The sequence below is a fragment of the Vulpes lagopus genome, chromosome 17 (genome assembly GCF_018345385.1).
Source record: "Vulpes lagopus strain Blue_001 chromosome 17, ASM1834538v1, whole genome shotgun sequence".
In the NCBI taxonomy this organism is placed as follows: domain Eukaryota; kingdom Metazoa; phylum Chordata; class Mammalia; order Carnivora; family Canidae; genus Vulpes; species Vulpes lagopus.
The window spans coordinates 33583179-33653684 of record NC_054840.1 but is presented as its reverse complement, the minus strand read 5'-3'; the positions used below and the strand labels follow the sequence as shown (position 1 = coordinate 33653684).

Below are 70506 nucleotides of genomic sequence, written 5' to 3'. Positions count from 1 at the left end.
GTCTTATTAATCAACTTCAAGACACACTTCTATAATACTGCTTTCCACATTTTTATTGCTTCTTCTTATGACACTGATTTACTAACATCATTTTTATATGGAGAGTAGATTGATGATGTAGCACGTCTGATTGAAATTTGGTTTTCTATCTTTGATGTTTGGAGTGTGGCAATGCAACAAGTCTGTGCTCTACCAACAACATCTGGTAAATTCCATTTTGGTTAATTCCCATTTTTAAAAAATAGAGAGAAAGAAGGGGAAATATCCTACACCGACAATGGGGTGTGTCACCTAAGCAGGGACAATCTTGAAAGGCAAGGGCTTCTATTTTGAGCAAGCATGGAGGAGAACCAAACCCCCCACGCTGGGAATTGAATACAAGCCATGGTTGGAAGATTGTCCTGCCATTGTGGGCTTCAGACTTGGTTCCAGTGCTGGCACCCAGGGACACACCTGCCACAAGCCGGCCACTCTGACCTGGAATCTTCATGCCTCGACCCAGGTAAGGTGACCCGTGGGTGATGGGTACAATCCCACTAATGGCTGTAACCACACAGGTAGTGTGCACAAACCACATCCATGTATTTACTAAACCCACCTATGACACCCCAATGAGGTCATAAAAATGTCCACAACCCTGTGGTCACTCCACCGCAGGGCAGTGTCTCAGAGGAGGATCCAGACCAGTGGGTCCCCACCGCAGGAAGCCAGCACTGGGGAGCCCCAGGACCGGCCACGCAGGGAATGCCTACCCAGTTCTCTCCCACTCCGATCAGGTTTCCAGCCAATGACCCCTTCACTGTTCTTCTAATATTTTCTTTTCTTTTTTTGTCTCCTGGGCACTTGAATTGTCTAATATCCTCTATATTTTACATGAATGTACTGACTCTTCCCACCACTGGCATATAGGCATATAGGATGCTCCTTCTATTAGGTTCTTGCTCAATCTCTGTGTCTAGAAGAATCCTGGCAACTGGTAAATATCTGTTGTATAAATATATCAGTAGCTCCAATGTTTCTGATAATCCCTCCTCTTGGCAGCGTATGTGCATCTGTGGTGCACCTGCACATGCTGGCATGGCACGGCATCAGGAAACTACTGAGTGTGTGGGGATCACCGGCAGTGATGGCTTCACCTTCCTGCCCTTTTCAGGATCACAAAGAAGCAACAAAAACAGCTGGAAGGACCTAGGGGCAGGAGGTCTTGGGGTGCTGGGGGGCTAGGCATCCCCTGAGGAGCGCCTGCACTGCTGTGCACCTTCTGTGGGTTGTTTGCACCCCCGGGACCCCCTGAAGGCAGCCAAGGGACCCGATCACTCACAGGCAGAGATGTGGGGCAATTTCCACCATCTAGGACCCCCTTGGGTGAGGGGCTTTGATCTGCAGGCGTGCCCCAGAGATGTGCGCCGGGTGGAAATGTGCTACAGTCTCAGAGAAGTTTTGCAGAGAGACACTTACCACCTCATTTCACCCCAAGTCACCCCAACCCACAGTATTTCCTTGCACTCAGATGCATTTTGAGACATTTCTGAAGTCAGTGTGCATCTGGGAAGCCCGGTTGGCATTAAATTTCAGATGAATTCCAGAAAAACCGTTATTGAGTTAATGGTGCATATTACAGTTGTCAGCACCTTAGAATAAGGAAATGTGATATTTAATTATCCACTATTCTAACCATATTTTCCCCCAAAACACTGAGAACCAAGTTTAGGAAAGGTGGCTTTTGACAGAGAACGGGAAACACGGCGTCAGGCACTCCCCCTCGGGCACCCGGAGCCCCTCCCCGCCCAGAAATGCAGGTGCCACCGGCCTATGGCTCCCCTGCTCCCTCTTCTGTCCTGGAGCCCCCGGGGACAGGCAGTAGCCCCTCACCCAGAGGCGTCAGTGCTGTGACCGGGGTCCTCCTTTGGCCCCAGCTTCTTCTGGCCCTGAGTCACTGCCCTGGGATGGGGATCGAGGTGCAGTCCAGCGTCAGGAACCCCAGAGTTCAGGTGCTGCCCTTGGACCTGCTTGGCCTAATTCCTTGGAGATTTGCCCCAATTCTATGAAGGCCTGTTTTGCATAGATGGGCGTGTCCTTATGGGGACTCTGGCTCCATGGTCTCCTTTTCCCACCCACCGGGAGGTCTAGGGGTCCGAGACCCCCACCATGGACTGCGAGGGACTAGTGACGAGTCACCTCCGTGGCTCCAGGCTGGACTCCAGACCCTGATTTTATGGAGCTGGCTGCGTCTGAGAGTCTAGGAAGCACATGGGCTCTGATCTCCTCGTGACATCAAGGAGAAAGATCCAGATTCCTTTAGAACCCAAGACACTGATCCGGGTAGAAGCTCCCCGAGCTGGCGGCAAGGCAGGGATGCGGGGCCCTCCGCGGCACCCGCACACCCACCTCAGTCGGGAACACTGCGGAGAGCGGGCGCACGGTGCCAGGCGTTGCTCTAAATTCTCAAGTGTTGGGATCCTCACATTTTACTTCAGAGTGTGCTTCACTTGCTTAATCTGCTCGAATTAACCAAAAACTGAGCACACGTGTTCAGATCATACAAGTACTTCCCTAATGTCTCGGGTATGTTACAAAGGAGGACCTAACAGAAAGCAGAATCACTTTGGGGTTTGGCAATTTTTTTGTCTTTATCTTTAAAGATTTTATTTATTGATTCACTAGAGACACACACACACACACACACACACACACACACAGAGAGAGAGAGAAAGAGAGAGAGAGAGAGGCAGAGACACAGGCAGAGGGAGAAGCAGGTTTCATGCAGGGAGCCTGATGTGGGACTCGATCCCGGATCTCTAGGATCACGCCCTGGCTGAAGGCGGCGCTAAACCTCTGAGCCACCCAGGCTGCTCTTTTTTTTTTTTTTGTCTTCATAGAGACATTTTCTCCAATTTATTTATTTTGTTGTGAATTTTGAACAACTTCAAACCTATGAGGTTGTTTTTTTTTTTTTTTTTTTTTTTTTTAATTAGCACAGTGAGAATCCACATACTTTTCACGTGTTTACCAGTTGTTCATGGAAAGTCACACTGGCTTTTTCCTCGGCCCCTCTGTTGGTTTCTTGCTGTCTGTCCCCCATCCTGCACACATGCACACACACTCACACACATAATACACCCATAATCACACTCACACACACATCACACACTCACACATATCATACTCACAAATATTGCACACTCACACATATCATATACTGACACATCACACACATTGATCACACACACTCACACACATCATGGACACTCACACACTCACACTCACACATATCACACACACACATTTTCCCTGGACCACTTGAAAATGAGCTGTGGATGTCCCAACCTCCCCCCAACCCTTCATCAGAGATGTCCCCCACGTCACCGTCGCATGCCAACAGCATTATCACAGACAAGGGGTTAGCACGGATGTTGCAGATCATTAGTAGATGGCTCATAGTCAAACTTCTTCAGTTGTCCCCAACACGTCATTGATAGGTCCTCTGTTTTCAGCTCAGTCCTGGGCCCACCGAGGCCCAAGAACAGAATTCAGTGGCTGAGGGTCTTCATTTTCCTTCCCCCACTTGCTCCCTCTCATGTACAGTTTGGTCCTTCCTGGTCTTGACATTTTGGAAGAATGTTTCACATTCTGATTTTTCTTTTTGTTTCTTCATGATGAGACCCGGGTTGGATATTTTCAGCAAGGATAATAGATGCTTAACATACCGTACCCCCCACCGCATCTGCCTGAAGGGAAGGGAGCGAGGTGCTTTTGCAGGACATTATCTGATCTCTCTGCCGAGGTATAACAGTGCAGGTACCTATCCACAAGGGAAAGGTTGAATCAACCTTGGTACCTCCACACAACGGAGGGCTACACAGGCGTAGAAAGAACAAGGACATTCTCTAGAAGTCGACGTCAACAATTTCCAGATACGTCTTTAATCAAGACAAGTAAATAAAAAAAAGAAAGTGAGACAGCAAGCTACTTTTTTAAAAAAGAAGAAAAGAAGAATGGAAATATAAATGAATGTTTATATATACCTGCCTATTTCTGCAAAAAAAAAAAAAAAAAAGAAAGAAAGAAAGAAAAGCACAAGAAAGACACACCAGAAACTAAGGAGTCTGTCTTGCAGAAGTCAGGTCGCCCAAGGGCTTTAAACTTGGGACACAGACATGTCTTTCATGCTCACAATAGTGACATTACATTTTAAAGAATGAATTCTCATATTGAGCTTACCAAGAAGTAAAATTAACCAGGATTCAATGGCCAATGTGACTGCAAAGTAAAAAGAATGAATTTCGGCCACCTGTGAGCCGGTCACTGTCCCAGCCAGAGGGGAGGCGCAGGGCTGCGGTGGCCCAGGAGCAAAGTGGGCAGAGCCGTGCATGTGGCAACAGCCACGGGGAGCAGAGGCTGGGCAGGAGCAGGGCCTGGGCATTCTCTCTCCGGCGTGCGGGCCGGTGTCTGCAAGGACCTTTTCATTTCTTTGTGAAGATATTCCTCGTGGAACGGCAGTCAGTTCTCCCGACCACACTGATGGAATAGAGCAGGATGTGGGGCTCAGTCTCAGGAAAACACATTGCCTGCCAGTCCAGGCCGTGTCAGTAGTCTGGGACCTGCCTGGTCCTGGGGGACAGGTGGAGGGGGCAACCCTATGGACAGCAGGCAAGTGGCTTCAAGCTCCGGGTTGAGGGAGGGCCCCCGGAGGAACCGAGGCAGCCCCGAGCTCCACGCTGGCCCAGTGCTCCACATTCCGTAGCGACCGTATAGCCGCCAGGCGGCCGATGTCCCGGGAACGCATTTCGTCTCGACAGATGTGGCTTAGAGGCACGTAAGTGGCACCCACTGAGAATGGTAATGGACTTATTTCCTGGGCTCTAAATCTTGACATAGCGTTTACTATCTGGATTCAGATGAAGACCATGAAAAATGTACAGACTCAGACATCTCTGTTAGACGGGCCGTAAAAGGCGCATGCTGAATAGCTGTTCGGTCCTGGCCGTGCCCTTCTCCCCACGTGGAGCATGACGGGACGCCCCCGGGGCTGGATGGGTAGAGGGGGGCAGGTTGCCACCACCATGTGTTCCAGCTGGAGTGTGATGTGGGGTGTGATGCAGGTACACGACACACTGAACCCCCAGCGGAGTCATAATTATAGCCACTATTTCACGGTGGACCGAGCGTCAGTGTCTCCTCAGATGCACGATGGAATGGAAAAGATGTGATTTCCAACTCCAGCACGTCCACCCCTGGGTTCCACCCCTGGGGTGTCCTCCACCGTCCCTAAGCCTTGAGGGATGCGCTCCAATGTCCCGTCCTCAGCTTCCTCACGTGCACGTGGGTTATTCTCCTATTTGCTTCCTGGGAGCGAACAATGAGGCGATAACGTGATAAGTGGAGATCTGACATCTGAGACACGTTTGACACCTTCCTTCTGTGTCCTCAGCTGGCCTCCCTTATAAAGTCAGGGAGGCGGGAAACAGACAAATCAGCAATGATGATTCCCAATGTGTCATTTATAAACCCTAACAGTAACTTGTATGACAGTCTCTGATTGTGCGTTCGTAGAAGGAATCTCCAGGGCTACTCCGGTTCCCCAAGTAGAACCACTGACTCCCTCCAACTTGGTCTTTCTGACTTATTCTTTCCCACCATCAATTTTAACCAATGAAACAGGCTCAATCAGACAGGATGTGTCATGGTCGTGCAGAGTAAGCCCATTAGGGGAGCTTCCTGTTAGGTGCTTCAGTTCCGAGATGCTGTGGTGTGCTATCTCCTGATCGGAAGTGGGACCTCAACTCAATTATTGGGAAGTGGAAAATTTAATCAGTGGTGTCATCATCTAAATGTGGGCTGATGCTAACAGTGCAGAGAGGACTTCCCTCTGCCACCCCCCCACACACACACACATTTCACCTGCTGGAGAACACCTTGGTACCCTTGTGGTTTTATACAGTGACTGGGTGTCCCTCTCTGTTTCCCGATTATTTTTGGCCAACACAACCACCTTTAGCCATCATGACTGATCAAAACTACACAATTTTGTTGAGGGAGAAAAGCAGACTCTAGGACAGAAATGTTAACTCTAAGATTATACATTAAAAAAAAAAAAACTTAACTTAAAGTGGATATTGTTGAAAATCAGGGTCTGAGATCCCTTAGGATGCTTCACACTGATAAAGAAACATGGTGTCAGGGGCTACAGATGGAAACATTCACTTAGTTAGCCACTGCAGGGCATCGTGGGAACACCAGGGTCCTTCAGATTGGGCCATCTCAGGGGCGAACATTCCCCAAACGAAATAGCAGGAAAAGAGAGGCAACTATTTTACCAGATATGATAGATTAAAAAAAAAAACAAAACTTAACCAGAACGTACGGGGATAGTATTTAGCCATGGAAGGTATTATTACTGCCTCTTCAAGAACGTTCCAAATATTGAAATACTGAATTCTATTGTTACTACAGGTCCTGGAGACTGCCATATATTTATTTATCTAGATGTTTTTTAAGTTCTATGCACATCATGGGACTTGAACTCACGACCCTGAGATCAATGGTCCCATGCTCTACCAACTGAGCCAGCCCTATGGACTGTCATATATGAAACAAAATGATGACAATAAAAAAACAAGATTGTTTTCTTGCTTTAAAAAGGTGGATGTATGGGGACCCCTGGGTGGCTCAGCAGTTTAGTGCCTGCCTTTAGCCCAGGGTGCCGTCCTGGAGTCCCAGGATCGAGTCCTGCATCAGGATCCTGGCATGGAGCCTGCTTCTTCCTCTACCTGTGTCTCCACCTCTCTATATTTCTATCATGAATACATAAATAAAATCTTTTTTTAAAAAAAGGGGGTGGATGTATAATGTAAATGCTAGTTAAGGAGTGGGATTGAAGTCAACACAGGTACACAGGGTTACCTGGTCTATCTGCACTCACAACAAACCAGGAATTGTGTCATGCACCCCAGAATGCATGAACACATTGAAATGCAGCATGTGTGCGGCACAGATGGAGCCAACTGGACACTGTTGTTTGGGTGGCCTGCACCCAGGGACCTCAGAGGACAGAAGTGCCACTGTGATAGGATTCATGGCCCTGACAGAGCCATCTGCTCAGACACCGTATCTCCGTGGTTGGGACATGAAGAGGGCCATGCAGATGTGTCCCTGCCAGTTTCTAGCTGGGGAAGCTCCTTAGCCCCAGTGCCCTCAGTCTGCATACCTCTAAGATGGGTTCACACTGCCCATAGAGTTATAAATAGTCAACTACAACTTGTCCGCAGTGGGCCGGGCAGGATGCCAGGCACATGGACTTCATTCCTGAATGATGGGCCCTGGAGCAGATATCTAGGGACTTTGTAGTGGTTCCCACCACATGGTAGTCCCAGATGCCCTCTTCCCAGAAGCTCTGCTGTGTACCCATGTAGACTGGGTCATTACTGGGCCTGAGGGGTTTTTGTGTGCCTCCAAGTCCAGAGAACCTATGAGGGACGATGGGTAGAGAACCCACCACGTTCCAGCCGCATAGGAGTGATTCAGGATCCTATCCTCCCCGAGAACACATGGTTACACATCATTAAGGGCAAAAGTCATAATTTTTAGTACCTCCCTCTACATAGGCTTCCAAGTCTAAATGAGTGCTTGGGAGGTCAAGGTCTCTGTTCTTGACCCCAAGAATGGAAACCGTAGCAGGTTCCAGGGGTCTGGGAGACTCTGAGATGGCTGCAGTGATCTATAGTTAGATGTAACCCCCACCGAAAGCATGCTGAGCTAATACAGCCTTTGTCTTCTAGAAAATAGTGTGTAAAGCAGTGTGGCTGGTTGCATCATCCAGACACAGAACAACCACCTCCGATCCACCCGTCCAGCAGTTGAGGAGGAGGAGTATTGTTCACACACAGAGTTGTACACAACACAAAGTTTCCATGTACACAGAGAGGAGGAAATCTAGTGGAAAGTTCAACCATTCCAAAAATGAAGCTCATAAAATATTTTTGAGCAAATGACTCTGCTTTTAACAGTTATTTACTGGATTTTATAGCTCAATGTTAACCAAAGCCATAAAATTATAATGACTTAGACTGTGCAAAAGTAGCAATGCTTTTCAATTTTCATTCCCAGAATAGCAATGCATGGTTTTAATGTTTAGTTGGGGTTATTTGGATGTCCCAAAAATGTGCTATGCATCGCTGTAGAAATTAGAATTAATTCCACAGAAAAATCAAAGACATCACTTCTCGCCCCTTCTTCCCACCTTCAACCCAACAACACTGCCCTTTGTCTTCCTTCCCCTCGTGTGGCCGCCCAGCTAATGAGGCTGACACCAGGCAGGGGGCAGGAGCAAACTTTAATGACTTTCTCCTGGACTTGTCTGACACCCAAAGTAGCCATTTGTGTGATAGATCTTTTCAATAGGGAAGGTTTTTGTTTTTGTTAACTTCTTGGCAAAATTGTCTTGTCATTGTTAAAAGTGACAAAAGATAAGGCTTCCCCCAAACCAGGGCAGCATCAGCTCCTGAAAGGTAAAAAAATGCTCCCAAGGACTGGAAGTCTGTGTCTCACCCAGAAATAGAGGCAGAAGCATGAGTCCTACAGTTGCCCATGGAGCCACCCTAGCTCCAGGTAAAGGGAGGAAGGACTTGGGCAATCTAACAGGATGTCCCCAGGCCAACACCTTGACACCATCCTCCACTGTCCCCGCCTGTTCCCCCTGGACTCCGCACACTGCCATTCCTTCTAATCCCTCCCTAAGCTCCACCACAAGTGTCCACAGGGTTTCTGAGTGGCTCGAGCAGTTCTCAGTGAGCTCCAATCCTTGCACACGGGTGCAGCTTCACCCCACAGGCACTTGCCTCCCTTCCACCTTGTGATGGAGCCAGAACTGCCATGCGCAGTATTCTGGCTGCTAAGTAATTAGGCTAATGGGAACTAAACTCAGATTACAGCTGAGCATCTGCTGACAGAAACCTGTCTGGAGCCAGGGTGGTAAAATTTCACTGTAAGGTCGACCTGCGCTAGCTCTAGCTTCCCAGACCCCTGCATGGGGTCCAGAAGGCCCAGTCTCCCAGAAGACAGATGGGAGAGGAGAGAAGAGAGGGACCCACACAGTTGGAAGAAAATCCCCAGTACTCCTGAAGACAAGATGAGCATTCTCCTTCAAATTCCAAGTCTTGGGGCCGGTGACAAGAAACAGCCAAGGTATTGCACAGATACTGACGATATGCCCTTGAACAGTCTTTTTCATGAAGACTTCTTTAGGACCTCTCCCTCCACCCTGGGAAAAGAAAAATGCAGAAAGGAACCAACAGTCATTAAGCACCTGCTCTGCACCAGGGGCTGTGCCATGAGCTGCCCCTGACTCATCCCTGCATCCTCTCACTGGGTGCTCAGGTGAGTAGGAGCACCGGACACTAAAGGCTCAGCAGCTTTCCCAAGGTCATGGTGTCAGACAGCAGCAGAGCTTGCCACCCATGCCTGTCTGGCTCGGGTTCCTTCCACAGCACAGCAAGAGCTCCCCAGAGGGGGAACAGAGGCAGAGCTCCAGGGTGTGCACAGTAGAGGGCAGAGAGCAGCCCCTGTCTAAAGGTTGAGCCCCATCTCCTCCCTGAGACCCTTGTGTATTTAGGATAGTAGACCAAGGGGCAGTTTGACCCACCGGGAGTGCTCCATTTCCCCAGGACTTGAAAGAAACTGCCCATCTAGGGCTCTCCCTCACTGCTGCAGGGGATCCAAGCCACTGCAATCACAGGCAAGAGCATCTTTGTCCGCTGCAAAGAGCTGAGGCCAACTACCAAGGCTCAAGGAAGGGAGGGGGACGGTGCACCCACATCAGAGAAGCCCAGCTACTCGGTGCAAGATGTTACCACTTAAAAGCAACACTTTGAAGAACAATTTAGTGAAATCCCTTCATCATTGTTTTTAATCCCTCTCATGAAAGACATGTGCTCTTGGTGCCTCGGCCAGGAAGAGACTGCCAGGGTCTACATTCACTGAGGCTCAACCTCAGTCCCTCCCCGACAGTCCCCAAAAGGGTGCCTTCCCCCAATACCCCTCATAATTCTCCTCCCACAACCTCTCCGGGGGTGCCCTCTCCTACTGTCCCCACAGAAGCCCCGTTCCTCCCCCCCAGACACCCAACCCTGGGCTGGGGCCTCTCTTGCGCAGACAGGGCCAAGTGCTCTTCCTGTCTGCTCTCCCAGGCTCCACAGGCACCGGGTCAGAGCTGTGTGCTGGGGACCAGCTCAGTGCACACCTCACTCCTTGGGTGCTCCTGAGTGTCAGGGGGGCCATCAGCCCCACCAACTCTTCCTTCTTCCTGCTTCTTCCTCCACCAGTTGCTGAAAGTAGGGCTGAGTTTTGGAGCTGGCTCCTCTAAAGAAGCCCCGCTATGGGCAGCAGGGAAAGCACCCTGCCCAGGGCTCTCCCCTGGGGCATGTGGCACCCGGGGACAGGTGGAGAGGGAATGCTGATGGGATGGCAGACGGGACAGGGTTATCCTCCTGGTCTCTCCCGCCCTGCTCTGGACCGTGGCCAGCTCAGGGCAGCTCTCCAGGCTTGTTCGTTCAGCACAACGGGGGCGATAGCCCCGTGGGCCCCTCCTGGCGGGGCTGGGAAACTGCACCAGAGCTGGAGGGGGACTCCCAACACGCACGCTCCCCGCCCCCCACTGGACCTGGGCCCAGGTGCTCAGGCAGGTGCCTGTGTTCAAACAAGCTTCTTGGGAGTTCTGCTGCTGCTCCCAGGGTGGGAGCCACCATCCTGTCCATCTTTAGCGCAGGTGCCGCCCTGAGAGAGCGGGTAGGGGCACGGGGATGGGAAGGGTCTTCACAGAAAAGGAGAAGGGCTCCCTGGCAGGGGCTCCACAGTTAGAGCTTCCTAGCTGTCTCGATGAGCACAAACCCTGGGAAAGGCTCACTTTCCCTTCCCTACGCCTCAGTCTGAAGGGCAACGGCAGCTCTGGAAGCCTCAATGGGACCTGAGGTCGTCACCCTCACGTGGCAGATGCAGACCCTCCTGGGACCCAGTGGGCAGCCCGAGGGGAAAGAGGAAGTCCTACATCTGTGCAGGAAATGCAGTGAGCACTGAAGAATGGCTGCAACAGGGACCGTCCTGAGGCTTTATGAGCAAAGTGACTTAGCAAGCAGCTCTTGGCTGAAGCCCACCCCATCCATGCCACGTCTGGCTGCTGTGCTCAGGTGACTGGTCCACTCTGCACCTGTGGTCTCATAATGGTTGTACTGGCTACATTGGAGGGTTCTGGGGTTATGGTGAGGATGGCAGGTGATGTCAGCATACACCAGCCTGCTAAGTGGGACTGCTCTCCTATCTGAAAACTTCTAGAACCTCAGAGTTGCAGACCATAGGAAACAGTCATCCTCACATTCTAAAGGGAACCTGGGAACTGAAGACTGGTGTCCAGAACTCTCCACATGCAATGGGTTGAATCGTGTCCCCCAAAATGTTAAGCACAAGTTCCAATGCCCAGAATCTGTAAGTGTGACCTCTTCTGGGGAAAGGGTCTTTGCAAATATGATAAAGTTAAAGCTCTCTGAGTGAGATCACCCTGGGCTCAGCCTGGGTCCTATGTTCAATGACAGGCATCCTTATAAGATGGAGCCAGAGGGAGATTTTGAGTCTCAGACACACAGGGTAGGAGGCCAGGTGAGGACAGAGGCAGGGACTGGAGGTGATGTGGCCACAAGCTCAGAAATTCCTGGAGCCACCATTATCTGGAAGAGGGAGGAAGCACAGCCCTGGGACACCTCAACTTTGGACTTCTGGCCTCCAGATGTGTTGGTGTAAGTCACACTGGTGATGAAGGATTAGGAAAGCCCATGAGATGGACCAAAGAGACGGACAGCAATATTTACTTGTAAAATATCTTATTTTCCCAAGTTAAGCAAAGGAGAATGCACTAAACAAGTGCATTGAGGGTTCAAATGGTGATGAGCTGCAATTGCTTGTGCCCATGGTGGGGCAACGCTAGACACTACTGGACCTCCGGACCTGCAAACAGCAGCTTCAAAATCCAACCATCCACGGCGGGATCTTGACTGCAGGAAAACCAGAAGGTTTTAACCTGAGAATGTGGTTTTCCCCATCACAGCCCTGGTAAGATGACTACATACGAGACCTCTGTGAGTGTCTTTAGAAGGCACTTCCGTATTAATTTCAAGGAATCAGTATGATGTGCTGCTTGCCGATTACACTATAATTCTGTAATACAAATTAGACCCGGCTCTGAAGTCTTTGAAATGTACTGTGTTAAAAATGGTAGGTACAGGTTAAAAGATACAGATTCGGAACACCAGGATTTACATGAAATTATCACACAGACTTTGATAGAGTCCTGGACTGATTCAAAAGAGCAAGTTTCATATGAAGCTGTCTCATTTCCTTTGAAAGAGCCTTGATCTCTGCGTAGTCATCTATTAATTATATTACAGATAAGGTAAATAAAAGTGTTGCAATATGGAGATCACAGCCTTCTTTCTTCTTCTGGAGACGAAAGGTATGGTCTCCTGTGAAGTCTGCGGGCAACAAGGGAGGATGAAGGTACCCTATAACTGAGGGACTCTATTTATTTTGACGCGTGATGGAAAGATCTGAAGTTCCATAGCTGAGAGCAGAGCTGGATGGGCAGCAGAGATGCGGCCCGCGGGGAAGGAGGGCCAGTGAGGGCCCAGCTTTGAGGCCAGAGCACAGGGCGAGGGAATCTTGGATTTAGAAATACGGTTATCAGTGCTGTCGGTGTTGATATTTTAATAGACTTCGGTTTGTAGAGCAGATTTAGGTTCTCAGCAAGACTGAGTGGGAATGCAGAGAGTTCCCACAAGCCCTGCTGCCACATGCGCAGCTGCCCTGCCGCCAACATCCCATGCCAGAGGGGCACGTTTGTCACCATTGAAGCACTGTCACGGACAAGTCATCGTCACCCGGAGTCCACACGGCTCACATCAGGTCTCTTAAACCTCTGTTAATCATATGGATGGTGGTGTGTGGCCTAAACCGTGACAGCGTGATGTCCACCTGTGTGCGTGTTCCAGGCAAATGTGAGATGTGCCCCCAGGGGCCCAGTCACTCACACTGGCATGCTCAGTGCGTGTGCTTCTGAAGTCTTGCCATGGCTAAGGTGGTTGAGGAGGTCGGTTCTTAAATTTTAGAGGGGAAATACCTCCCCTGACCTATGGGGTAGAATGCTAGAGTCTCCATGGTAATGTAGCAGTATGGTTCAGTAGAGTCAGATCTGTCCTTTGGAGACATGGGGTGAGTCCAGGATGAATCCCACCAAATGAGTCCTTTGGCTTTCTCCCGTGTCATGTGGCTCAGAGTGGGGGTACTTAACAGGGTTCGAACAAAGGGTTGGGAACTAAGTGGGTTCTACTTCATGTGTTGCCTTCTCTTCTCCTACTTTTCTCTTCTGTCGTCATCCCCTCATCAAACCACAGTGTTGGTGTGTTTGCTTCTATTTCCCATGTTCCCGGTGTTGCAAGCATGAGTTACTAATCTGTGGTAGCTCTGCCTTTACTGTAAGCATCTGAACCCACTTTTAGAATAGACTAGAAATAAAGAAGTAAACTCACTAGAGCACATGCATGGTCAGATCTCTACATGAGGCATAATGTACGGCATATAGGTAGAAGCCAAGCTCATAGCCTTATTTTTTTACTGAGATTGATTATGTTCTTTGATTGTCTCAGCTTGATGCACCTCACTGAGCTTCTCAGAAAACACCACCCGTGTTTGGCTCTAAAAGGGTCTGAATAGGGCAGCCCCAGTGGTGCAGCGGTTTAGCACTGCCTGCAGCCCGAGGTGTGATCCTGGAGACCCAGGATCGAGTCCCATGTCAGGCTCCCTGCATGGAGCCTGCTTCTCCCTCTGCCTGTGTCTGTGCCTCTCTCTCTCTCTGTGTGTCTCTCGTGAATGAATAAATAAAATCTTTAAAAAAAAAATAAAAGGGTCTGAATGAACCACCTTCCTCCCCAGATTTTCATGTGAACCATGCATGCATCCATCCTGCAGGAGGTAACTGCACATTCCAGAGTCAGGAGGTGGAACCCAATCCTAGACAGTCATGGTCTAGGCCATACGACAACTCCTTGGTGTCCCCAGGAAAAGGGGTACAAGGTAGAAGTCCTGGGGAGCCGGCAGCTGTGAATCTGTGTAAATGCATTAGGAGAGTCAAGATTTTCAAGATGAAAATACTTCCAAAAAACAAACTTCATCAGAAACTCAGGGCCACTCTTTGGCCATATGAACACACATTTCAGAGGGGGAAATATGAGCATAGGGTGTTGAGAAGGAAATAATTTCCTCTGGATAAGGGCTTTTTTAAAACAGTATTTTATTTTATTTTATTTTATTTTATTTTATTTATTTATTTTATTTTATTTTATTTTATGATAGTCACAGAGAGAGAGAGAGAGGCAGAGACACAGGCGGAGGGAGAAGCAGGCTCCATGCACCGGGAGCCCGATGTGGGACTCGATCCCGGGGCTCCAGGATCGCGCCCCGGGCCAAAGGCAGGCGCCAAACCGCTGCGCCACCCAGGGATCCCCTAAAACAGTATTTTAGAAACCATCCTTGCAATAAAGGAAAGTTGAGATGCGGCTACAAAGCCCAACCCTGGTCCAAGGTCTGAGAATAAAGAGGAAGGGTCTTGTGATGGAGCAGTGCGTGTCTAAAGGAGGCCACTGGCTTCCGAGCTGCTCAAATCAGATTTCACATCAGGATATTGAGGACAGCTGGGGAGGAGAAGTGGATGTCCACTTGTGGCTTCTGTCTCTAAGACAATGTGCCTGCATGTGTAAAGAAGCTTCTGGAATTGGAGATGTCCACCTCCAAGGCGGCCCCAGGGAGCAGAGGGAGAGATGCCTCGGGCCCTCAAATCTCTATCAGCAACCCCAAAAAAGTCCCAATAAAACTACCTAACTAAAAGCTCTTTCCTTGGAAACACAGTTTTGAGGCACAACCCCAGTCCTACCATAATGCCAGCAATGCGCCCCAGCATGAAAACTCCAGAACAATCAGAGACTGACACCCCACCTCTCATGGGAGCCCAGGAAAATGTAGCCAAAGCTCTGGCCATGTTCCGCTATTGACATCACTGTCATGAAGGCACAGGGGCTCTGATTAACCCCCACACTGAACTGTTGTCTACATTCAAAGCTGCCTTTCAGCTATGGCTCTTGATTGTATTTATGTTTTGTTTCCGCCAAGGCTGTAAGGATAAACTGCAACCGTTATCCATTTGTAGCTATAGAGAAGCCAATTTCATAAAAATTGGTTTAGGTAGCTGATTAATCCTGATCTCTTCATTCAAGGGTGGGGGGCAATAAGCCAAATAAACTCCAGCTGCCTGGAGTGGACACGAGCATAAGAAGCTTTGTGATCTTAAAGTAGTCTGCTATCAATGCAACAATGACATTTTGGATGGAAAAATCAATTTTTCCCTTCCCTCCTGTTAACCTCTCGAGCCATCTTCTTCCCTTCCCTGGACTCAGATAACATAACTCACCATGAAAGCCGGACAGAAACGGCCTTGGGCATGGCCACAGGAAACTCAAATCCATCTCATCAGCAGGAGGACCGTTTCCTCCAGCTAAGGCCGCTTTACCCCAATGACCAAATCACCCCTTTCAACTCTACTTATTAATACTCAAAATTCCCCAGGAAAAGAGACAATTTGTTTCCATGCATAATGCAAGCAGGCATGAGCGCCAACGGGGCAGGTCTGGGGGTGAGGGTTGTGGTTCTGTGAAACAGGGGCCCAGCCCTGCTGGGGCCTAAACACAAGGTGAAGCAAGCCCGTGGCAGCCACAGGAGCTTGTGGGACAGAAAGCATTTCCCCCTCCCCACACTGGGACATGGAGGCTGTGTGCTCAGCATGGGGGCCGTGTGAAGGCGCTAGAGCCAACAATGTGAGATCCCCCAGTGGAACGCAGAGATCTGTTGCTCAGGTGCTGGGTGAGGACAGAGGACCCATCCCCAGCCCCTGAGTCCTGCCCATGGGAGTGGCTGGCTGCCTTCATCCAAGGTCACACTCCCTCCTTGGGGTCCCATCCCTCTTCACAGGAGGGTACAAGCCCGGGCCCTCACCTCATCCCTGTGAGCTCCTGTGGGGTGGGCCATCCCTTCCTCTTCATAGATGTCCAGCTGTGCGGTGCTTGCTGCTAAGCTTCCAGGGTGCTCATCTCCGCCCAGGGTCTGCTCCCCTGGAACCAGCTATACAAGCTCAACATGGGGTCCTGCCCCCCCACCTGGGCAGCTTCCCGGAGCCTCCCAATCATCTCAGTGTCCTCGCCTGTAAAGTGGGGATTATAATGGGCCTACTGTGGGCCACTTCCTGTGACACAGGGACTAAACTGTTTAAAACTTTAGTTACTATTACACCCAAGATTGTGTGATGACTCGAGCGGGTTATGACCAGAAAGGGTGGAGGCTTTTTTCCCATTTTTCAGATGGACGCTTCACGTTCTCCCTTGAGAACCACAGAGGGAAGTGTGTGTGTGTGTGTGTGTGTGTGTGTGTGTGTGTGTGTATGCATTGTATGCACATGCACCCTCACTTGGTAGGGACAGCAATTGGGAGCACACAGTGGTCAGAATAAGGTGACATGTGAAAGGACTGCATTTTAAAGTCCTTCCCTCTACCATCAAGAGCAAGCCAAGAGGAGAGGCCAGAAGGCTTTCCCAGTTATCCAGGTAAGGGCGAGTGGTGCCTGAGAGATGGACCAGGAGTGGTGGGGTTAAGGGGACATGCTGGAGGCAGCACCAGACCTTTGCTGATGGACAGGCCATGGGGTGAAGGTAAGAGAGAGCCCTTGGTCCCCACCTGAGCACCAGGAGAATGGGGGTCTGAGTCATTTTCAAGGGCTAGAGAGGGTGTGGAGAAGCTCTGAGGTGGAGGAGGCCAAGGACCCCTCTGGACACTGGGTCTGCGGTGCCTGCAGGACTTTGCCCGGGGAGCCTGTGGGGCAGTCAGTGAGCTCCGGGCTACCAAGCAGGTGACCATTTGCAGCCATCTGCACACGAGTGCATTCGGAGTCATCAGGTGGACACTGTGGCCAAGGAAGAGAAGGAAGAGTGTGGACGGAGAGGAGAAGGCGCCCCTGAGTCTCCGAGAAGTCGTGGCCAGGAGGAGCCAGTAGAAATGGTGGGAAAGAGAAGGCCCATGAACCAGTGAGGACAATGGGAAGACAGTGATGCTGGCAGCGGACCTGGGAGTGAGCTTTGTAGCTAGCAGGCCAGCAGTGCCACCGCTCAGAGGTGGGCTAAACAAGCACGGTGCGCATCGGCGGGAAGGGTCTGGTGGGCTTGGGGGGGAAGGTCTGGGTGGGCTTGGGGGGGTCTGGTGGGCTTGGGGGGAGGTCTGATAGGCTTGGTGGGGAAGGTCTGGTGGGCTTAAGGGGAGGCCTGGTGGGTTTGGGGGGGTCTGGTGGGCTTGTGGGGAGCCCAGTGGGCATAGAGCTAAGGGACATGCTTCTCTGACGGAATTCCACAGAGAAATAGCAGGAAGGGGAGATCGTCCTGAGGCGTTTGGAAAAAAGAGACCTTTGAACTGAATGAGACATAAGGTCAAAATGGCAGGGCTTTTGCTAGTTTGGGAAGGGAGACAGAAGAAGATGTGTGCGTGCAGATGAAATAACTGAGCACACGAACAGTGCACCTGAGAACGCAGAAGAGAGAGGCTGCACAAGCAAAGCCGAGGCTTTAATACAAGGAGGGGCGGGTGCATGAAGGCAGCGTCTGGTCTCTGCGGGGGGCTCTTCCTCTCCGTCTGGGGACGGGGCAGACCAGGGGTTCCCAGGTGTGCCGTTAGGAAGCCAACTGCGTCATCAGCGGGAGTCGGGCTGCCGGGATTCAGCAGGGAGAAGCGTGCAGTGGTTGCAATAACAGGAGAGCAAATCCAGGGGTGCAGACAGTGGCCAGTGCTTCAATTCCATCCGTGGCTCCCCGTGCTGACCTCGGGCTTCGGGGGCTCTGTGCAACAGCTGTGCCACCAAGCGTGTCCTGTCTTGCCCTGCGTGTCTGTAGGTAGGACAGCCAGACCTCTAGACATAAGTAGGTTCATGGTAGACATGGGCTCTTGCTTGAGTCCTGCAGATGCCTACTGTAACCAGCTTCATGGGATCCCGCAGCTGAAGGGAGCAGTGGGCAGGCACTGTGGCCAACACTCTGCTGTCCCCACCCTGCCCACCCAATGACACCCACTCCTTACTTGCAGACAAGTCCTCTGGCCACCCCAGAATCTCAAAGAATGAGATGCTTGCCCACCTGGTCTCTCTGACTACCTTCTCCTGCCATGGGCTCCAGTCTGGGCCAAGTTGACCCAAAGAACAAGCCACTCTCAGGCTTCTGGGACATGTTTCCCTTGCTTATAAAAAATGAAGAGTTGAGGGTAGCCCGGGTGGCTCAGCAGTTTAGCGCTGCCTTCAGCCCAGGGCCTGATCCTGGGGACCTGGGATCGAGTCCCACATTGGGCTCCCTGCATGGAGCCTGCTTCTCCCTCTGCCTGTGTCTCTGCCTCTCTCTCTCTCTCTCTCTCTCTCTCTCTCTCTCTGTGTGTGTGTGTGTGTGTGTGTGTCTCATGAATAAATACATAAAATCTTAAAAAAAAAAAGTTAAGAGTTGATGGAAAAAAAAAAAAAAGAGTTGATGGGAAAAAAAAATTAGAGAGGGAGATACACCATGAGAGACTCTTAACTGGGAAACGAACAAAGGGCTAAAGAAGGTGAGATGGGGGGGTGGGGTGACTGCGTGACAGGCACTGAGGAGGGCACTTGATGGGATGAGCTGGGTGTTATACTACATGCTGGCAAATTAAATTTAAATAATAAAAAATGTAAAAATAATTAATTAAAAAATGAAGAGTTGGGGCACCTGGGTGGCTCAGTCAGTTAAGTGTCTAACTCATTATTCTGGCTCAGGTCATGATCTCAGGGTTGTGAGATCAAGCCCTGCATTGGGTTCCCCACCGAGTCCACTTGAGATTCTCTTTCTCTGCCCCTCCCACCCCGGGCTCATACTTGCTTTTTCTCTCTTCTCTCTAAAATAAAGGAATAAATCGTAAAAAAAAGCGGGGGGGGTGGTGGGATTCTCCTTCCCCCTCCTCCCCTCTCTCTGTCCCTCCCACCTCTTTAAAAAAAAATCAGGAGTTCAAGAGAGGGGCTCCTGGGTGGCTTGGTCAGTTGAGTGTCTGACTTTTGGTTTCAGCTCAAGTCATGATTTCAGGGTCGTGGGATTGAGCCTTATGTTAGCTCTGCACTCAGCACGACGCCTACTGGAGATTCTCTCTCTCTCTTCCTCCCTTGTCCCTCCCGTCCTTACTGTCTAAGTAAATAAACAAATAAAATCTTAAAAAAAAAAATAGTTCAAGAGAGAAGGAAGGTCTGTCTTCCTTGAAAGTTGAAGTCGTAGGTATATGACCCCTGGAATTGTCATGGCTTACAGTGACCCTAAGGGACACCTCACTTTCTCCCGCTGGCCAAGGACACAGGACAGAAAGATGGAGGGCCCTGAGTCTCTGGTATCACCACAGAGCTTCTCACCAAACCCCAGCCACCTGCCTCTGGAGTAAGCGTCCTCAGCATTACAGCCACTTGTAGGTGAACATCTTACTATACAGGGAACATGCCAACTGGTGTGGTCGTGGTGGCACTGACATATTGGAGGGGTCCTACCGAAAAGGCAAATGCATTGGGTTTTGCCAGGATGCAGATCATGGCACAAATTTAGTTGGTCACAACCAGCATCCAAAATTAGAGTAGAAGAGAAAATTCTAGACTGTGTTGTACAGGCTATGGTAAGTATGTTCCCATGAATGTGTATAAACATATGTGCGTGTGTGCAATGCATGCATTCTTCCTGGGGGGCTATGGCATTGTCTGCTTTGTACTCTTAAAAAAAGGAAACTAAGTTTGACTCTATCACAGGAATGATCCCCACAGTCTTGTCCTGACCTAAGCCAGGGTGGAGGGGCTGAGCAGGCACCACAGGCTGCCCAGCACCCCAGGGACCGAAGCCTCAGCGTGCCCAGGGCTCCACACCCCCACGTCCATGCCCTTTCTGTTGTACCAAGCACCCCACTTTCTTCTGTTACCAAGGAGTGTAAAATAATCATGAGTGCCAGTAATTAGAAGAACTTACAGAGAAGGCCTTCCAGAATGGACTCAGTGAGGGAGAGGTGTACAAGGTAAATTTAAAAATGGAAATTGCAATTAACTTGTCATCAGTCATGATCTCCTAGGGTAACTAGGAACGACGGGTTTTGTGCCCTGTGGATTTACTGCCAAGCCTGGGACTGCCTCTCATCTTAGCCATTCCCCCACGATGGCTTCATTGGTGTTAATTGGATTCCCGAAGCTTGAGTATGAAGGAAACAGGGACCTGACGTATGAATGCAGGGGCAGCAGACTTCACTCAAGATGCCGGGCAATTCTGTGCCTCTTTTTTCTTTTGTTTTCTTTCTAAAGCTCTTTTTAAAATTCAAAGTATAGCTAAAACATTAATTTTTATAAGTTTATTTTTAGAAACTGAGGAATGCCACTGGGGGGCTCTTCTCTGAGACCTAGCCTGCTGCCATTGCAGGATTGGGGACAGTGAGGACCTGACCGCCGTTACTGCTGCGGGGACGCCGCTAGAGGTGGACAAGAGCCTAAAGATGCCCCTTGGGGTTCATCACCTATGATATGTGTATCTGGTGGCGGCCGCATATGCTGGCCCCGCGGCACGCACTTCAGGCCTAAGCATGTTTATATGAGAGGACGTGTGTGTTTTTTTGGGGGTGGGGGGTGTTGTTTTATGTGTGATGGCTCTTCATCTCCAAGTACCACTTGTCAGTGAATATGGAGCTGTCCAGTTTCAGCTTTCCACAGTCTCATGAGGGACTTGGGTGCACAGCTCTCCTCGGGGTGAACAGCAGGTCTGTACACAATCCAGTGTGTGCATTCCCCACCTGCCTTCGTGGGCTGGAACACACACGGACACCAATTGTGCAAGAATCACGTATGATTTTAAAGAACATTCTGTGTACAAGCCCAGATCTCAGAAAGACATAGTTTAATTGATTTTATAACTTGAAGCAGCATTTATTCCAAAAACGTTTGCATTATGACTTTTTCTGATGACCAAACTTTTATTTCTCATTTAAAGGTGTCAGAAACTCCTCTAAGTGTAAAGAAGAAACATAAATCAACAACATCCCATCACTTAACAGGGAAGGCACAATTAATATTTTTGTGAATTTTTCTCCGGGCTCTTTTCAGTATATATGAGTAAATCTAGAAATAGGGCTCCTTATATTATATATTTTTCTAGGATTGGGGTCAAAGCATCACCACAGTCAGTACCCATCATTTGTCATTTATCTTTAACACACAAACGTACTCATAGTTTTGTGTTTTTCTGAGACGTGATTTTAATGCCAGTACCTTTTTCCTTTGGGTGGTTGGATCAAAATCCATTGAATTCATGTTTTCCTTTGAGACCTAAAGTGGATCCATCCATGCTTCACTGTCATAGAAAAGGTGGCAAACACGTTTCCCTGAAAGTCTTAAGAGTCCTTTTACTCTCCTCACACCTCTGTGTACTCTTCTTCCTCGTCTTTCCTCTCTCTCTCTCTCTTTTTAGATATGAACAGGAAAAATGCCCCCGGATTGCTCTAGGGTTGAAAGTCAAAATGAGTGCTGTTGCCTTGGGGAAAAGGGCATTTGGGGAGGATTAAGAGCAGAGCCACACTGCAGAGCCTGAGGTCAGAGGGGAAGTCAAAGTCAGAGTCACCTTGATGGACACGCAAGAGACCAGCCGCTCCCCGTGGATTTAGAAAGGTCAGTTGCTTTGAGATAAGAGAGCTGGCTCTCCAGACCCCACCCGCTCCCCCAGGTCTGAACAGGGATGAAGCTCAGGGGTTCGCTGCAGACTGTTCAGGTGACACGCGGGACCACAGACAGCCCCCGGGGGGATGGCGGTGGGGGACGCGCAGTTCCTTCTCTCGCCGCACAGTTGAGCGTTTCTGTGCCACCCCATTAGCTCCACGGTTGGGACTTCCAATCTATTACTGTATTAGGCACCTCTAAGTTCATCCTCTTATTTCAAAACAACCCCTCATATTTACTATTCTTGTACTGAAATGCCAAAAAACAAAACTGGAACATATTTCCCCAGAAGCACGCCATTTGAGCCATTATGGACAAAGCCCCCAACAGTGATGGGGGGCTGTGCCTGTCTGGTTACTGTGAGACTGGTACCAGAGTGTGTTCACCCCGTCGGCCCAAGGGCTGTGCACAAATGCATCGTGAAGATCATGCCTTTTACATGAGCTCACCCCCCAGCTTGCTTCACCTGTGCAGGTGGGAAACAATATAACTCTTGCACGTCTGCGGGGCTGGCTTGCCCCTTGAAGCCATCTTCCCATGGGTGCATGTCGCTGGAGGGTGGGCTCCGAGTTGTTGTCCCAAGTGGAATCATCCCATGTCCTAGGGTCCCTGGAGGTCCACGTTCCCAGGACAGGACTCCATGTGTCCAGCTCCCAAATGTGAAGGGATGGGGTCCCGGTGAGCTCCCCAAAGCTGCACATGGCCCAGGCTGCTTGTCAGTGACACCAGATACCCTCACAGCTGCCCCAGCTAAACACACCAACCTCATATTACTTGCCTAAAAGATGAGCCTACTTCCCTTCTGAATGTTCTAGATTTCATTCGTTGGTATGGGTTTCTTTTTGTGATCAGCTGTGTATAGTAGATATTTTTATTTTTTACCCTCCTGAGTCTGCAATGTACTGGTTTGCATTTCCTGAAGCCAGAGTCAGGTTCTAGGCTACAAGCCCGGCTGTGAAATCAGACTTCCTCTCCATATGCCATACAGGTCGGGGACCAGAGAGCCTTTCCAACAGGCAGAAAAGGCAATCGGTCTGGCCCTGCCTTTTCACAAATGCAGATGATTTTGTGTCTGACCCTGGGGACAACTAAACCAATGTGTACAGCCATTGCCTGAGCCTGAGAAGGATGTCAGCCTAGTGTGCCATGCCCAGAGTGTGGGCACAGGGATGGAGGGATGGATGGTATCCGTGCACACCTACCTCTCCAAATCGCTGATTGACTTCTTCCTAAATGTTTCCTCAAGAGATAGAAAACCCCACTTCAATATTTAGCAATACCAAAGCTGGTTTCGATTCACATAAAAATGAATGTGGCAGCCAACATCCTGTCAGTGGTGGGCAGAGGGGTCACGAGAGCTCAGAAAGGCAACAAAGGACCCCGCAGGTGCTCACACCGAAGTCACCGGATATGTGCCGTCCATCAGAAGACTCCAGCTATTAAATCTGACATCAAGATTTCTATTTTTTTTTTTGACTGCTAACATCTGGACGTCATCGTACGTTCAGATAGCACACTTTTTGTATTTATAACCAATGCTTTTTCCTTTCAAATGACAACAGTCATGATGTCCAGCCCAGTACCTCTCAGCAGAACAACAAAGTGCAGGACAGACATCAGCCCTCTTGTAAATCTAAGCAATGCTTCTATGAAGCCAGGAAGAAAGGGGTGGCTCCCAGATGGGTAAACTGAGGCTGGTTGTGATGGTAACCAGGGACACACACTAAGTCTGTAGAGGGCAAGGTCAGTATCTGGAAGCATCCTGATTAAACAATCACAAAGGACATGTCATAGAGATTTGAATTGAGATTTGGATGAGTGATATTTTGGATGTGCGCGCATGACCCTCCCTGAGGAAAGCAGAAGGCAGAATGTGGGAGGACGAAGTCCCTGTGGCTAATGCCCTCTGTTCTGCAAGACAGCATCCCTTGCAGCAGCCCACTGTCACCAATGCAGTCCGGTGTCCTCACGGGTAGGGCCAAGTGGACTCACAGGACCTGGAGGCTTCCAGAACCGTAGTTCATCAGGCCACTACCCCTGCTGCTTCACCAGGAGGGACATGGTACAAAGCCCACTGGCCACATCCCCTCCTGCAGCTTTGTAATAGTCTGGGGATCAGAAGGGAAGAGGTCCTCTACATGCATTGTCACTATGGGAAACAGGTCCAGAGACACTGCCGCCTGCAAAGGATGTTCACCTCTACCTGAGTGTCTGGCTTGAACCCAGGTCTTCTTGGTGCAGAGCCATGAAGAAGAGAACATGAGCATATAGGACTAACTACCAGGCTCTGTTGACACCTGGGTAGGGTGATTCTGTTGGGCTGTGGGGGAGGGTCTGTCCGTGCACTGTAGGATGCTAAGCAGTGTCCCCATCCACCGGATGTCAGGAGCACCCCCTAATAGCACCCCAGGTCTCCAGACATCAAAAACTGCCCCCGGGGAAGGGGAGACACAGCCACTCATGCCCCCATGGAAGCCCCCAAGGCACAGGGGAAAGCAGTTCATCACCAACATCCCTGATGGAACATTCTCGTTCCACAGCAGTGAGAGGTCCAGCTCAAGTTCAGACTCTTCCTTGCTGTGGTGTCTGCAAAAATACCCCCTACGACACCAGCTGAGCAATTGAGACACAACAGGAGCAGACTCCCAACATCAAGGGTGGCGTCCCTGCCTCTCAGGAGCTCTTGGCAGTTCTGGGCCCTCCTCTCCCTCTCCAGACAGGTGGAGCCCCAGGTGCTCCTCATAGCCCGGCATGACCTGGGCATCAGCCATGGTGGAGTCACAACATCCACCGGGTGTCTTCTTGTAACAGATTCTAAAGACATCGGTGCTGCCGTGGCTGACGAAGTTTTGGGCAGAGAAGTAAGTCCGAGGGAGAGAACTATGCCAGAGAGCCCCGACCCTGAGAGGAGGCCATGCAACCTCACAGGCAGCTTTTTTTTTTTTTTTTTTTTTTTTTTTAGCAAAACCAACATACCCTTTGCTTCTGCGCTGTGTGTGCCTGCCGGTCACCTGGCTTCAAGTGGCATCAGTGGGTTGACACGGGATCAGCCTTGCCGCCAGCGTGCCGGGTGTGCAGGCATATGCATCACAGGCCCCGGGGTGGCCTACTTCCTCTCCCCTGGCTGGGCTGACCATGGCCTCAGACCACAGGCAACATGGTTCACGTTTCCATGGGGAGACCTCCTCCGGCTCTCGGGAAATCCGCAGGGAGTAGAGTCACCCTTCCCAGCTTTGGTAGTGATCACAGGACACGCATGCGTGAGCTGTGTTCTCTCCTTTCCTTCTCCTGCTCGGAGATTGCCAAACATGACGTAACTTCGTCAGGGGGGCTCCTGAGGGGGGAGTGGCTCCCTGAGATGCCAGGTCCCCACACAGGCCCCAGAGGGCTCCAGACACTGCCTCCCACCTTCACCCTGCAGCCCCTGCTTGCCTGCTTCACCCGAGGTCCTTCCCAGTCCCTGTTTAGAAAACACATCAGCAGCCAATTGTTCTCATTTGGTAACATTTCTGCCTGATTCATGTTCCAGGGCTAAGGAAATCTGGACTGGCCCCTTTTTCCATAATCGCCACAAAAATACTAACAGGACAGAGTAAGTGAGGATCAAGTGGCATTGAGAGGCATCGGATTCCCCGGGAGCTGAGCATCCCCGTGGGAGATGATTCCCAGGATGAGTCACCATAGCACTCGGTGCAGATGAGGACACGGCAGGATGGTGCTGCCACCGGCTGGGACCCAGGGTCTGATCTTCCATCTTTGCTTCACTTCAGAATGCCCACCAGTCATCCCCAAGTGGGTTGGTCCTTGGAGCCAAAAGGACAGCAGCCTGGGAGACGGATTTGGTTTAACACGGAACAAGCATTCGTTCTCCAACAGGGGCTCCTGGCAACCCCGTAGTGAGTGGATATCTGGCACACAGACGGGGCGAAGCAATTAGATCTGTAGGCTGAGAAGCCCATCAGAGTGGGGCACCCCCATGGGGCCCCTGGGGACGAGCATCTATGCGCCCTTGAAAGAGGTGCAGCTTGAGCTTGTGGAGTTTGGGAGCACAGGAAATACTAGGTCACGGGGCTCTCGGAACATAACTCCGCAGGCTGCATTCTGTGAAGGTCCAACTGGAACGCAGCAGGAAAGAGGGTTTTACTTTTGCTCTAATGTTATTTGTCATTGACAGGAGTTGAGGCAGGGCACCTCGGCCACCCACGGCGTGGGTCTTTCGGGGAACCTGGTGTGACATCAGGTCGGTCACTAGCATCCATCCCACAATCACAGGTCATATTTTTGACCACAGGATCATACATCCTCAGACGTCATTCTTACAGCCAAAGATACATTGCCATGATAGAAGCATTGGCTTGCCCCCAACTACAAGTACTTACGCATCATTATACGAAGGGTGTATCACTTTCATTTAGGGAAAGGATCATCTATCTGCATTAGAGAAAGGATTATTTTCCATTGGCTACGGTGCATTATTAAAGGTATACTCATAAAACTGCGATATGTATTCCATGTTCTGTCATTAGGACACACATCTTGGACACATCGGGAAAGCTGAGAAAGAAAGAAAAAGATGTACTTATTTGTAGTGACCTGAATTTAGCATCAGATGTGAGAATCATGACATGAAACTTTGGTAGGGAGATAAAAGTCGGAGCACATGCTGAACAATATTCATGGCAGATGTGATCTTCAGAGGGGTGATGGCATTTCCTCTGAATGGGTGAATGTGCCCCTCCACCCGGGATGTTAACATGATTAGCGATGAAAGTATGCTTTGTTCCCTGGCCTTCACATGGTCTCAATATTGGCAGTTATCGTTTACTTGTATTTTTTAAAACATTACCCTGCCCCACGTACAGATGCTGCCTCAGTGCTGTTTAGAACTCCGCCATACAGACGGCTGTTCATAAATATCCAGATCCATGTGCTAAAAATAAGTGCAGTGGGATCTACGCTTTTCCCTTTCCCTTAATCCAACCATATACATGTACGTACATGCATTCCTATATGGACATAAATACTTGATTTTTCACCATTGGTTTCTATGGTTTTCAGCCCCAGGACGATTTTTCTTAGCGCCCACGCCCCCTGCACATAGCTGTCTGCCCCCAGACACCCATTAATTGACTGCAAACACAACTTTATTGCAAAATGACTGCAGCTTTATTAAGCAACTGGATTTACAGGCAATAACATAATCAATATAACATTAATATAGCACATAATTAAATAAGATTCCTACAAGGTCCTGCCTGTATCCCGAAATATACAGAAGTTAATTGTTTTCACCGATGGCATTAACCGGCGGGATGTGAAACCCAACTTGGAAGAACAGAGTTCCCAGTTGTTCTCACGTAAGTATTTCATCTGATGGAACCGAGAACCATCCCCACGACCCACAGGAACATGGTCTGACCGTGGGCCCCCCACCCCAACCTCCCTCCCTCCAGGGCTCTAAGGGACCACAGCCGCTCAACCAGGATGGACGGAGGGGCAAAGGGCAGGGCACAGACTGCACCTAATGTGTGTCCCCACCCGTAAGAGGAGGACCTGGCGCCGCGGGCTCTTGGGACATTACCACACAGTGAGTCACATCTGCCAAAAATGGAAGAACTCACGCTCCCTGGAATAAATGCAGCCAGTGTCCTCTGCAGGGTCCTGCAGGGGTTCGTATTTAGAATTCTGGGAAAGCCCCTCCGAATGCGTTTGCCGTGGGCGCAGGCAGTGGAGCACCCGGGGAGGAAGCACGTGAGTGGGAGCACTGCACAGACGCAGGGCCTGAGCACCGTGCAAGAGACAAGCACGGTGGCCGGGAACCGTGCTGAGGAAGGGGCGCGACCACCCGCCCCCCGGACCCACACACACCTCGCTTGGCTCAGCGTCCCGGGCACACAGGGCTCCCGCGGGAGCTTCTCGCCTCCGCCCGCTGCAGGTCCAGGAACTTGGAATCTGCTGCCTCACATTTCATTTCCCCTCGATCCTGCCTCCCCTGCCACCAAAGGAAGTGCTAACTCAAGTACAGGGTGATCAGAAATCGGAGGCGCCCTCCAGGTCCACGGCTCCTGTGATGGGCAGCCTCGCAGAGGTCCCCACCCTTGGGAAGGTCTCGGGGTCAGAGGGCAAGCGGAGCAGCCACAGACTAGACTATCAGGACTGTCGCGGGGAAGGAGGCGCGCGGCACCTATTCCGAGGACGCGCAGCCCGGAACCCAGGAGGAAACCAAGCGGCTGCTGCCGATGAACTTCAGCGGGTGAGTGGATTTCAGCAGGTCCTGTAAAATCGCTGATGGAGAAGGTCCCAGCGTCGGCCGTTCATCTGCCAGGGGCCCCGAGGCGGCCTGGACGGGACCGTGGCCGGGCTGGGGGCAGGGTGCCCTCGGCTGGTCCCGGCTCCGGGGATCAGGGCTGATCCTAGCACAGGAGGCGCAGGCAGCGCAGTCTGGGCAGGAGCTGAACCAGCCTGACTCGTCGCAGGAACCCCGGCTTCCCGCCCAGGTCACTCCCTGCCACCCGCTCTGCCCCTGGCACCCAGGTCACTCCCTAACGTGCCCCCCTCCACCCCTGGCACCCAGGTCTCTCCCTGCCACTCCGCTCTCCTCCCCCAGCACCTAGGTTGCTCCCGGCCACCTCCCTCTCCTTCCCTGGCACCCAGGTCACTCCCTGCCACCGCCCTCTCCGCCCCTGGCACCCAGGTCACTCCCTGCCACCCACTCTCCATCCCTGGCACCCAGGTCTCTCCCTGCCACACTCCCCTCTGCCCCTGGCACTCATGTCATTCCCTCCCATCCCACTCTCTGCCCCTGGCACCTAGGTTGCTCCCTGTCACCCCGCTCTCTGCCCCTGGCACTGGGCCGTGCTAACCGGGGTTCATGCATCCTCGTGCCTGCTCCCCTGCCTGGAATCTTCTCACCTGTCCACTGGGCCCTGCAGGCTCCATGCCTCTGCCAGCACCTGGAGGCTGTGGGTGCCTCAGAGCCCGGGAGTCTGTGAATGGGACCCAGAGCCAGTGTGGGAATGGAGGCGATCTCCAGGGAAGCCCGGCTTCGCCCTGACAAACGGGGACATTGGGGACATGTGGGCTCGAATTACTGGGCTGGCAGCTGCACCAACCAGATGAGCAAGGCTGACCCTCAGACGCGCACACTAGTAAACACACACTAGCACATGTACACACACACACATGCTCCTTTGACCCGGCTATAAACACCTAAACCCAAGGCACCATTTGGGAAGTTCACGAGGTCCATCACCCGCCCCCAGGAAGCCCTGGCAGCCCCAGCAGCACCCTTCCTGCCTGTGTAGAGCCTTGGGAAGTTCGGGGACAAGAAAAAGAGGCGAAGAGTCCCAGGGAGCGGAGTGGGCCTGTGGCTCCTGGGAAGACAGGCCTGCACAGCTGGGAAGGAGCAGTCCACCGCACACAGGACCATCAGGCCCTGGATTCCCTGTTCCGGGTGGGACTGAGTGGCATGGTCCACAGGAAAAGGCGACTCCTTCCCATAGACAAAATGTGGGAAATGACCTGCTAGCTTGTCCTATTTGGGCCTAAAAAGGCATCGCTAAGGGGAAAAAAAATAGCATTGCCTACTGATGACAGAAAAATTACAACCAGATTTTAGACACTGGCCCCAGGACCGAGCAGCTCTATTCCCAGGGGTAGTGCAGGGCCTGAGGGTGACAGAGGTCCATCCCACCATGGGGAGTCCTTGAGCTAGGGGCACACGTCACGGGACAGCTTCCAAAACAAAAGAGCTCCCACAGCCCTAATGACAGCCACACTGTCAGCAGAGAAGGCACCCCAAACCTCCCATTCCAGGGCAGGGGGTCGGCCAGAAGCCTTCGCTCCCAGTCCCCTCACCCTTAAAACTAAGCAAAGAAGAACCCCAGCCCCACCCCATGTTGGTGGATCCACTCCGTCACCACATGTCAACTACAAACAACCCCTGGCACCCAGCAACTGCTGCTTAGCTGTCAGGAATTTGGGACGATCGTAATTCGGGTCCAAGATAATGTTCCTGTCCATGGGTTCTAATTTCAGATTCACCACCTTGTCCTCGGTCTGCCTACACGTGTGCGCATGGCTAACATGCACACACGGGCAAGCATTTCAAAGTCGCCTCCTCCGGGCTGCGTGACACAGAGATTGGTGTTAGGTGCCCAAACTGTGAACTGCCTTTATGGTAGCACACGGGCCCAGCACTGATCTTTGGCTCAGGACAATGAAAATGAAATCCTCGGAATTCCAGGCAGCGGTCGGATACCTGGAGAGCTTTTGCCCCCATTTGAGTGGATGACCGTAATGCCCTAACCAAGAGGTCCAGAGGCACAGCTACCAGCCCGCATCTTTCCTTCCCTCTCCTTCCAAGATTACTAGGTTCCTGACAGGAAAATGACATTTTTATAGGTCTGACAGCCCCTGAAACTAAGAATGAAAGACTTGAGGCGATATGCAAAGTCAGGGGTAGGAAGGTTGTGTGGCTCTGGGAAGAGGGCAGGATGGTTTGTAAGACCTCGGAGAGACTCTCGTCCATCCAAAGCTACCAAATGAACCCTTTGCTCTGATAACTGTAAATACATCAGAAACACGTGTACTGGATGCATCTTGTTAAAATCAAGGCTGAACGGACAAACTGCACGGCAGTTTGAACACCTCACACTTTGTAAAAATATGTGGGGTTCTCAAAGTCAGCCTATTAAGGGACTTCAGGGCCGTGTGTCTCTGACTCATTTATACCCGGGTTATCAAAACGTCATCTGTTTATAACAGATATGTGATGTCCAGGAAGGTCTGGGGTCTTTTTTGGAATTCGAAAACAAAACAAGCACCCACAATTCCTTCTTAGGGGAAGAAGTATCTCCCAAGAGAAAACAAACTCCAGTCCCTAAAGATTAGGCTGGTTTCAAACTTGGCTAAGAAATTCTTTTCTACCAGGATGCCCAGGTGGCTCAGTGATGGAGCATCTGCCTTCAGCTTGGGGCGTGATTCAGGGGTCCTGGGATCAAGTTCCACATCGGGCTCCCTGCATGGGGCCTGCTTCTCCCTCTGCCTGTGTCTCTGCCTCTCTGTGTGTGTCTCTCAGGAATAAATAAATAAGATCTTAAAAAAAAATTCCTTTCCACCTTTAGTTGTACTTGCAGGTAATGAGGGGAAGGACAAGGAGGTGGGTGGGCACAGGGGATATAACGGTCTATCCGGCTCTTTGCCTTTCCCTGAAGGTGTCTCAAGCCTCGCTCCTTGTGCCCTTCTGGTGGACGCCAGCTGTGTTCAGTGCCCGGCTCTGCCCCTGTGCCCAGGTGACATTCTACATAGACCATCACTCCCATGACCGCAAGTGCCTCCCCGGACCGTTTTCCATCAAGCATCCTCAGCTCGTTGCTCATGGAATCAAACTCTCACTCACTCATCCATTTGGGTATGCCCTGGGCAACTGTCACCCGGTGTCTGAATCCTCAACCGCACGAATAGTAAAAAGGAAAAATATTATGCACAAGAAAAGGTTAACTATATGCACAAAGAATCAGTGACCCTCAGACGAAGGGGAGACCCTCAAGATTCGCGAGCACGGCAATGCTGCTGCTGACAGGTGCAGAAGCCGCTGTGCATATAGGCTCCCACCCTGAGTGGGGCACAGGGAGTGTTATTATTCCTTTCTCAGTGCTGCAAGATGATAAATGGCCCTGCTGGCCAGGGACAGAGTCGGATGCTGGTGACGACCTGCCGTCCTCGTGCAGCCCGGCACAGCCACGGCCAAATCTGCATTGACCAGAGTAGCCCTAAAGGACCATCAGACACTTGCGTTGCACGGATGCCCCAGAGGATCTCCTCTCTCAGGCGAGCATGAACAATTCTTGCCATTAAAGATGGATGCATTTGGTTCTGCTTTAGAACTTTCTAGGGTCTAGGAAGTTAAAGTGTTCATGAACCAAGAAGGGTGATCTCAGTCTTTTATTAGCCAATTCCTTAACAGGAAGCAATTCAGCGTGGCTTAGGATCCACCCAGTGTTTCTCCAAGTGTGGATTCCCCAGTGACTATAGAATTATCCTGATCTAAAAAGCAGATGACGGGGTTCCTGGTTGGCTCAGTCCATCAAGTGTCTGCGTTCGGCTTGGGTTATGATCCCGGGATGAGGATCGAGCCCCACATCGGGCTCTCTGCTCAGCGAGGAGTCTGCTTCTCCCTCTGCCACTCACCCAGCTCTTGTGCTCTCTCTCAAATAAATTTTAAAAACATATTTTAAAAAAAAGTGAAATGCAGATTCCTGGGTCCCATCCTACAGCTGCTGGAATGGGAAGTGTGGAGGGGGCTGCTGGGAAAGAAGCCGTTCTGATACATTTCCCTGAGGGTCCTGCTGTGCCCTGCGCCTTTTGCAGGGGTAAGGGGCCGAGAGGTATGTGGGAAGAATAGGGTGGACGGCTTAGCAGAAGGCTCTGAGGTCTGGGCCTGCTCATTCCACTGCCTTCTCTCCTTCTCTCTCTCTTCCCCCCACCCCTGGCCCACACACCCTCACATAACCTGGGCTGCCCTCTTGGCCCTACTGCCTGTGCTCCTGGAGCTCACCCACGGGATGACCACAGTCACCCTGGTTGCTCCATCCATCTGGAGGCAGGGAGGTAGGGCCCACTGGTGCTCAGCCTCTATTCTCTCCGAGCCCATGTCCACCTGTCAGCTCAGGCACATGAGTTCACTGGCCAGGAGACCTTCATCACCAGTAAAACTCTCCCACTGACAGGGCTCTGCAAATCCAACTTGACAGATCCCAGTGTCTAATTATTCTCACTGCTTCTGGAAAAACACTTGATGCATCTGAGGGTCCTGAGAAGTCCCGCACTGTGCTCCTTTGTACAGAAAAGGGATGTAATTTCCAGCACACTTTGAAGTGTCTCACTCTCATTATCATCACATTACATGCAGCGTTCTCCCCCAACAACACACACACACACACACAAATAAGGTGTTGTCCGCTTAGTAATCTGGGGTTAAATTTACAATTTGCATCTCAACACAGTGCTGAGCAAGGAAACCAGACCGCGGGCCTCAAACAGCCTCCCAGTAAAGGAGCAGGAGAGCAGAGCTCAGGAAACTCCTCTAGGAAAAGCAAATAAACAAAGGGACGTGGAAGGAAAACTCAAACCGTAGGGATGGTGATCCACAGAGAATCACCAGCAACAGACTACCAGCGCCAAGAACAGAAATTCTAAATCAGGGACTAATTGGTCTAAAAATATCCTTAAAGTGTTCTCAGTTGGAGGAGTCCTTCCCAACCGAATCAGAAGTTAGAGACTAAATGGTCTGATGAAGGAGGAGTTTCTGCATTTCTTTACATCTGAGCCCCGAGAGGGACGTGGAGAGGACATGACGTAGATCTGTCCACCCAGCTTAGTTACACATACACATGACACACACTGAGCCTACCCACCTAGGGCCACGGAGGCCCCTTTGGGGTACAGCAGGCACAATCCACCCTTCTCTCCAGGGCCTTGCGTGCTTGTGAGAGCATCAAACCAGCCCTCGGCCAGGAGCCCTGGTGTCAGGCCGGGGAGCAGGAGGATTAGCCAACCTTACTGGGGTGTATGCTACTTAAAGTGGCAAATCTTTCAGCCAGAAACCCACTGCAATTCCAGCCACGTGTCTGCCACAAGGTGGTTCCACTTAGAAGCAGTAAATAAATACACGCATTTATAAACAAATAAATAAGAACTATACGCAAGCGGAAAGAGTCGTAGCCGAAAGTTGAACTTTCCCTGTACATCCTTCTCTGAAACCCCATGTTTTCAATTATGCCATCCTGAATCTGGACTGATGCTAATATGTTTGCATTGCTGGCTTTCATTGTATTTTATTTTATTATTATTTTTTTTTACAACTCACCGCAGGATAGTGAAGTCCAAAATATACCGTTCTGATCAACAGGACACATCTGCGGTGAATCCACACAGAAGCAATTAATTTCCTGGTGGTATTTTTACACTGGGGGCCTGATGCAGGTCCCCATTATCCAAACAAAAACTCCAGACAGCTCCTGCTGCCTGATAAAAAATAAATCAGATGGCGGAGGGCTGTTTGGCCTAGGACTGCTACAGGCTATGACTTGTAATGAGGCTCCCAACACTAATTATGAAGCTTATTAAAGAGAATTGGACAACTTGTCCTAAAGTGCAGGCTGTAATCATGCTGCAGAAGGTGGGCCTCCGAACACACAACCGGCAGTCACCTGGCTCAGCAAAGGGGACTCGGCCAGCACAGCCAGGGTGTGGATCAAATCACAGCAACAGTAGGACTGTGTTTGGCAAATTGGTCAGGATAAATTTGAGGGGCAGGTGAGAATCACGACCGCCTGCTGATCGTTCACACATCAGAGCCTCCCCTCCTGGCGAACATCTGCCGGGAAGGGTGCCGGAGACCGTCCAAGGCGATGCTCACGCCCGCCGGCACCGTGTCCTATTGTTACACTTACTCTGAACTCCGGATCTTCTCTGGATCTGAATGCAGAAGCATTATTTCAGTGCACTCTTTCAGGAGGGTAGGGGAAAGAAAAGATTAATAAAGATGTTATGAGCCTGAACCGCTGTGAGATTTGTTTAATTATTCCCCACAGGACTGCCCCAGCAATCTGCTGACATTTAGCCCCGACCTTGCAAATCCTCGGTAAATATTAATATATCAACTCAAACAGGGACCGTTGTTCTATTGGTTCACGGAGCTCAGAGAGATTCGCCACAGCGGTAGGAAATAATGTGCAGAAGTGAGGAGGACGGGCTGCTTTGATTCCACCTTCTGCTGCACACACGAGCTGGGGACTTCAACAAAATGGCAATGCTGTTCGTTTGCCACAGCTGCAGAGTGACACTTCAGATGCCTTCGCTTCCCTTTGTACAGCCTGCTGGAATAATCCCAAAACCACAGTGGCAAGAGATTAGAAAGGAGGCCGGCAGAGAAATCGCACGTTATCATCTGGAAGACTGGAAATTTTAATAATGGGGAAGGTCCGCCCTCTAATCTGACCGCCTTTGCCAGAAAAGTGGGCTGAGGATGAGGGCGAGGGAGGGGAAGGCATCCTTCCTCCGGCCCTGGGACACCACCCTCGGCTGCCCTCCTGGACTCAGGTGCACAGGGTCCCATGTGCAGCTCTGAGGAGGAAAATAATAGCCCGTTTTGACCAGCAGTTTGCTATAGGGAAAAAAAAACATTGCTTTTTGATTTCTCCCTGTATGTGCTGTGGAAAGTGGTATTTTTGAGACTTTTATTTTCCTTGTCTCAAAGTTATCTATTATTGAGTCATCTCCTCATAAATATTCTGAGATTCCTAGTGGCTGAATGTTTGCTGGGGGCCAAGGAGGCCCCCAAAGTTCTTGGGTGTAAGAAGGAGGGCTGCCCCGGCCACATTTGGCTTTCAGATGTACTGGGCTACAGAGTCAATGCGTGATTAATTTTATTCATAAAAATGTTAATCACTTCATTGTGAGATCTTTTTAACATTCAGTGCGGGAGCACCTTTTTAATTTCTCTTGCCCACCGTCTCGCAGATGTATTTAATATTTTCAGACACTGCAGCAGCTATCGGAGGCCCTGGCAATTAAGCATACGTTTAAAATTCAAACAACAAGCGAAGCTACAGAGGCGACAAACAAACAAACAGGACGGGACACCGCGGAAAGGCGCGCCAGGCCTGCGGGGTGCAGGCGGTGCGGGCGGCGTGGGCGCTGCGGCCCCTGGCGACCCCGGGACCCCTCCCCGCAGCGCCGGGCGCACCGTGGCTGCGCCGCCCCAGCTCCAGGGAAGCCTCGCCCCCTGCTCCGAAGGGCAGTTCCCCAAGCAATGGAGTAAAAGCTCTTGGGTTTGGAAGACAGAGTCGGCGGGATCCCGCCTCCGGCCGGGGGACCCTGCGCCCGTGCGACGATGGGGCGCGCCCGGAGGCCGGCTGGGTGCGCCGGTTCCCCCCACCGGGCCCCCTGGTGCAGCCCGGCCGTCGTGGCCTCGCATTCAGGCCGCCGAATAAATGGATTAGGGGATCAGAGACACCCGCGGCGTCTTCGGAAGCCAAACAGCACAGGGAAGGGGCCGCCACTTGCGCCCCGCCCCCGGGGGTCGGGCGACTGCTCGGGCCCTGCCCGTGCCCCCGCTGCGACCCGCGCGCCCCCCCTCCGGGGCCCCTCCCGCACCGCTGCACGGCTGCACCGCTGCACCCCGGCTGCACCCCTGCTCCCCTGCACGCCGCTGCCTCCTCCACCAGCCCCCTGCCCGCAGGGTTCACATGGCTCCAGCCCACAGCCTGGGCGCTCTGAAGCCGCCTGGGAGGCCGGGGTTCCCCCTGCCTGCCAGAGTCAGAGAGGTTGTCCAGGCGCCAGGCTCCCTCTGTGCGCCCCTTCAGGCAGGGTTCAGGGCCACCTCACCCCTCTGACTTCCCATATTCAAGATCATTCTCGAATTTTGGGCTCCTCCAGGGTCCTCCTCTCCCTGGGTCGCTCTGTGACTTTTGTGGGCAGTGGGCCTGTTTCTCCATTGAAAACAAATGTTAAAATATAAATGTTACAATGGCTGATGGCATAAAGATGAATAATACTGGTTTATATATTAACACATTTCCTTTGACCTAAAAGGTTTTTTTTTTCATTTGAAGAGAAATCAGAACAAACATTTTCATGGGTCCCTAAAACCATGGTGGGCACCAGGCTTTGGGTCACGGTCTGATAGGTCAGCCCACCTGCTCTGTGCCCCCCTATGCTCACTCTAAGAGAGCCCATTTCAGAGTCCTTATTGAGAGGGGGAAGAGGATATGTATGGCAGGTTCCTTAGCTGGGGCACAAAAGGATGCCACCAGTCCCCCAGGGATGACCTCAGGAGGCCTTTCAGCTCTGCAGCTATAATTAGAGCCACTGGCTGGTAGGACCCAGAGAAGACCTGGAGAGCTCACCCCACCCACTGGGCTAAGTGGGGCGTGAGACAGCTGGCTGCAGGGCTTTTTACTGGAGACCATTCACTCAAAGCTCATGCCATGATGAGTACTCACAGCCCAGGCAATGTATCCAGGGGCACACTCTGTCCACAAGGGCTTTGGGGGACCCCTGCAGGGAGCTGGGGGCTGCCAGTTGCCCCAGGGCATGCTCCCTCTACCTCCTAGCTCTTTCTTCTGGCCATTCACTCTGGATTCTAGACCCAGGGCTGTCTCCCTGCTTGCCCTCCCCACCTAGAGCTAACATTCGACATAAGCGGTCAGCAAGATGTGCCAGGACTCTCCCCAGGGATGCATCCCCTGGGCCTGGGAAGTCATGGACCCCACAAGGTCTGTGCTCAGTGTCAGGTTCCCCGGGATAGGTCCCTCTCAGGTCCCTGGAAGCCTGAAAGCACAGCTGACTGGTGTCACAGTGCTGGGTCCTGCATGTGGCCCATGCAGCACAGGTCTGGCGGGCAGAGACCACCCAGAAGCTCCAAAGGCCTTCCAGGTCCCTAATGCCCACTCCAAACCTACTCAAGCCGCCCCCAGCCAGCAAAAAAAGGAGTGGCTTCCTCCACTCCTTTCCAACCTCTAACTTGGGGGATGCAAGGTTAAAATCCCACTCCCCACAGCAACCTGGGCCCTGTCACTTTTGAGAGAGCATTCCTGGCTCCAATCTCTCCAAATCTGGGTTTCAAGCCGCCAGCCCCAGTCCTACCCAGACCCCAGCTGGGAGTAGCCAGACAATCTCTAGCCTGCTTGCACCATCCAGAAGGAAAGGAAAGAGGGCAGCTGGATAGGCTCCGAACCTGATGCCCCAACTCAGGAGAAGGGTTCTGGCAGAGGGGCCGAGGCCAGCCAAAGACTCCACGTTTGGAGGCTAAGGGCCATCATGCGTCCCAGGGCACCCGGGTACTATGGCCACCCTGTCCTTTCTCTCTCCTCTCTCCTCCCTCTTTCCCTCTCCAGCTTCTTGGCTCTCTGGCAGAGCCCCATCTACAAGGACGACTGAAACTTTATAGGGCATGATTCATCGGGTGGCGCGCCCCTCGGAGCCATGGCGCGTATTACATTAATCAGTGTCAGACCACTAAAACCGAGATATGAATATGAATTCTCCATATTGCAGGCGAGATAAATGTGCTGGTGAATATAATTGATCGAAGGAGGGAGGGATGGATGGTGGGAACAGAGAGATTTCATACTCCAGCATCCAGCAGGTCAATGACTGGGGTGGGACCTGTGCCCACTCCCCAAGTCTTCAGACTAGGAACATGGGGTAGGAAGGAGGGGGGGGCAATCTAGAAGGTATGAGCTCTTGATGATCTCCCTGTCAAGGGCCTGCACTGGAGCAGAAAGAAGAAGGTCTCCACACAGGATTTCTTACCCTTTCCGTACCAGAAGACTCAACAGAAATCCTCTGCTCTGGCTGTCCTTTCTATTTCCCTAGCCTATACCTTTCCCGCTTAAATCTGCTTGCTGGTCACAGAACTACCACCACCATCTGAAACCGTCCCTAGGCAGGCGTAGAATATGACAGCTCCTTTACATATGCAGAAAGTTCCAGAAGAACTTTTGCTTTTGCTTTAGAAGAAAAAGAGGTTTCTATATCTACTCCCAGATATTTCAGGAGCTGAAACAGCATGCCTAGCAGGTGCTCCCACTGGGGGGCTGTGCACCCTTGGCGAGCACACTCAAGTAGCTGTGGTGGTGGGTAAGGATGGAAACAAATCATGCACAAAGAACAAAAATGATTTTTCAATGCTTGATTAAAAATTCATTTCTACCTTTTCACTCGAGAAAAATAATTCTGAGGCTGGAGATCTGATTTCTTTGCATGGGAAACTCTGGTCAGCCGGTGGGGGGATGGGGGGCAACAGACTCTTCAGGACTTCTAGACCATGGACAGGGTTCTCAGGCGTGGGACTCAGGTGCTGAGCACAAGCTGGTCCAACCCCCTGGGAGACACCGTTTAGGGGTCCAAAAGGTATTGGACAAGAAAAAGAACAGAACAGAAATAAAGGGTGTGCAAGCAGCCGATGCCTGTATGGACCGTCCTACTTGATTCTAGGAAATAAAAGAGAGTGGAGGCTGCCAGAGACAGAGGACTTTGCCACCCACCTGAATCCCACCTGATGCTTCCAGCAGTTACCCAGGAGGGATCCACCAGCATGTTGTGGATGCCAGAGCAACCTGTCTGTGTGCCAAGAACTTGGTTCCTCATCAGAGGAGCAAGACACCAATGGTCCAAACTATCTAGACTGCACTCTTGCCAAATACACAAGACCCATCTGTCCCTGGTGATCAGGGTAGGGTGTGAGGATCCATCCCAGGAACTCTGGAACGGGGAGTGCCATGACCCCAGAAGCTCTAGTGTCGGGGGCAGACCAGGAACTGCTTTCCAAATTCCCAAGTTGCACACTGACCATGACAGCACCCTGCCTGGAACCCACACAATCACCAGCAGTCCAACCAGCAGGCCCGCCGCCGCACCCCCAAATCCAAACAACTTGGGGCACCCGAGATCACAGAGGGGAGTCGGTCGAGCACAAACGGAGGCTGCTGCCCACAGCGACTCCCAGGCCCAGCGCCTCAGATCTCCAGCCATGCCCCCGCCCCCGCCACCCCCCCACCAGCCACAACGCCGCGGTCAGGACCCCATTCCGCTTCCAGCCCATAGAGGGCGCGCCGAGCACGCCCATTCGGAGGGGAAGCGTCTCCACCGTAGCCGCAGCCCCGGTGCCCGCGGCGGGCCCTCGGCCCTCCGCCCTCCGCCCTCGGCCCGGCCGGGCGCCCCTCTCGCCCCTCTCGCCGCGCCCCGCACCCCACGCGCCGCCCGTGCGCGCTCTCCCGCCGCCTCTGCGTCTGCCCTCGCCGTCCCGCCTCCAGCCTCGGGGGCCGGGAGGGGACCTCCTGCTCTAAAACCACGGGGACAGCCGGGAGATGGCGTGGAAGGGGCCGGTCAAGGGGCCATCCCCCGTGCGGTGCGTCCCCACCACGCCACCGAGGAGCCAGGGGCAAAGACGGCCGCGCCCAGACCCCCCCTTGGGCCGAGGCGCCCAGACAGCTGGGGCTGAAGGGGCAGGAGACCGAATATCCATCCGGGGATGGGGGTGGGGGTGGAGGTGGGGGTGGGGGTGGGGGTGTCCCGCGCCTGGACTCGGCCCCTTTCGCACTGGGCAGGTTCCCTGCAGCTCACGTCCTTCCGGCGGTTCCGTTCATGCTGGCATCCTCGGGGTCCGGGATTTCTGCCCAAAGTCGTCTGCGCCCGGTTTGAATGCAGGCTGCGGAGGGGCGTCCGCTGCGAGCGCCCCAGGCCCGAAGCCCTGCCGGCCGCGGCTCCCCAGGCCCTGAGCCCGTTCCCATCCCTGCGCTTCCGAGACCCGCTGGGGGCCGGCCCCGCATTGTCCTCGCGGCGCGCCCTCCCTCCTCCCAGACCCCGCCGCCAGAGGCTCTTTTCCTCTAATCTCCGGGCGCCCATCGCAGAGCCCTGGCTTAAAGGGACATCGCCGGGCGACCAAGCCCCCACCCCTCTTTCTCAGCCCCCGAGGCTACCGCAGCTCCCTGGCTCACAAGCCCAGGGAACCCAGGCGCTGCATCTCCGTCCGGCCATCAGGACACCTTAAAAGAGCCTTCCAATCTCTCTCCACGTTTGATTTAACCAAGTAACTAAGAAATACATTCAAAAGCCAAAATTTCATACTCCATTATGTCCTCACTCTACCCACCAAACGACCCGACGCCAGGATGCACTGTTGAGACAACGAGTTATAAATTGATTTCAAATCTGAAGTTCTCCTTTGGGGACATAGTTGGAAATTCTTTTCATTTTTTCCCCCCATTGTGCCACTTGAAGAAATCGGTTTTGTAAACTACTAAAAATCGAACTCATTTATGTCCCGAGAAAGGCGTGCCCCCAGATAAACCTCTTAAAGGTCGGGAGGAATTAAACTGCCAACAAGAAACTGCGCTAGTGACATTAACAAATCCAACAACAACCAAAAGACTGTGAGAAACACCAGCCTGGGGTGGAAACTCCCCAAGGAGCCTCTCGTCCCCAGCCAGGGGCACTTGGGCCCTGCCAGCATCCCAGGATCCGAGACATTCCTGCAGACACCCAGCCACACACAGCAGCAGGAGCAGTGGGCATCATTTCATTTAGTTTATTAGACAAAAATATATGATTTAGACAAGTTCGCTGACGCGCTATTTACAATCTGAAATCACTCTATATACAGAAAGAAGGAAGGAAAAAAAAAAAAAAAAGACACAAGCACGTGGGGCATTTACCGAGCCGATAATCAACCGGAGCGGAGCGAGGTGACAGCCACCAGAGGTGTGGGCAGAGGCCGGGCTGCCTGGACCCCGGCCGGGACGAGCCCCTTTCTGCAGAAAGCGATGGATGGGAGTCGTTGACGTCGTGGCCATATTTGTCCTTTACACCAGTCCTGAAATATTTGTCCTAATTCCTCCCTCATCCCCTCCCTCCCGAATTCCTCCCCCCTCCCCCCGCAAAAGTAAAAGAAGACCCTGAATCAGGCCGACGGGAGGGCTGCTAGGATCCGCGGCGTCCCCTCCTGCGGGGCCAGCGAGCTGCAGGGGAAACACAGCGAGACAAGAGGCACAGGCACCGTCAGCCTCGGAGGGACGCTGGGACCCGGAGTCACGGTTCCGCCAGCCGGGCTCCTGGGGGCGTGGTCGCCAGCTCCCGGGTCGGGAGAAACCCGCGGAGTCCGAGGGCCCCCGCGCCGGGCCGGCGGACGGCACCCCCCGGGCAGCGGCCCTAGGACCCTGCCCGCCCGCCGGGCGCTGGCGCTGCTCGCGCTCCGAGCCCCGAGCCCCGGGCACCCCGCCCCCGCCCCCGGCCCCGGGCCCCCGGCCCCCCGGCCCCCCGGCCCACGGAGGGTTCCAGCAACAGCACTCACTTGTCGCGCACCGGCTGGAAGGGCGATTTTAACTGCTGTGCCGGCGAGTCCGGCCTGGGGACGAGGTCTCTCTCTGCGAGGGAGGGGGAGAAGCAGAGCGTTAGGAGACGGGTGTGCGCCTCGGCGCGGGTGGGGAGAGGCTGCTGCCGAGAAGCTCCAGCCTCCTCCCCACCCACTCCCTCCCGCCCTCCCCCAGCTGGGCCAGGGTCTCCCGGGCAGGCCTGCCCACGGAACTCAGCTCTCCCGACGGGCCTCCGTCCCCTAATCCCGGCGGAGATCACTGCCCACCCCGGGCTCTGGCTGCCTCTGCCTCCGTCTCCCCGCCGGTGCTCGCCCACCACCCCCACGCTCTGCGTGGGTTCCGGATTCCCGGCTCGGGGCGGGGCGGACACCCGGGGCGCCCTACCTGGGAGCGCGGGGCTGCTGCGAGCAGAGGCCTTGTCGCCGTGGAGCACCCCCGTGGCCACGGGGACGGGCGGCTGCGGCGGCGGCGGCGGCGGCGCAGGCAGGTGCGGGCCGTGGGGCGCGGCGTGGGGCGCGCCCACGCCCAGGAAAGAGCGCATGTTGAGCAGGGAGCCCTGCGCGAGGAACGCGCCGTTGGTCCAGTTGGAGAACTTGCCGATGTGGCAGGTGTACAGTCCGTGGCTGGGCAGGAAGGCGGGATGTTGCAGCGGCGTGCCCGCGGGGGGCCCGTGCGCGCCCGGGTGGCCGGCGGGAGGCGGCGGCGAGGCCTTGGGCGCGCCGTCGGGGCTCGTGGCCGTCTCGGCCAAGGACCAGATCTTGGGCTTGCTGTGCGGCGCGCCCTGCAGGCCACCCGCGGCGGCGCCCGGGCTCAGCAGGCGCGTGCTGCCGGGCTCCGGGCCCTCCTTGACCAGGCCCAGGGGCGAGTCCTGGGACTTGAGGGCGTCGGCGGCTGCCAGCGGCGAGCCCTGGTCCCGAGCGAGGGCCGTGGGTGCCGGGGGCCCGCGCGGCGCCTCCGCCTTGTCCTCGTCGTCTTCGTTGCTCTGGTCGCCGTCGTGCTCGTCGATCTTGTCGATGTCAATGCTCTCCAGGTCGATCTCCTCATCGTCCTCGGCCTTCTCCGGGTCGCCCTCAGTGTCGCTTCCGAAGAGGGCTCCGTCCTCCTGGTCCTTGCTGCGCGCGCCCCACGTCACTTTGTTCTCCTTCTTGAGGCGCCGGCGCGCGTTGGCGAACCAGGTGGACACCTGCGTGAGGGTCATCTTGGTGATGATGGCCAGCATGATCTTCTCGCCCTTGGTGGGGTAGGGGTTCTTGCGGTGCTCGTTGAGCCAGGCCTTGAGCGTGCTGGTGCTCTCGCGCGTGGCGTTCTTGGGCCGCCCGGGATCCCCGTACTGGAACTGGCCGTAGGGGTAGTAGGCCGGCGCCGTGTGCGCTGCGAAGGTGGCAGGGTGTACCCCCGGGTTGTCTTTGAGTTCATACTGTGAGCCCTGCAACCACAGAGCCACCAAGGGGGGAAGAGAGGGAGAGCCGGGGTGCAGGGAAGAGAGGGAGAAAAAGAGAGAGAGCGCGATGAGTCCCCAAAACTGGGAATGGGGGGGGGCAGCCGCTCTTGTCCGCTGGAGAACAGGAAGGCCCCCAGTGCACCACCCAGGGAGGAAGTAAGGGGTCAGAATCCTGAGCCGCCTCTAGAAACTGAGCTTCCAACCATCTTTAAGGGGTTTTTGTTTTGTTTTGGTTTTGGTTTTGGTTTTGTGTTTTTGTTTTTTGGGGTGTTTTTTTCCTTTTTTTCTCTTTTCTTTTCTTTCTTTTTTTTTTTTTTTTGGTCACTCAAGAGAAGTTCCAGAACCTTGCAGATCCAGAAGACCACAACGGGGGCCAAGGCCCCATAGAATTTCTCCAGGCGGCCCTCAATTCCCTCCACCCCCACCCCCCACAACAACTTTAAGAGCCGTAATTTCCAAGTTTATCTCACACTAACTAGAAGGGAAAACCTTTTAACTGCACTGAGAAAACAGTTTCTCCAAATGTAAAGAACCTAAAGCCTAACCCCCCCCTCCCTCCGACCCCGAGGGGGTCAAGCAAAATAAACCACCTCGGCGTTTTCTTTAGGTCCAAATCCACCAGCAATTTAAAATGAAAGCACACTCCTTTTAGCTCCCAAATTAATCTGCATATAATGGCTCCCCACACTTAAAGGTCGACGATGGTGACAGGTAATTTAAAATTTTAATCCGGGCCATCATCAATAACAATAAGAAAAACACCATTTGTTTTTTTTTTGTTTTTTTTTTTAATACAAAAGCAGGGATTCACCGGTAAAATATTAACGCGAGGGCCCGGAGCAAGCCGCTGGCTGCGGGAAGGGGACTGCTCTCCTAGGCCTGTTCTCACTTTATCTCCTAAGTTGGACTGTGATGTGGCAAGAGCAAGCACAAACTGTTTGCAGGCATTTAGAGGCCGTGATTTATTTGCGATCAATATTCTTTTTATCATCCGTAGTAAAACACAGCAAGTCAAATTATCCCATCAGGTTTTTTGGTAAATAACATTTTATCTTTCTAACAACCTCATTAGGCCTCATTATTACCATAAATTGCCCAGACCGACATTCACTCTCAATTTTATCTTTTGACTTCCAATCATAACGGCTTGGAAACCCAGGCCTAGAATGAAGAGTTTGGATTGAAGCTTACTTTCCGAGAACTGGAGGGAGACCAGTAGCAGATACATACACCTTGGGGAGGAGGGGGGCATTTGTACAAGGTTTCCCCTTTAGTAAAAATAAAATAAAATAAGATACTAAAAATCAAGCATTTCCCTTCCCCATCGCACTACAATGGGAGCAGATTCACACCACACAGCTCCCTTTCTGTTGCAGAAACACCATGGAGGGGGGGGGGGTCCCAAATGGCACACATCCGTACTCAAAATTTCTGTTTAAAAAATGATAATTCTCCACGTAAATACGGCCCAGTTGCTATGTTAGCAGAGGGGGTTCCCAGCCTGAGAAAGTTGTGAAGAGCAGAACATTTCTTTGACTAATGAGTCTGGTGGTGGAAAACACAGAGGAAAGGTTGCCCTGGCCAGATTTCGTTTCTGCCCAATCTTTGCAAAACGTACTTGGCACTTTTCTAATTATTTTGGTTGTAACTGTAAGGAGGACATTTCGGCCTCTTCTCTGCTGGGAATTCTTTTTGAAAGGATACCTTGTAAATCTCTCATCGCTTCCCTGGCATCCCCAGCCGCCAGAACAAAATGGGAGCTGATCTTTTTCGATAGCGAGCGGTCTGAGAGGCAGCTGGGGCCGCTTTCAGAGAAATAGCCTTTCTTTTCAAAACTACAAGAAAAGTTACAGAAAACCACACCAGCCGCTTTGCTCGTGTACAGTGGGCCGGCATTTATCTCCTGGCTCCTCTTCTGCGGGGAGCCGGGACACGTGGGGGGGGCTGCAAACTGCCCTTAGCCCGAGGGCAGCAGCAGCGCCAGAGGGGGCGGCCTCCCCGGCCCCGGCCCCGGCCCCGCCCGGCCCCCCGCGCCCGCGCGCAGGTCCCCAGGAGCCCGAAGTCTAAGCGCGACCTTGCAGCCAGACCGGGGAAAATGGATCCTCGGACCGACAGAATGGCGAAGGCCCCGCCGAGGAGGAAATGTGCAGCTCCCTCCCCCCATCTGACACCCACTGGGACGGGAGGCTAAGAGGACAGCATTTATTTTAAACCCAGGGACTCTGTTTTCTTTAATCCTCCATTATGTAACGCGGAAAGAAAAGTGCTTTTCATTCGGTGCAAAAGAAATGAAAACTTTGGCAACTTAACGAAAGTCAAGGCAAACACCGTTTCAGACGCCAAAATCATTTCCACTCTCCCCCCCGCTAAGTCTCAAACCTGCACACCCTGCAAGGCGAGACCCCGTCCGGCCCCGTCTCATCTCCCCATTGTTGGGTCTATTTCGATCGAGGCTCCGAGGCTTTCCAGGCGTCCCTCCGGCCGGGTCGGACACGACCACAGGAGCCCGCCGACGCGGGAGAGCACCGAGCGCCCCGCCCGGCCCCCAGCCCGAGAGGTCGCGCGAGCCGGTCCGCAGGCCCGCCCGGGGCGTCCCGCCGAGCCGAGGGGCGCGAGCGCCTGGGCCCCCACCTCCCGCCCGCGCGGCGCGCGCCCCGGGCCTGCGCCTCCGGCCTCCCGCCTCCCGCCTCCCGCCGAGCCCGGTCGCGGCCCAGGCCTCCCGCCTCCCCGGCCCGAGCCGCCGCGGCCGCCGCCGCCCGCCTCCCCGCGCCCCGCCGCCGCGCGCCCCGCGGCCCAGGCCCCCCGCGCCGCCCGCCCCCCGCGCCGCCAGCCCACCCGCGCCGGCGGGGAGCGGCCGAGGCGGGGAGCGGCCGAGGCGGGGGCGGGGGCGGGGGCGGGCGCGGGCGCGGGCGCGGGCAGGCCCGGCGCACTCACCATCTGCGAGAAGAGGCTGAGGTCGGCGGCGTAGGGCAGGAAGGCGCTGTAGTTGGGCGCGCCCGCGTAGGGGCCGGCGGCCGCGTACATGCCCAGCACCGAGGTGACGGCGGCCGCGCCCGCGCCCGCGCCCAGCTCCGCCGCCCCCGGCCGGCCCGACGAGGCGGCGGCGGCGGCGGCGGCGGCGGCCAGCACCCCCGGGCGCTCGCCGCCGTAGGCGCCCGGCCCCGCGGCGCTCAGGTACTGCGGGTAGCCCAGCTGCGGGAAGGACATGTCCGCGGATCGGCGGCGGCGGCGGCGGCGGCGGGCAAGTATTAAAGGGGCGGGGGCGGGGGCGGGGGCGGGGGCGGGGGGCGGCGGCGCGGGGGGCGGGGGCGGGGGGCGCGGGCGCGGGCGGCGGGCGGGCGGCCGGGCGCGCTCGGGCCGGCCCGGCGGCGGGGCCGGTGGCTGCTGCTCGGCCCGGTGCTCGCTGGCGCCCGGCTCCCGGCTGCGCCCGGCTCCCGGCTGCGCCCGGCTCCGCGATCCCGCGCCGACTGCGGCGGCCGCCCTCCGCTCGGCGGCGGGGCTTTCAGACACAATTTGAAGTTGATGCTGTGATTGGCATCCCCTGGAGCGTGGCCCCGCCCCCGCCCGCCCGCCCCTCCCCCGCCTGCCTCGCGCCCGCCCCAGCCCGCCGCTCCCGCCCCGCCCGGCGAGCACGTGGTGCTCCGCGCCGCTCGGGCCACCTCCGTCCGCCGTGGGCGCGCGAGCTGCGGGGCGGCGGGCGCGGGGCCGCGGGCCGCGGGCCGCTTCCCGGCCGGGCCCCCCGGCGCCTCTCGCAGCGGTCGGACCCGGGCGTGCGCGTCCCAGCCGAGGTGCGTCCGCTCTTCCAGGGAAACCCCTCGGCGCCGGCTCCAGCGCCGCTCGGGCAGCGGGGCCGCCGCTGGGGCGCCGACGGCCGGCGGGGAGCGGCCTCGCCTCGGAGCTGGCGCTGCCTCCGCGCCCCGACCTCCGGGGCAGGAGCGCACCCCGGGGCCCCTCGGCGGGCGCGGCGTCCGCGGGGCCCCTAGGTCTTGGCGGGTCACCCGGCCGTGCAGACGCGGGAGGCGGCCGCGCTCCGCGGGCCTCTGCACTTGCGAAAACTTTGAGCCGGGGCAGGCAGCCGGGAAGCCGCCGCGACAGGTTCTTGGAGGCGGGGGTGGGCACCGGCTTTGCTGGGAAATCACCACCGCGGAGGGAGGGAGACGTTCGGCCCCCGCCCGCGATGGAGCAGCCGAGAGCGGCCCCGGGCCCTCCTGTCCACCAGGTGTGCACGTGCAAGAGGCAACTTGCGTGGCGGTCTGCGGCCCGCGGCGGCGGCGCCACCAGCCCGGGGACAGGGCGTCCGCTCCTCCGTCCCTCTCTGTCTCTCTCCCTCCCTTCCTCCCTCTCGTCCGTCGTCGGCGGAAGAGCGAGAGGACACTGCCGTGAACCCGGCGCTCGGGGCAGGCTCCAGGTCCGCGCTGGGGCTCGGACGACCGGGGCAGGTCCTCCTCGCCTCCCGGTGCAGGCACATCTGTCGGGCAGGCCGCGTCCCCGTGCCCCGGGCGGCTTGGTCCCGCGGACCACGTAGGGAGTGTGCCCAGGATACCCACCCCGGGTCGGATCGCTTCTCCTGCCAGCTCCTAGCAGCAGCCAGCGCCGGCACCACTCCCTGCCCTGGAGGGAGGGACCACTGGACCCGCGGGAATGTCACCCGCGCACTGCGGTGTCAGCCTTGCTTTGGGCCACCTCCGTTGGCGGAGTTGAGGCTGGCTGGCCTCAGGGCCATGTCCTCCGTGTGCTGTGCTGCTGACGACCTAGGCCATCCGCTGGCACTCTGGACCCAGCGACCTGGCCTCCATCCCATAGCCCCCCTCCTCCCCTCCAATTGCCTGGATCATGCAGGTGGAGTGACTCTTCAACCATCAGGAAGGCTCCCATTTCCCCGTTTCGGGGCCTGAGGACACACAGAGAGCCACTGCCTATAATTAGCAACAATAACGCCCGTAATAGTAATTACTAATTACCAGCTCCATAATCAGGCTTTAATTTCTCCCCTCAGTCAGACTTTCTTCTTGTTCCTGCTGTCCCTTCGCCCCTTCCCCGGCCACTCCCCCACCTCCGCTAACTAGCCCTTGCTCACTCTAGAAATCCTCTGCAGCTGCCTGGGCACCTTTCCTGCTTGGAGGCAGATTCTGGGGTGTGGGCAGTGAGCACTAACCACTCCCAATCTCAGAAGTCACTAAATGGCAGCTTCCTCCTGCTCCAGACCCACCACCTCCTGGCCTTCCCAACCCCTCTCTCCTGTATCCAAAACAAACCACTGTCCTGTTTAGCAAACTTCAGTGTCACATTTCAGGGTGACAGGTAAATACAGGTGAGATAAGCCTTCTTCCGTGACCTGCAGAGCAGGTGAATGTAAGCCCAGAGAAATTTGTCAGTGTCAGGATTCAGCCGCACTGACTGATCCTCCTTCTCACTCCCTACCCCCAGCCCACAGCATCCCACGCACTTCAGTGGTCCTGTAGCTCTCAGAGCCTGCCGGGGGTGGGGGTGGAGGTGGGCAGCAGATTTTGTCCTGACCACCCCCACACCGCCCCCCCAGTCACCTGCTGTGTCTTGCCTATATCACCTCCATTTGGGTTATGAAAACATGATTCTAGAAGACATCAGGAACATGAGTAGGAAGGGCCCTCCCAGTAACAATGTCTGAGGATTCCACGGTAGTGGGAGAATCATCTCTAAATGGCCTGTGGGCTGCCTGGGAAGCCCTAGAAACATGCCTTCCTGCTGACTGTGGCCATTCTCTGCCCAGGGCCAGGGCTAGAATCCTGCAGAGCCTGGGTGTGACCCCTGGCTCACCTCCTCCCTTCCTCTTCCTCGAGCTTCACCCAAAAACTGGCATTCAGAAAACTAAGAAGCAACCTGACAGAAGAAGAAAACTGCTTCCAAACCATCCCATTGGAGAGGAAGAGGAAAAGAAAAGGATCTAAAACATCCTGGCTCAATGTCCCCATGGAGGGTGTCATCCTGCCAGCCCTCCAAGCCATGTTAGCATCAAATAGCTAGTGAGGCTGAGCCTGGACCTTGGGCCTCACTTGAACATTTGCTTATGTTCAAGAACTTTCCCCAGAGAATCCAGAACTTTCCCCAGAGAAGATGGCCCAGTTCACTTGTTCAGCCTTTCTGGGGTCCTCGTCATCCCTCTGATGGCAGAGAGGCAGTTGCAAATAGTAGGGCCAGGCAGGGTCCTCTTTGGGCTCAGTGGCACTGGCTGGGGACAAGTTGTGGGGTTCCAGAGGCCCTGGGCCATGCTACTCTGGATCCTCCACCCACCAGCAGGGAGAAACCCCCTCCCCAGACCATCAGCCACTGTCCCTACCTGGCAAGGGGTGGTTCAAGCAGGCCATGTTACTGGTCTGGAGGCCTCCCCGGGGACCAGAGCCTCCCCCTTCCTTGTGGCAGGCCTACCACCAACATTGAGCCAGAGGCAGGACAGTGGAGCCAGTGGTACAAAGCCAGACCTAGAGGTCGCTGTGTGGCCAAATCGGAGCTCTGACTGGTTGGGTCTTGGCTCAGGTTGGAGAGGGAGCACCAAGGTTGCCCACTCTGTGGCCCTCAGCAGTTGGACCAGGTCATGGGCCGGACCCAGCAGAGATGGGCAGCGTCACCTATGGCAGGTGACCAGAGCCTTGTATGTGAAAAGCCTGGACCCTCAGCTCTGGGAGCTGGGCGTTCAGGTGTACCCGAGGGTGTGCAGAGTGCCCGAGTGCAGGGGGTTCCAGAGGAAGGGGACTCTGGTGGGGAGGAGAGAAAGACCCTGAGACCTTGGTGTGAGTTGGCAGAGGAAGAGGGTGGGTTGGTGAAAATACAATTTTGGACCAACTTAACTTTAAAACAGTTTTCAAGGCTTGATGGAAAGTTTAGTTGCTGGTTGCCATTAGGTGGTGGTGGTGGTAGGGGGTAACTTTTCTAAATAGGAGGAGATTGTTACCCCAGCTTCAAAAAGATCCTGTGCATGTTCTCCCCAGTCCACAGTAGTGGTCAGTCTACTCACCACCCCCCTTTCTTTTCTTTTCTTTTCTTTTCTTTTCTTTTCTTTTCTTTTCTTTTCTTTTCTTTTCTTTTCTTTTTTTTTTTAAGATTTTATTTATTCATGAGAGACAGAGGCAGAGACACACAGGCAGAGGGAGAAGCAGACTCCCTGCAGGGAGCCTGATATGGGAGTAGATGGGGACTCCAAGATCACGCCCTGAGCAAAAAGCAGAGGCTTAAGCACTAAGCCGTCCAGGCGTCCCCACACACACCCCCCCTTTCAGTCCACACAAGGATAAGATTAAACAAACAGCATCCCCATTTACAATTTTATTTCTTTTCAAATAATTCTGCACTGATTGTGAAGCCCTGGGGACCCAGGTCCCTGAAGAAGAGGAAGGGGCTCAGGAGAAACACCCCACACCCCGGAGCCATTCTGGGGACCTGCCTCTGGCGCCAAAAGACCTAAAGAGGTGGCGGGGGAGCCGGTCTCAGGGATGCAGCGGGCGGCGCCTCGGCCTCTGCCTCCGCCTTTCAAGATGGCCAGTCCTTCCCGAGCCGAGGGCCCCGCCGCCACGCAGGGCAGCGGCTTGGCGGCGGGGCTTGGTGGCCTGACCTGGCCCGCGCCCCCGACCCCGGCCCTGCCCGCCGCCTGGTCGCGCGCCTCCTGATTTATGAGTCTTGTTAAATACTCATTAGACTTTGCACCATTCTCCACCAGGACCCGGGAAGCCACCCTGCTCGGCGAGAGCAAGGCGAGTGTCAGCCAGTCCCCGGCGGCGGAGGAGCGCGCGGGAGCGCGGGCTGTAACCGGGTGCCCTGGGGCGCCAGGCCCGGAGCGCAGCCGGGATGCCGCGGTGACCTGCCGGCCCGGGCGCCCGGCCGGCGCTGGGGACCTGCAGCAGCGCCCCGTGCGCCCCCTGAGAGCGCGGCCCGCCCGCCCCGCGGCGGGACCCGAGTGCAGTCCGGCCTCCGTCTCCAAGGACCCCAGGGAAGTCCGGGAGGAAGACGCTCAGAAGCGAGGAATGAGGGATGGCGGGCTGCTCAGGCCAGTGCCTGGATGCCGGGACCGGGGGCGCCTCCGGGGACCGGGGCGGCGGGAGAGCAGCCGCGGGGGTGCGCGGAGGCCCGACCCGCCGGGTTCCCGCCGCCGCGGTCCCAGGCCCGGGTGCCGCGCCTCGTCGTTCCAAGTGCAGGAGGAGGTGAATTACATGCGTGCGCACACACGTAAATATTTTATAAACCTCCCCTTAATTAACCAAATCATTTCCATTATGCTTCCAATGTGATCAACGGCTACGGTGTGAGGGTTTTCAGGGTTTATAATTTGATGTCACCAGACGGTTGCTCGGGGGCAGAGGTACAATCGCCGCGCCAGCTGCACTCGTATTTATTTGTTTTTCTACCGTGTTCCTGTAGGGCCCCATTATGCAGTTTTTAATTAGTTTGTGTTTGTATTTCACCCGTCCCAAATCAATGCCATCCCGGAGCAAGGCGATGTAAATTCTCGCAGTACAGGTGTAGCTGCCTGCTTCGGAACACCGGGAAACGCGTGTCTGACACCTGAACGCGGCCGCACGCAGCCACTGTCAGCCCTGGCAGCCAAGAGGCGCAGATCAAAGCCGCCGGGGCTTCGGCGCCCCCGCCAGCGCCTTCGTGGCTGCGGCTCCCGATGCCGTTAGAGGGAGCTGGGCAGAGCTCGGCGTGGGGGACAGAGTCCCTTTTCCTTGTGCCCACGCCCTGTGCCCCTTGCGGCGGCGCCGGCCCCTGGGGGCGCGACCCGCTGCTCGGGGCCTGTGCGCGCTGCCCGCGCCTGGGCGCCTGGTGGGGCGCGCACCAAACCCAGCCCCGCGAGGAGAAGATCGCTGGGGCTTCCTGCCGGCTTCCGCAGAGTCCTGTAACCCAACCCGGTGCGCACAGCCCGGATTTCTGGAATCTCCAGGCCCGATTTCCGCACCCCCCCCCCCCCCCCAGCCACCGTTGTGTTGGCTGTCTCTTCCTTCTTGAAATGACCTCTGTGGAGTGCCTGTAAATCTATCCCTCCAGCCACCGAGGAATTCTTTTAAAGCTTTCTTTTTTGTCAGGAATAAGAGATTGTTCATCTTTAACTAGACCACATAGAAATTATGATTCAACGGCAGTGTGTATTTAATTAGAGTAATCTCACTTGAATTTAATTACTTAATGAATTATTTGTTTAAAAGGTAGAACGTCTTGTTTGCCAAGTACAGTGCAGACCTCTGATAAGAACTTCTGTTATAAGGACATTACGGCTTAAAAGCAGTCATGTGTTAAGGTTTATATTTTAACTCCTTGAGTATGTGACTGTTAACTGTTAATGTACTACTCAGACAAAATCTGTGATAGTTAAGGGTGCAGAGAGAGTGTGCGCAGAAGTCCCTTTGGAAATTAGCACCCTCTAACTTTTGTCGTGTAAGTCTATTTTTAAACTTCTTGCATTCTGCTTTCGGTAGGCAGTTTCCTTTTTTCTAGTGCAAGATGACAGCTGTCTATTAGAGGATTCATCTTATGATTAGTATTTGCAATGAAATGGCACATCCTTCAGGAAAAATCCTGCCCTGCTCCCCTGGGTCCCTGAGGCATCCACAGGAGCAGCGGGAAGACTTTCTGGGTTTATCAGTCTTCACAGGATTGGAAGCTACCAAGGCCCAGACTTTGACCTTAACCCTCCCCTCCTAAACTGTGGAAGAATTTAATTTCCTCTTGTTTTCCAAAAGCAAGAGCAAATAGCCCCAAGCCCTGCCATCCTTCCTGGGAGGCTCGGAAGGTGACTTGTGTCTAGGTAATTGTCGCAAAGTTCATAACCAGGGCCAGGGGAGGGGGGATGACCTGCTGGAAGTCTAACAGGATTTCTGTGTTTTCTATGGTTAGGTTACTGCAGAGGCACATGCTGTGGTTCCTCCTCTATCCTGTGTGATGGACAGAGCCTTCTATCCCTGCGTGGTGGAATTTCAGCAGAAAAATGCACGTATGGGGTGAGGGAGGTGGCAGGAAGTGTTTCACCCTGTCAGGGAAGAGAAGATAGGAAGTAGGAACACCTTAAATCCACTAGAATGAATTCCACTGTCATTTTCATTAATATTTCATTGATCAAATAAGTTAAATAGCAGGTTTGCACACTATTGTCACATACATATTAAATATTACTAATATAGTGTCCAACTAAGTAGGAATGAGCTTATAAGAGAAGTATGACACTTTGATAAGAATTATTAGCTTTTTTGTTTCTGTTCAGAATCCCTGAGGTTTATCGTAGTTGTGCATTTTGCAGGGGGTGCTCTAACCACCAGCAGTGGTTAAGTTATCATATAAACTTAATAACATGCTATTGTGGCTACAGTTTCTTCTAAAGAACCGGATCTACATGAATACATATTTTAAACTATTTATGAATTTACTTCACATATTCTTCCAAATAACAACTGACAGTAACAACCAGAAAGGACATGAGATAATAACTCAGGAATGAGAATACATTTCTCAGATCTGAGCAAATCCAAAGACGATTTGCTAGTAAAACCCTCAAAGGGAATGATATGTGTGGGATGGAAAAAGGTGAAAACACTAAATGGCATATTTATGTGTGACTCTTGGAGAACTGTTTGAAATTTAGACCAGATAGGACTCTACCTCCCATGACTTCCTATCAGCCCTCAATCACATCTATTAGAAAAGATTAAACCTACCTACCAGAGAGACCTTTTAGAAATATCAGTTGACAAATATCCACCCACACAACATCCCTAGCAGCAAGTGTTATGCATCAGGGTTCCACAACACGTGTGCAGCAGAAGTCATTGGTTGGGAGGCCGAATTCTGCTCACTTTAAGGGACCTCAAGGGCCACCAAAGTGCCCAACAGAGGACACATTGGGAGTCCAGGGGAAAGCTTCTCTGAGGTTGGAAGATTCTTGGGGTCTACCAGCATTTTCTAGGACCATTCTTGTAGAAAACCAAAATCCAGGATATGAAATGGGCCTAAGGGGGGAAACTTGCAGCATCCCTAGACTGATGTTCCTTGCTCTGCTCTTGCTAACACCTCTCCTTCCTCATCACTGTCACCAAGACTGTCTCAGGAGCTGCTCCAAATTTTGGGGTTCTTGGCTGGCATTGCACCAGCTCCATCCCTCCGTCCCTGTGCAAGGAAGACTAGCTAGAGTGGCCTCAGGCCTTCTGACTCCCCAAGTTTGTACCCTCTCTGAGTGTGTGGGAATGTTTGTATGTGCATGGGGAAGATGGGGAGGGCATGGGGGCTCTTCTCCCAGGCACACTTCCAGAGGATCTTTTGCCCCAAAGGACATGACACACTTAGGACCAAGCTCAGGAGGCGTCTTATCTCCAACCTCTGACTTCCTATAGGTGCCCTCCCCTCGTTCTGCGTTCCAGAGCCCTTCCTGATTGACTTCATGCCTGTGAAAGCTGCCAAGACACATCCTCCATGTCACTCACGCCACGTGGCCCCCTCCATCATCTAGTGGAAACCCACATGGCCTGTGGTCCTAGCTCCTGGGAGTAAGCGGAGTGCCTTCCAGGCTAACCATAGGGTGGTCATTGACTGAGGGTGGTAGGTAGGTGAACTTAATCTCTTGTGCGGACAATATTTACATTTTAATATGGGACCATCAGTGCATTGACCCAAAGCTCCTGGGAGAGAGGAAACCTACATTCTGAATGGGGCTTGGAGTATGTATGGGGTGGAGGCTCCTCTTCCTAAACATTCTTTGAAGGAAGGAAGCTTTAACACCCCTTTGGCCAAAGATGGGTCCTCCTTGGAAGCAGCCAAGGGCAGAACCAAACTGAAGTCTTCAGAACCTTGCCCATCTGTCTCGAGCTGCTCAGCTGTAGTCACAGAACACCATGGACCGGGTGGTTTCAACAAGGCAGATTTATGTTCTCTCAGTTCTGGAGGCGGAGAGTCCAAGGTCGAGGTGTCAGCAGGGCTGGGTTCTCCAGAGGCCTCTCTCTGAGGTATGCAGATGGCCGCCTTCTGCCTGTGTCCTCCCGAGGCCTTTCCTCTGCCCACACTCCCGCTGTCTCTCCTGGTCCAAACTTCCTCCTTACAGGGATGCCAGGCAGATTAGATTTGAGGCCGCCCTACTGGCTTCGTTTTAACTTAATCACGTCTTTAAAGGCCCAGTGTCCAAATACACTCATATTTTAATGTATTGAGGGTAAGGTCTTCAACATATGCATTTGGGGGTGGAGGGGACACAGTGCAACCCACAGCACAATCCATGGCTCCCAGCCCTTTTCCCCACCCAAGCAGCACAAGGATTCATCAGCTGAAGCTACATTCGTTTCTGACCCTGTAACCTATCCTTCAGCTTCGGTTCAAAAGTCAAGAAGCTCTGAGACTTTGCCCTCTTCGGGGTTAAAGAAAATGAAGATACCTTTGTTAAAATCAAAACACAAATATGAAGCATATCATGGAGCACCATGTTCCCTCCAGTAATACTTTTTAGCTGGTTGTTATCAAGGGTTAGATCTGGTCACCCTGATATAGTTCTTTCAACTATTCACATTTGCATGGTTCATAATCGAGAGAGAGCCTCAGATTTGAAGGAAACACTTTTGAGGACACAAATTGTATCCTGAGCCCCCTTGTCTCCTAGGCCGTCAGCAAGCCCTGGGAGGATGGCCTCGTCCCTGGAGGGGTCCCTGTTCTTTGCAGTAAAGGCACCAGCATCCTCTTGACAGCATTTTGGGCAGGAAGATTTCAAAGGTTTCAGTGAAGACCTATTCGCAGGCTTCAGAGAAGAGGAGATGTGTGACAGTGGGCCTGTGATGCCGGTTCACCTGGGTCCCATGGGGCGGGGGGGGTGGGGGGGGGGTGGGGTGGTGGTGGTGGTGCTGAGGCGTATGTGTGTGAGGATGTCACCAAGGAAGGACTGCCAGGAGGATGGAAACTCTGAGTCTGACCCCATGTTTCCTCAGCAGCTGGGCCTTGCTGCCAGCGAATGCATTATCGCTACAGCAGAGGTGGTGTGAGAGCATCACTGATCATTTTACAAGCTGAGGACCGGGTGACATTATCTCTGGGGTTGAGTTAAGTGGTTTGTCTAAGGTCACTTAGCAAGTGTGTAATAAATCCAGAATTAGAACCTTGGCACCCGGCTCAACAGTCTGCATGCTGGGCCCCAGGCCGATGGACCTGTGGACGTGATGGGGCTCCCTCCCTCCTCCCCTCCCAAGTCCTATGAGAGCCACTGCTGCCCTGCTCCCTGGGCCACCTGAGGGTGCTCCAGGGGCTAGGGGTCAAGACCAGCATCAGCTGGGGGAGCTCCTGAAGCCCCTCCTTTCTCCCTTCTCCTTCCCCTCCCTCCCCTCCCTCCCCTCCCTCCTCTCCCACCCTCTCTCCCCCTCCCTCCCCTCCCTCCTCTCCCACCCTCTCTCCCCCTCCCTCCTCCTCCCTCCTCTCCTCCCTCCTCTCCCCTTCCCCTCCCAAGTCCTGTGGGAGCCACTGCTGGCCCGGGGCTGCCTGAGGGTGCTCCAGGGGCCAGGGCCAGGATCACCATCAGCTGGGGGAGCTCCTAAAGCCCCTCCCTCCTTCTCCCCTGTCCTTCCCTCTCCTCCTTCCCCCCTCCCTCCCACTCCCCCTCCCTCCCTCTTTCCATCCCTTCCTTCCCTCTTTTTAAATAACTCATTCCCTTAACAAACAGTTGTGGAGGACCACTTTAAAAACTGAACAGTTCTTTGCATGGTGAGTGAAGCAAAGACAAATCACACTTGTCTAAATATCTAAAATAAGTGTCTAAGGTAAATTAGGTGAAACATACCCAAACACCTAATTATTACCCAAGGCAGAAGGACATGCGACGAGGGACATGCCAGCTTCGAGCCCCCCTTGTACTTCCACGGTGTGATGCTGGGCCCTGCAGAGCTGCTGACTCTCCGTTAGACCCTGCAAAGGGCGGTGCAGGGGTGGCGGTGGCTGTGAGGCACCAGGGGGCAGCGACCTGCCATCCCTCCCATCCCTGGTTGTGACCCCGGCTGGTCCAGGGGCCCGCTGCACCTGGGCAGCAGCACTGTGTCCGGGTGGGGGCTCGCAGGCACTCCCAGAGCCAGGCCACCCTGCTCCCTGCACAGCCAGAGCCTGCAGCAGCCCCTCTGCCTCCCCCTGCTCCACCCTGCCTCCACCCCCTGTCTGACCCGAGTCTGCCTCTGCCTCCGAGCAGCCTTCCTGCTCCCTTAGTGCCTCTCAGCAGCTGGCTGGCCACTCCCTGCACTGTCCTCACCTGCGATGGCCACTCTAGTGAAGCCCCGGACCAGCTGGCTTAACGGACACTTATTGTCACCCATTCTGGGGCTAAAAGCCCAAAAAGGAGGGGTCCCTGGCTTTCCTGTGGAGGTGGAGGAAGAAGCTGCCTCTCTCCTACCTTCCAGAACTTTCTGGCAATCTCTGCCTATCCTTGGCTTGGGACTGATGACTCCAGACTCTGCTTCCTCCTCACCCGACCTTCTCCCTGGGAGCATATCCGTGTCCACATTTCCCTTTCTCCACACAGGGCACAGTTATATTGGCTCGAGGGCCAGCTACTCCAGTGTGATTCACCTTCATCGTTTTATCTGCGACAGAGCTGTTTCCACCTCGGGTCACATCCTGGGGCACCTGGGTTAGGACCACAGTGTGTGAATCTTGGGGATACAGTTCAACCTGTAATGATGCTTAATTAGATGCTTTATCCTGATGTTTCTGTTCAGAAAGCCCTGTAGTTCCTGCCCACGTACTGGGCCTGGACTGATGCGTGGGGCCTGGACTTTAGGGACCAACTGAGGAAAGGGCCCAGGGGCCTGTCATTTGAACCAGGCTGTGAAGGGTACCTTGGATCTGGAGAGGTCAGGAGTATGAGAAGCGGCATGCCCGCCAGGGAGGTGGTCCTCAGGGGTACGGGAGGACCCGAGGCCGGATCAGAGTGCATTGCAGTGGGGTGGGGACACCACAGATGCCTGAGGAGGGACAGGACAGATCAGATCAAGGAAGGGATTTGGGTCAGAGCTGCAGGACTGCGTCGTGGTGGTGGAGGTGACTGCGTGCCTGCTGAGGTCCTGGTGGGAGGGAATGAGAGGGCACTGTGGCCTCTGGCCTGTGCCCCAGCCTCTTCAGCCCTCGGGGCACCACCAGAGCCCTGCTGTATGCACTCCAGGAAGAGGCCAGCCTCCAGCCACCCTGCTGTTCCTGGGAAGTCTGCTCCGGAACACCTGGGACAGGTAAGAGGAGGCTCTGGGGGGACTCGGGGCCCTGTCCCCTTGTCCACTGGGCCGAAAGCTCTGCTTCCCTCATTTGACATCTTGTACTTACAGATAAGATGTTTGAACAAAGGGTTTGCATCTAACCATGAACCTGAAGAACCATAGAAGTAAGTGACTGTCTGGGTCCTGATTCTATCCCCTTCAGGTGATTTGATGATGCATAAACCTCCGATTGTGAAACGTGGCCTATGAGCACATCTTTCTCTGCTCTGATTCAATGGGTTTTCTCTCTACGTCTGGAATATATAATCATTATCTCTTATGACAGAATGAGTATTTGCTTGATTCTTTATGTTGTATTAAATGTTAAATTAAACAGAAACCTAGAATGACAGAAACGTAGAGGGAAAGAATGCTTTCCAATAAAGCTAATTGACATTATTATTATTATTATTATTATTATTATTAATATGGATGAAAATATACTTACAAGCCTTCCTTCGGCATCGGATGCATGCAGGCCTACCACAAAAGGTTGAGCCTACAGTATCATCTTGAGGGAAGACGCATACAGTGGTTATAAAGCGGGAAAACAATCCTGCATCAGGTCAGGAATTCCTGACTGACAACTGACGAAGGATGGTTGGCTATTGCAGGGGGGAAAATGATGCTTCTGTGTGGCCGGTCCTTTCTGACTCCGTAATGCATGCTATGCACAAACCACGTCACTGGTCAGCATCTAGCACACAGCAAACTCGAAGGCGGCTGGTATGTGCCATCCACACCCTTTGGCATCTTGGCTTAGGAGTGAACCCTATCATGCTTCCACCCATTAACTTGGTTTCTGTGCTCAGAGGAAGGGAGGGGACGTGCGTCAGCCCCAGCTCCCTCAGCTGCTGGGCTGTAGGGGCTTATGAGGTCGGGGGTTCTGGGCAGCTCCTGCCTACTTCATTGAATCATTGTGAAAGCCGGTCATAAAAGAAACATGGTGTTTGTCTTTCTACCACAGTTCTATGTATTTGAGTTTGTTTCTATTTTGTTTGTTCATTTGTTTTTGTTTCAGAAATTTTAGTACTTTGATGACTAGTGCAGTTTTGTGGGTAATCTAAGAACAAATAAATGTAAATAATGTTAATAAATGTGAAAAGAAAGAAAGAAACTCCCTGAAAACGCTGGCATGAATGCTGGTTCCCTCAGGAAGGCTTAATCTCCTCAGAAGAGATGTGGTTTTGTAGAGCAGCGTGCTGGTGTCAATCTCCTTGCCCGGGCCTGGGGAGCAATGTCACCCACACAGGTGAAGGCCTCCGCTATCACCACTCACCCCGCGTTCTGCTGGAATATTGCCTGGCCATCACCTGTATTTATTGCAAGAATTCGATTGTGGTTGGCTTTCTATAACTTCCTCCCTGTACCCGGAATTAGCTGTGCTCCTTGATCATCCAACCAACCATCAGAAGAGAAACCACTTCTCCCAGCCTTACTGCCTCCCACCTGAAATGCAAATCTGTGAAAGTTTCCTAAAGCCTTTGTCAGGAGAAACTTGGATTTCCTGTCCTCACCCCCCCACCCCCCCAACCCCTCCCCACCCCCCCCGCCAATCCCAAAGTCAATCTGGCCACCTCTGAGCATGTTTCCTCCTCTTCCCCCTCCACCACCACCATTCTCCTGGGCAGGAGGATGTTTCTAATTCCCCCGTTCTCATGGCTGCCCACACATGGCTCTGACCAGTATCACTTGTGTCCTGCATGCTTTTATTCCGGGATGCATGGAGTTGTTCGGCCAGCAGGCGTGCAACCATTTTCTCCCCTGCCCAGATCCTGGGTTCCCTCTTGACTGCAGAGTGAAGAGGTCCATCTCCTTAGCACTTCATCTGTTAGATGTGTGGTTGGAATGTTCCAGCTCAAGCTGGAGAGGGTTGAGCAGCTGTGGCCTATTCCCCTCATCTCGCAGAAAAGTCTGTGTGGATGCCATCTGCTGTTTCCTTAGGAGAGAGAGTACACTCCATGAAATATTGGATTTGGCCTTGGTCTGGGTTCATCCCTTCCTCCTCCCCTCGCCTCTACCTTTCAACCCGAGGTCCAAGCCCAGAATCGTCTCTTAATTCCCAAATCCATTTTTCATTCCTTGTCTTCAAAATCCAGTTGGAAAGCCCATAGATTATCCTAGAACTCTAAAACTTTGGAATCCCTTGGAAAGTATCTTAAAATGTATGGACCTTGCCTAGAAATCTTTTGATTCATTAGGTATGGGGTTTGGTCCAATTTACGAATTTGAAGTCAGCACAGGGGTGACTGGGATTTAGTTGGTTGAAAAAACATATGCCATAAAAAAAGTCCAAGATCCACACCCAGTTTGACCCTTCAAACCCAACACACTTCACTGCGCTGTGTGAACGCCAGATCTAAATGCCTGACCTCAACACCCACCTTCACCAATGCTGCACCCCCCCCTCCGGAAAGGCCTTCTGTGTCTCCGTTTGCTCCGTCTCTGTCCTCTCTACCCACCTGCTACCCTCCTTGCTCTCATGGGCTCACCCCAGTGTAGGCATCCTCCCTGGAAAAGCTCCTTCACACCCAGGCTTTTTCCTGTGGACCCCCAAATCTATCTAATCCAATCTCAGCCATGACTTACAACCCAAATACTCATCGACGTGTGACTGTTCTCCACCAGATGGCCTGCGGATGCACCGGGCTTCTCTTCGTCGAAGCCTCTGTCATCCAGGGAAGGGTGCGGGGCCACCAGGCACCAGCCAGCTGGCCTCGGCTTCCTTTGGTTGTCCACCTTCACTCCTATCTTGTTCAACATCCATTTGCACCATCAATCATTTCTTGAACACGCGTGATGCTCCTGGCCATGGGCCAGCTCCAGGGTGCTCTGGTAGATGGGGAACAGGAAAGGTAGATGTGGCCCTGCCCTTGTGGAGGTGTTGGCAACACATGACTTTGCAGCTGTCCCTCCGCTGCCTCTCCTCGTCTCATGCCCAATGCCCCACATGGGAGGGTTCTGTACACTCCAGTGTGCCGGGACACTCTCAGTGCCTCTCTGGCTACCAGATTTCTACAGAATCCAAGGTGGACGATAGATTACATGGTCACCCCACCCATTGGTACTCTTTTCCTTTGGCATCTTCAACTGACTGGATTATTGTCAAGGTTTCCTAAAAGATCTTGTGCCTTCAGTCTGGTTCCATGTAGACATGTCTCATGTTCTGCTGCAAGTGACATTCTACATCGCTCACTGACCCAGTTGCTCTCTGCTGGTAGTTACTGAGGTGGCCCCGGAGCCCACATGCTGTGCAAGGTATGAAGGCTGCCAAGCAGTTTGTGTGGCTCCCATCCCCTCTCTGACCCAGCCTCACCCCGTCAGGAAGCTATGATTCTCCAGCCGCCCTATCCTTCCGGAAGCTTCCAACACACACCATGCAGAGCCATGCCTTTCCTTTTTGCCTGGAAGACACACCACACTTTCTTACCATGACGCATCTTAATGGATTTTTAATTCTTAATGGTAGAAGTAGCACCTATAGTTTTGCCATTAAAAATATCAAAAAAAAATTAAAATATCCCATGTCAAGACTGTCTCATATGTCCATCTGTTGAATCCCTATTTCATTCCCAGAGGTAATTCTGATCCCATTCATGTGGTTCGTTTTCCTCTTCCATTTCCATGCACTAACACAGGTAACTGTGCACACTCACACAAAGATATGTATGCACACATACATACGTGAGCATGCGTAGCTTTGCATATGTTTGCACAAGTGACAGCCCTCCTGGCCCTCCTGGCCCTCCTGGCCCTCCTGGCCAGATTGTCTGAAACTCAAATTTTCCCTAACACTACTTTGCCTCTGTTTTCATGGCAACGCACAGGGACCCTCATTGTGTTTTTAAAACTCTCGCTTAGAATCCCAGAGCATGAATGTGCTATATTTTATTTAATTATCACTCAATTACAGGGCATTTCAATGCTTTCTAATTAGTTACGAGTCCGCATGGTGCTGCAGGAGCAGGCTTGGCTCTACGTCTTTGCATCCTGGGCGAAGGTTGCTCCAGGGTAGATGCACTTGCACATCTGTCTGCTAAGGCTTCTGTTGAGGATGGTGGCCATGTCTCCGCCGTGATTGCGACAGGGAGCCTGCCCAAGCGCTGGAGGTGAGTCTCCCAGTCAGGGAGATTCCTATGTGCAAGCCACAGGCCCTGTGGCTTTGGTCTCCTGGGCCAGCCCACTGGGGTGATGGGTGAGCACTGAGGTGCAGAGGATCCAACACACAAAGTGGGCAGGCCCTCAATGGACTGGCCCCCTGGAGGAGGAGGGACTTTGTCCAATACAGGGCCAACCGCCTGATGGCCAGTGCCCACCCTAAGGTGCTGTGCTTGTTGCACCCAGAGCAGGGACGGCACCGGGACCCTGAGAGCAGAGGAGGGTGACAGGCAGATCTAGATGCCCGGTGTCCCCATCCCTGCAGCCAGCACTGTGTCTGCCACACGGTGGATGCTTGGTGGGTCCCTGGGGACAGAAAGACCACATAAGTAAAAGTGACACACACTTTTCAGAGTGTGTCAGTTACCAGCACACTGTTTTAGAAAAGCTACCTTTTTTATTGTTATTCATTTCAAAAGCAGGCACTGTATCTTAAAGTCGAATACCAACTTTGAAATTCCTCCCAGGTGTTTGCTGGAGTCGCTGTCTAAAATATAAATGGCAAAATTTGCATTGAACGTCTACCCCATTATTTTCTTGTTTCAATTTTTCAGAGTTGTTACAATTCCTCCTGCCCTCTGTTTATTCTCAAATGAGCCAGTTTGCTTTTCTCTCACATACTGACCTAGGTATCTGTTGGTAAGGGGTGTATTTTGATGGTAAATTCACAAAAGCCATCCAACGAGAATTCTAGCTTTGTTTTCAGGCCAGGTGTCCTCTGTTGCATGTCTGTCTACATCTGCTGAGTGGCCAGCAGGTGGGGGCCAGACGGAGAATTAATGGCCTTATTAACCCATGGCCACACCTTGGAAAGGCAGGTTTGGAGGCAAAATGATATTACATCCATGCAGTTGACTTTAGAAAATGTAGTTACGGTGCATGGCATGGTCCGTGTGCTTGTCTCATGACTCTATACCACCATCTGACGGCAGCTCCTCCTTTAGGGAGACCGGGAGGGTGTGGGATAGAACAGAGAAACGGGGGAGTTAGGAAGGGAAGTGAGGGAGCCCCCCCAGCCGAACCAGCTGGTGAAGATGGCTGGACCCAGAAGCTCACCAACCTCTTTCCCAGTTTCTCCCTCTGTCCGGGCCAACCCCGTGGTGGCCCTGACTCCAGCTCTGGCATGAGATGCATCATCTGAGCCCACCGTGGCCATGGGAGCTAACCTGCTGGATGATTCAGGTACATTGTGGAACGTACACCTTAACGCCAACACCCTGAGGAGGGTGAAATGTTTGTCACTTTAATCCAAGTTTCTTTGCCATTGGCATATTATTCTCCTGAATCTTATTTGAGGATTCATGGAATGTTCTGGAATTCTTCTCTCAGATTCGGTAGCTATCTAATATTTTTATTTCCTTTGTTCATTGACCATCATGAATAAACAATCAAGCAAGAGGCTGTTGTGGCACCCATTTGCTATGAACCGGTGTCTGGAATAAGGTGACAGTACAGTGAGGAATTCTGTGACGCAGGTGCAGGACCCGAGTGGGGCATGCCCTGACCGTGTTAGGAAGCCAAGTAGAGAAACCTGCACTCAGCTGGTCATTTAAGAACATCACCAGGGGCTTCATAGTACACTGAAAATAACGTGAAGAATAATTCTTTAAATTCTCTTTATGTGCATTGAAAACCTAAACCCTCAAGGACTTCCCACTTTGGATTTCAGGCCCCAGTTGTATGCATAAGATGCCAAGGGCATGCACGGTTTTCCCCTTACGCAGGCTTGCATAACAGATTGAAAGACTATTGTTGCACGAATATGCATCGAGCGGCCACCACGAGCCAGACATGGGGCTGGGCCAGGGATTCTGGTTTCAGGAGATGCGTGGCTGGAACGTGAGCTTAGAACATCCTATTTGCTGACATCGAGACCCTCTGGACACCCTGAGAGGAGATTCGGCATGTCTGGTGCCTTGCAGGGAGCCGTCCCACAGGGTTACCCAGGACGGGTTCTCAGAGAAATGACCAGTTCTGTGAGTGAATGCCAGCCTGGCCTTGCCCGCGTCCCGGGCAGCCCTGGGGTGGACAGCCAAGGCTTGGCCCCAGCTCCGCCTCTGCCAGCGGCCCAGAGAGGTGGTGAGTCCTGAGCTGCGGGAACTGGCGAGGTGCCTGTCCTCCTCACGCTTCATCCTTGCCATCAGAGACCCCAGATAACCTGGGCAGGGGCTCCCAGGGGGTCGTAAGGCAGCCCTAATGCAACATCATGCACTGGGAAGCTGAAAACAACAGAAATTTATTCCCCCACAGCCCCGGAGGCTCCCATCCTGGTGCCACAGGGCCATGCTCCCCCCAGACTCTCTAGAGGAGGGCCTTCCTGCTTCTACCAGGTTCTGATGGCCTTGGGGACCCCATGTCTCCATTCCTCCACTATCACTTGGTCTTCTCCTCCTGTCTGTGACTCTTCCTCTGTTTGTTTGTTTTTTTTTGTTTTTGTTTTTTTATAAGTACACTAGTTGGATTTAGGGGCCATCCAGATAATGTGGATCCATCTCTCCCTATCAAGATCCTCAGATTAGCTGAATCTGCAAAGACCTTCTTTCCAAATGAGGTCCATTCACAGCTTCTAGGGATTAAGACATGGACATAGCTTTGGGCAGCCAGCATTCTATCCATGACAGGGCCTAACACCCACGTCTTTAGGTCTCAGTAGAGGGAATTTGTGCAAACTCACAGTTAATGGGCCTGCATGGACAGGAAGTGCTGTCCCCTGGAGACTCATGGGGACCGCCGCCTGGGGTTATCTCAGGGGTGCAGTGGTCAGGAGAGAACCACGTGAAACCCCTGGATTTCTGACACGAAGGTAGCCTAAGAGAGGCCACAGAGAAGCAGCCAGGGCCCCAGTGCTGGGCAAGAACCACGGGACAGGCTCCACGGCATCCTGAGCACCACAGGCCTGGGCGCCCATCCTCTCCTGTCACTTGCTGTCATTTCACTGCCTGAGGCCCACACCCTAGCACTTCCTTCTGGTTTTCCAAATATTCAAGTCTCATAGCCAACAAGCACATGAGAAAATGCTCCGCATCACTGGCCATCAGGAAGATACACGTCAAAACCACAATGAGATACCACCTCACACCAGTGAGAATGGGGAAAATGAACAAGAGAGGAAACAACCAATGCTGGAGAGGATGTGGAGAAAGGGGAACCCTCTTGCACTGTTGGTGGGAATGTGAACCGGTGCAGCCACTCTGGAAAACTGTGTGGAGGTTCCTCAAAGAGTTAAAAATAGACCTGCCCTACGACCCAGCAATTGCACTGCTGGGGATTTACCCCAAAGATACAGATGCAATGAAACGCTGGGACACCTGCACCCCGATGTTTCTAGCAGCAATGGCCACAATAGCCAAACTGTGGAAGGAGCCTCGGTGTCCATCGAAAGATGAATGGATAAAGAAGATGTGGTTTATGTATACAATGGAATATTACTCAGCCATTAGAAACGACAAATACCCACCATTTGCTTCAACGTGGATGGAACTGGAGGGTATTATGCTGAGTGAAGTAAGTCAATCCGAAAAGGACAAACATTACTTGGTCTCATTCATTTGGGGAATATAAAAATTAGTGAAAGGGACTAAAGGGAAAGGAAAGAAAATGAGTGAAAATATCAGAAAGGGAGACAGAACATGAGAGACTCCTAACTCTGGGAAACGAACAAGGAGTAGTGGAAGGGGAGTTGGGCGGGGGGTGGGGGTGACTGGGTGACGGACACTGGGGGGGACACCTGGTGGGATGAGCACTGGTGTTATGCTATATGTTGGCAAATTGATCTCCAATAAAAAGAACTTTAAAAAAATTCAAGTCTCATGGAGATCTTGCAGGCAGAGTTTGCTTTTAACTCTTTCCATACCTGCCATGATTTTAGGGACCTGAACCATATTTCCTCGTTCCCTTTCCAAACTAAACATCGACTTGCCCTTGTCTTTGTGTGTCACCCTCGACATCCACGCTCAGACTGGTGAACCAAGACACGGCACACTCTGAGAACCGGCCCCAGTGCTGTCGGAGTCATGAGCGATCACCCAGAGAGTGTGAAAATGCTGGATTTTAATGTCGTCTAATTAAAGCTATGTCCGCGGGGACATGAGAGGGAAGCGGAGCATTGAAGGCCACTTCTGCTGCTGTCACCAGACATGGCCTTCTGGCTTCCCTTTTGCACAGTTTAGTTCCTCCCTGAGCTCCCAGGGCTGCTTGCACACGGGAATTCAGAAGTGCTTCCGGGCTGCTCACACCTCCAGCCAAGTAAGGTGCTGCAGGATGTGCCAGATTAGAGACAGTCCCGAGCCACGGGCTATGGCCATCTACACCGAGTGGGCATTCCTGGTGCTGAGCGCGGCCTGACCCACGAGCCAGGGCTGGCCACCTCCCCTCCCATCTCCCGGCTCCGTCTTTGCTCCTGTGGTCCTGTGGTCCTCTGGTCCTCTGGTCCTGTGGTCCTGTGGTCAGGAAGGCTCTGTCTCCCGGCCCCAAGACACAGACCCCTCCGCGCTTTTACCCTACTACTTCCGCAACCGGAGAAGGGAGACCATCCTCTCACCACATGGGCAACCAGGCCTACCTCAGCCAGCCGCCTCTCCCCCAGCCAAGGCCTCACACAGAGACTGTGCTGGGTCAGTATTGTTCTCAAGTAACAGGTGTCATGACAGGGCACCGTCTCCTGCTCTGGGAGGCCACGGACATCTCCTCATATGAGATCCCTACTGGTCTGGCCATGTCTTTATTATCAAGACGAGGCTGCTAATCCCAGTGGACTTGGGTCTCCTTCTTGGCCATTCAGTAGTAAATCTCCATTGCGATGCTGCTGATAGTCTAGTCTCTAGTTACCTGCAGAAATGTGATTGTATCAGTTTGGATTCATTCACTTACAGGCAATGAAATACCTGTCTGGGTCAGGCTTAAGCAGAAAAGTCACTCTTATCCCACTGAAGAAGCCTGGAGGCGTGCAGTTCAGAGTTTGGTGCGGTGGCCCATGCTGTCATCAATGCCCAGGCTCCTTCTGTTGCCCTGTTCCATCACGCACAGCTTGTTGGCATTGCCTCCTGGCTTCAATATGGCTGCCATGGCTCCAGGCATCACATTCTGCCCAAATACTTTCAAATAGGGAGGAACACAGACAAAAGAAAAGGGGTTTACTTATATCTAAGAGTGATCGTTCTCAGGAGTCCCTCAGAAGAGCTTTTCATGCGGCCCGATGGCAGAATTGGGTCAATGGCCATGCCAGGTGCAAAGGAAGTTGGGGCATCAAGCCATTTGGCAGGAGGGGTGAGCTGTCCTGAGCAGCTTGGCGTTCCAGCCGCGGCTGTGGGATTGGGCATATTCCTGCCCGTTCCAGCCCTTATATCTGTTCTCACGTTTCCAGCCTCCACCTCTGGGAACAGGCTCTTCCTCACTCGCGGGTGGATGTGGCTGTGTGACTTCTGGAGCAGAGAAATATGAGCAGAGGAGCATGTGTCACTCCCTAGAGCATCTTTAAGGACCAGCCTATGACTCTGTGTGCTGAGAGGAAGCTTCCAGCAAGCTGGACACCTTGTTAGGAGGCTGAGCAGAGGCCCTGTGTTCTGCCTCAGGGACACGTGATATGAACAAGGAAGAAACCCTCTCTGCGTGAGGTCACCGTGCGCCTGGACATGTGGGTCACCCGTCCGCTCAGCACCGTCCCTGCTTGAATTCTCAGGGAACTATGCTTCAGGACAGCTTCGCAGAGGAAGGTATTTATATTCTCTGTTTTCCAGCAGGAGGGTGCAGGATGTGCAAGGAAACCCAGTCACCTCAACTGCGGAATCTTAAACTTGGGGATGCAACAGACTTTCTGAATGTTTTTGCCTCTTCAGGCTGAACTTTGCAGTAATGCAGTTTTATGAATTCTGACGGGAAATCTGTTTCCAAATGCAGATGAGCAGAGCTGGGCTCACTGACCAGGTGTGCCTGGGGAGCCAAGGATTCTCTTCTGACTGACTTGGGACTCGTCCATCGATGGGGTGTATGGGAGGATCCATCATTCACTAATTTGTTTTGAAAATTGGCACCTCCTCCAAAAGTACTTAAATAGGGGAAACATATAACTGGCAATTTAACTCTTACTTTGCTAGTAAGTTAGCCTTTGGTGGCTTTCTAAAAATATCGGGTAATGGTTGTGTCAAAATGAGAATCTCTAGGTGAGATCTGAGGGTCACTACTTCTTTAAAACGTTTGTTTTCATCAGTGATGGATTTGGGGGGATGTTTACTTTCTATGGGAAGGAGAGGCTGATGGGGCCAAGAAGCAGAGCTCGGGCTGACAGCAGGCGAACGCTGGAGTTTTGACAGGGTGGAGGGTACCACTTCTGCGTGAAGCCACACTCCTTCTTGACACCTGTCTTGGGAGGCGAGGCTGTGGCAAGACAGGCTGATGCCTCGGGCAGGATGTCAATTGGGCATCTTCTCCCCTTCAATTACCCAGCAGCCGATAAAAAATAAAATAAAATAAAGTTTAAAATTTGACATGATTCACTAAGTTAGTCATCACAAGTTTGCATAGAATTCAATTTTGAAGCCGTTGCCCAGCCCACCCGAGGGGAAAGAATTAGATCCACTTTGAGAAGCCACGGGGTTCATTCCCAGGTTCGGGGACAATCAGACTGGATGGGCTGGCAGGACAGGACCCACCAGGAGGGAGCTTCTCACTCCACCTCCCAGAGTTTCCAAATGTGTGCCTTGCTGCAAGGTGGGAGGAAGGTAGTCTCAACATTCATCACATCCTACTGCTGGTTGTGGCATTTGATTTGTTGAAGCCTTCGTCATTCTCAATAGACAAGTGTCAGGGTTGATGCCACTTCTCTCTTGGAACCAAAGACTTTCCAGGGGACACAGTGTAGAGCTGTACACAGCGAGAGAAGGCCAGGCTACCAGAAGGGATTCACACATTAAGCCAACAGCCAATTAATTAACTCGGCTGAGAATGCACCTAAGTGTCACCCTAACGGCCTGAAAAAGTAAGCGCCCGGAGCTGCCTGCCTGACTCCCTGGGCACCTTTCATTGTTCCCAAAGCCCATATTCTGAACGATACATTGGTGGACTAAATGGATTAGTGCCGTTGATTTTTTTCCCTTTGGGTAGAAATAATGTAGGCATATTTAAGAAAATATAGAAAATGATAAAAAGCGAAATACATCTACTACCGCAGAAAGTTCCATTGGGTAGTGCTGTTCTGGAATCACACCCAGAAGGGGTGCTGGGGAGGACGGTCCGGGTCAAACAGACATTGGCACTGAGTCTTTTTGGGACACCAGGCAGCCACTGGTCATGTTCCTCTCTAACTGGCTTGTCAGTGACCCAAAGTAGGCACCTGCGGTGTTCTCTTCCTGAGGGGAGTATCTTAAAAGCTTCATTTTTTTCAGGATAAGAAACGTTAGCATCTACAATCTAAAGAAGCAGACATCACCCAGTGGGCATGGCTTCTATCTGAGGCTTACCTGCCTTTACAGGTTCGTCCTGCATCTTGATAACATCAAGAAATGTTCTGAGCTCTATTTGAAATTAAAACACGGGGGATCCCTGGGTGGCTCAGCGGTTTGGTGCCTGCCTTTGGCCCAGGGCGCGATCCTGGAGACCCGGGATCGAATCCCATGTCGGGCTCCCGGTGCATGGAGCCTGCTTCTCCCTCTGCCTTTATCTCTGCCTTGTCTCTGCCTCTCTCTGTATATATGACTATCATAAATAAATAATAAAAAAATTAAAAAAAAAAAGAAATTAAAACACGGGTCATGTTAACCTGACATAGTTAACAGAAGGTACCATTTTTGAAGACATCTGCTACTTAGTATCACTGAACAAAGTTTTGGTGATTGTCTCCTCTCAGCATTGAGATGGGGGAACAGAACTTAAAGAGAAAAGTCACTGTATGTTATTATGATATAATTATTATTAGTATTTTACTGTTTTTGAGACATTCCACATCCTGAGCAC

At 53.0% G+C, this 70506-nt stretch overlaps 2 protein-coding genes across 2 annotated transcripts; one reads left to right on the top strand and one right to left on the bottom strand.

Moving 5' to 3' along the window:
* Positions 1–40940: 40940 nt before the first annotated feature.
* IRX1 (iroquois homeobox 1) lies at positions 40941–46402 on the bottom strand. The gene is made up of 4 exons (XM_041731450.1): positions 46115–46402; positions 42124–43165; positions 41718–41790; positions 40941–41385 (listed from the first exon to the last, which is right to left on the bottom strand). Exons 1-4 carry the CDS (start codon positions 46385–46387, stop codon positions 41328–41330), a joined length of 1446 nt encoding a protein of 481 aa, XP_041587384.1. The 5' UTR covers positions 46388–46402; the 3' UTR covers positions 40941–41327.
* On the top strand, positions 46386–53431 carry LOC121477399 (translation initiation factor IF-2-like). Its single transcript, XM_041731655.1, has 4 exons — positions 46386–46421; positions 46784–46968; positions 50871–51351; positions 53042–53431. The coding sequence occupies exons 1-4, from the start codon at positions 46386–46388 to the stop codon at positions 53147–53149; spliced, it is 810 nt and encodes a 269-aa protein (XP_041587589.1). The 3' UTR covers positions 53150–53431.
* The last annotated feature ends 17075 nt before the right edge of the window (positions 53432–70506 follow it).

Bases quoted from the DNA above. Each gene is read 5' to 3' on its own strand.
- LOC121477399 (XM_041731655.1), top strand. From the start codon at position 46,386: ATGTCCGCGGATCGGCGGCGGCGGCGGCGGCGGCGG. The intron at 46,969-50,870 runs GTGCGTCCGCTC...ATTCTCCACCAG, and splicing joins GCGTGCGCGTCCCAGCCGAG to GACCCGGGAAGCCACCCTGC. The intron at 51,352-53,041 runs GTGAATTACATG...TTCTATGGTTAG, and splicing joins CGTTCCAAGTGCAGGAGGAG to GTTACTGCAGAGGCACATGC.
- IRX1 (XM_041731450.1), bottom strand. From the start codon at position 46,387: ATGTCCTTCCCGCAGCTGGGCTACCCGCAGTACCTGAGCGCCGCGGGG. The intron at 43,166-46,114 runs GTGAGTGCGCCG...CTGTGGTTGCAG, and splicing joins TCAGCCTCTTCTCGCAGATG to GGCTCACAGTATGAACTCAA. The intron at 41,791-42,123 runs GTAGGGCGCCCC...CCTCCCTCGCAG, and splicing joins CAGCAGCCCCGCGCTCCCAG to AGAGAGACCTCGTCCCCAGG.